General features: G+C 44.4%; 2 protein-coding genes across 3 annotated transcripts in view; both read left to right on the plus strand.

Annotated features, from left to right (window-relative positions):
- The first annotated feature begins 9,976 nt into the window (after positions 1-9,976).
- Positions 9,977-29,263, plus strand: LOC116744723 (zinc finger protein 772-like). The gene is made up of 8 exons (XM_032614803.1): positions 9,977-10,009; positions 12,901-13,027; positions 14,538-14,608; positions 15,509-15,623; positions 24,720-24,846; positions 27,030-27,175; positions 28,855-28,928; positions 29,042-29,263. The coding sequence occupies exons 1-8, from the start codon at positions 9,977-9,979 to the stop codon at positions 29,261-29,263; spliced, it is 915 nt and encodes a 304-aa protein (XP_032470694.1).
- Positions 29,264-44,108: 14,845 nt separating this feature from the next.
- Positions 44,109-50,493, plus strand: part of ZNF599 (zinc finger protein 599) — a 16,832-nt gene continuing 10,447 nt past the window's right edge. Inside the window, exons 1-3 of one of the 2 annotated variants that reach the window (XM_032613643.1) lie at positions 44,109-44,604; positions 46,522-46,648; positions 48,626-48,721. In XM_032613643.1, coding sequence (XP_032469534.1) covers positions 44,587-44,604; positions 46,522-46,648; positions 48,626-48,721 — 241 coding nt within the window. In that variant the 5' untranslated portion in view covers positions 44,109-44,586. The remainder of the gene's footprint in view (positions 44,605-46,521; positions 46,649-48,625; positions 48,722-50,493) is intronic. The other variant, XM_032613644.1, reaches the window with a different exon arrangement.

Consider the following 50,493-nt stretch of genomic DNA (forward strand, 5'->3'; position numbering starts at 1 on the left):
GAGATGTGGGTAGAGAATTCCTGACAGCATATCTAACACCTTTCTTCCCTGCCTCTTCTCTGTTTTCAGTGAGGTTGGAGAACTGGCCAATGGCCTTCATGAAGCTCTTCCTTTGCTGAACTTTCTGGCAGCCCACTGAGGCTGAGCCAGAAAGCACCTGGATCACTCCTCCAAAGCAGAAGGTGATGGAAGCAATTTTCACATATTGAGGTATGGGAAGTCATTCTAGCTTATATGAGATTTGGCTTGAACTTCATGCTAACTAGAACATCCTGTTTTGAGGTCTGTCCAACATGCATTGTAGATCTGCTTTCACCATTAAAGAAAATAATGTATTTAAAAATCAAAATGGAGTAACTGTGGTACATGCAGTCAAAATGGAGGGGGTTGGTCATTATTGATGTGGTTTCAGACATGTTCCTGCATTACAGAGAACTTGAGGTTTACTGAACTGTAACAGACTCAAGGACACCACCAACCATTCTCGAAACAATATCTGCTGTCTATAGGTCAAGATGGCAATGGGGGAGGACATGGAGTTTGCATCTCCCCACAACTAGGGCACCAACCAGACACTGGTGGGGGACCTCAATGCCCAAGGAGATGGGAGGAACCCCTGAGTGACTGGCCTACAAACTCCAGTGCTGGAAGCCTCAGGCCAAACAACCAGTAAGACAGGAACACAGTCCCACCCATCAAAAAAAAAAAAAAAAAAAAAAAAAAGATGACAAAAAACTATGTCACAGATGAAGGAGCAAGGTAAAAACCTACAAGACCAAATAAATGAAGAGGAAATAGGCAGCCTACCTGAAAAAGAATTCAGAGTAGTGACAGTAAACATGATCCAGAATCTCAGAAATAGAATGGAGGCACAGTTTGAGAAAATATAATAAGTGTTTGACAAAGATCTAGAAGAACTAAAGAACAAACAGAGATGAACAACACAATAACAGAAATGAAAGATACACTAGAAGGAACCAATAGAATAACTGAGGCAAAAGAACGAATAAGTGAGCTGGAAGACAGAATTGTGGAAATAACTGCCAAGGAGCAGAATAAAGAAAAAAGAATGAAAATAATTGAAGACAATCTCAGAGACCCCTAGGACAACACTAAACGCACCAACATTCAAATTATAGGGGTCCCAGAAGAAGAAGAGAAAAAGAAAGGGTCTGAGAAAATATTTGAAGAGATTAGAGTGGAAAACTTCCCTACCATGGGAAAGGAAATACTCAGCTAAGTCCAGGAAGCACAGAGAGTCCCGTACAGGATAAACCCTAGGAGAAACACACCAAGACACATTAATCAAGCTAACAAAAATTAAATTCAAAGAAAAAATATTAAAAGCATCAAGGGAAAAGCAAAAAATAACATACAAAGGAATCCCCATAAGGTTATCAGCTGATTTTTCAGCAGAAACACTGCAGGCCAGAAGGGAGTGGCAGGATATACTTAAAGTGATGAAAGAGAAAAACCTACAACCAAGATTATTCTACACAGCAAGGATCTCATTCAGATTCAACAGAGAAATCAAAAGCTTTTCAGACAAGCAAAAGCTAAGAGAATTCAGCACCACCAAACCAGCTTTACAGCAAATGCTAAAGGAACTTCTCTAGGTGGGAAACACAAGAGAAGAAGAAGACTTACAAAAACAAACCCCCCAAAATTAAGAAAACGGTAATAGGAACACACATATTGATAATAACCTTGAATGTAAATGGATTAAATGCTCCAGCCAAAAGACACAGACTAGTTAAATGGATAAAAAACAAGACCCATATATATGCTGTCTACAAGAGACCCACTTCAGACATAGGGACACATACAGACTGAAAGTGAAGGGATGGAAAAAGATATTCCATGCAAATGGAAATCAAAAGAAAGCTGGAGTAGCAATGCTCATATCAGATAAAATAGACTTTAAAATAAAGACTGTTAGAAGAGATAAGGAAGGACACTACATAATGATCAAGGGATCAAAAGAAGAAGATATAACATTTATATAAATATTTATGCACCCAACATAGGAGCACCTCAATACATAAGGCAAAAACTAACAAACAAAAAAACAAACAACCCAATCCAAAAATGGGCAGAAGACCTAAATAGACATTTCTCCAAAGAAGATATACAGACTGCCAACAAACACATGAAAGAATGCTCAACATCATTAATCGTTAGAGAAATTCAAATCAAAACTACAATGAGATATCATCTCACACCGGTCAGAATGGCCATCATCAAAAAATCTAGAAACAATAAATGCTGGAGAGGGTGTGGAGAAAAGGGAACACTCTTGCACTGCTGGTGGGAATGTGAATCGGTACAGCCACTATGGAGGACAGTAAGGAGGTTCCTTAAAAAACTATAAATAGAACTACCATATGACCCAGCAATCCCACTACTGGGCATATACCCTGAGAAGACCATAATTCAGAAAGAGTCATGTACCACAATGTTCATTGCAGCTCTATTTACAGTAGCCATGAGATGGAAACAACCTAAGTGTCCATCATCAGATGAATGGATAAAGAAGATGTGGCACATATATACAATGGACTATTACTCAGCCATAAAAAGAAATGAAATGGAGCTATTTGTAATGAGGTGGATGGACCTAGGGTCTGTCATACAGAGTGAAGTAAGTCAGAAAGAGAAAGACAAATACCGTATGCTAACACATATATATGGAATTTAAGAAAAAAATGTCATGAAGAACCTAGGGGTAAGACAGGAATAAAGACACAGACCTACTAGAGAATGGACTTGAGGATATGGGGAGGGGGAAGGGTAAGCTGTGACAAAGCGAGAGAGTGGCATGGACATATATACACTACCAAACGTGAAATAGATAGCTAGTGGGAAGCAGCCGCATAGCACAGGGAGATCAGCTCAGTGGTTTGTGACCACCTAGAGGGGTGGGATAGGGAGGGTGGGAGGGAGGGAGATGCAAGAGGGAAGAGATATGGAAACATATGTATATGTATAAGTGATTCGCTTTGTTATAAAGCAGAAACTAACACACCATTGTAAAGCAATTATACTCCAATAAAGATGTAAAAAAAAAATATATATATATATATTTAAGAACTTTCTAGATACATTAGTTTTTGGTTTCTACTTTAATTCCATTGTATGTGTTTAATCTTTTGAAATTTGCTGAGACTTATTTTTTCACACAGTATATGCCTATCTTTGGGAATAGTCTATGTTCACTTGAAAAAGAATGTGTGTTCAAATAATTTTGGGTATATTGTTTACAAATGCAATTAAGTCAAGATAAAATTTCTGTACTCATTTGGTTTTTGTCTACTTGTTCTAACTATTCATGAGAAAGAAATGTTAACATCTCCAATTATAATTGTAATTTGTATATTATCATTTATTTTGCCTTATATATTTTAAGTTCCTCTATTAAGTTCATAAATATTTAAGATATTTATATCTTCCCAATGAAGAGTCCTTAAGAAAAGTGTGTCTTCTGCTATAAAAGATGCATTGTTTTATGTGCACCAGAATACACGGACAGAAACTTTCACAGCAGCATCCTTTTGATTACTGGTAACTGAAAGCAATACAAAGGTGCGTCAGCAGTAGCGTGGATAGATAAATTGCTTGCTCAACAGCAATTTAAATGGATGATACACAGGTACATGGAATAACATGGGCAAATCTTTATTTATTTATTTATTTTGGCTGCGTTGGGTTTTCCTTGCTGCACAGGGGCTTTCCCTAGTTGCGGCGAGTGGGGGTCACTCCTCACTGCAGTGTGCAGGCCTCTAATCGTGGCAGCCTCTCCTGTTGCAGAGCACAGGTTCCAGGCGTGCAGTCCTCAGCAGTTGCAGCACGTGAGCTCAGCAGTTGTGGTATGCAGGCCCCAGAGCGCACGGGCTCCAGTAGTTGTGGCACTTGGGCTCCACAGCTGCGGCCCTCGGACTCCATGGCATGCGGGCTTCAGTAGTTGTGGCGCAGAGGCCCAGTAGTTGTGGCTCTCAGGCTCTAGGGCACAGGCTCAGTAGTTATGGCGCATGAGCTTAGTTGTGCCACTGCATGTGGGATCTTCCCGGACCAGGGATCGAACCCCTGTCCCCCGCACTGGCAGGGAGGTTCCCAGTCACTGTGCCATCAGGAAAGTCCCAACATGGGCAAATCTTAAAAGCATTTATTGTGAAGAAGATATAAGGGCAAACAGAACACATAATATATGATTCCATTCATATAAAGATCAATAACAGCCACAATCAAATTCTATTTTTAGGGCTCATAAGCCATAGTAAGAACTATTCAAAAGTCAGGTAATACCTACTTTTCAAATTAGGATATGGGATTCCTCTTGGTGTTGGGGGAAGATCCCATTGTGACTGGAATGGATCACTCAGGACTATGGGCACTGCTAATATTCTTTTGTATTGTCTTTAGTGGTAGTTAGTTACATAGGTATCAACTTTAGAAAGGTTCGTTAAAACCTACATAAATATTTTAAAATTTCCTATGTGTATGCCCAATTCACAATGCTATGGGTGAAACTGTGTTTCCCTCAAATTCATATGTTGGAAGTCCTAACCCCTAGTACCTCAGAATGTGACTGTATTTGGGGATAGGGCTTTTAAAGCGATAATTAAGGTAAAATGAGGTCATAGGGGTGGGCCCTACTCCAATATGACTGGTGTCCCTATAAGAAGAGGAGATCGGGACGCAGACAACATGGACTGAAGGACAACCACGTGAGGACACAGAGAGCCAAGGAGAGGCCTCAAAAGGAACCGACCTTCCAATACCTTAATATTGGACTTCCAGGCTCCAGAAAGTGTGAAAAAATAAATTTCTGTTGGTTAAACCACCCAATATGTGGAACTTTGTTATGGCAGCCCTGGCAAACTAATGCACATACTAAGTTTTCTTTAAGGGAAACATCGGGATAAATGTAAGTGTGGTTCTTACATTAAGTGCAACCACCATATGAAAACAGACAGAACGTGTGAATTTTAATGCAGCTAAAAAAAAAATACCTGACTTACTGTAATGAAAACATGAAGAAAAAGAATTGTGTAAATGGAACGTTGATTAAAACGAAAAAAAGGCTGGGTATTAGGCTTAAGTCCCAGGTCTGTTCGTCATCATGGATAGGAGTGAGATGTCAACAGAAGTCAGTATTAATTCCTCACAGACCCAGCATATGAAGCCCCAGGGGAATATTAGGTAAAGTAGAAAGATAAATCCATAAAAGTGAGTGAAATAAAATTAAAACTTTCCCCAAAATGATTCATTTGTTTTCAAAACCAGGGATAATCAGAATTACTTGGAAGCAAACTATTATGATTAAGACCATTGTCTGAAAGTCCAACAAACCATAATTTGAGTCAGGTTGTGCTGTGCAGTGGTGGCTGGCATCCAGAGCCTGTAATAATAAGTTTTCTCATGTTCTAAATTGACATGAGGAAAGCTGAGTTGTGTGGATAAATTGTTACTAAATTCATATAAATAGTTCCAGACCTACTGTAAAGAAAATATAAAATCTGCTATAGAACCTATAGATAGATATGGATATATAGATACAGATAAGCTGACAGATAAAAGGGAACTGCGGTAGGCAGAATTTTGGAACCTATTATCTTTTGCCTCCTGGTGTTACTCCCATGAATATATTAGGTTACATGGTAATGAGACTTTGCATATGTAAGTAAAATTACTAATCAACTGACCTTCAAATAAGGAGATTTTCCTAGATTGTCTGGGTGGGCCTATTTTAATCTCATGAACACTTAGAAGCAGATAACTTTGGCTGGTGGTAAAAGAGGAAAAAAAGAGAGAGTCAAAGCATGAGAGAAGCACTCAACCCACTGTTGCTAATTTGAACATCAAGGAGATCACATGGAAACCATGCGCAGGAAACGAATTCTACAAAACAAAAGCAATGATCCTGGAAGAGCACCCAGGGCCCCAGATGAAAACTGCCATCCTAGCCAATACCTTGATTTTTGGTCTTGTGAGACCCTATGCAGAAGACCTAGTTGAGCCCTCGAACTTGTGATCTACAGAGACTGTGAAAGATGTGTTGTTTTAAGCTGCTAAGTTCATGGTAATTTTTTTTTAACAGCAATGATAGAAAACAAATACAGGGACAGACATTCAAGAAGAAAGAACTGAGACAGAATTTAGAGCAGGTCAGCGAATGCTCACTGCTCTGTGAGGTAGTTCTGACTGTGAGATGGGGTGAGATCAATGTGGATAAGGAAACTGCTTCATTTTCTGTGGCTTCATTGATTAATTATATACATTAGGTATAATGAAGTTAAGGTATAATTCATATATGATGCTTCACCATAAAATTATTCAGGTGTGAACTGGGTCAGCTACAGCAACTACAGAAAACAGATCATCTATACCATATCTATTTGACGTTAAAAACACTCTTACGGGGCTTCCCTGGTGGCGCAGTGGTTGGGGGTCTGCCTGCAGATGCAGGGGGCACGGGTTCGTGCCCCGGTCCGGGAAGATCCCACATGCCACGGAGTGGCTGGGCCCGTGAGCCATGGCCGCTGAGCCTGCGTGTCTGGAGCCTGTGCTCCGCAAAGGGAGAGGCCACAACAGTGAGAGGCCCGTGTACTGCAAAAAAAAACAATACCAAAAAAAAATAAAACTTTTGCTTTCAGCCCATATTTTTTGGCCACTGTATGAGTTTCGTACTTTGCTATAAACTCCTGTACCAATCACTGAACACTGAGACTTTTGTCATGGGAAGAGTGTTCCCAGTACCTGGGACTTTCAGTGCTAAAAGCAAGACAATCTGGTCAAATCAAAGCAATCGGTTACTCTTCCCACCCGGTTCCCCATTTTCCAAAACAACTATTCCTGGAAGTGCAGGCCAGAGAGGATAGGGTGGAATCAACAGAGATCAGAGCTTCCAGCTGCTCAGGCAATTGTGTGTAGGCCTCCCATAAAATGGGATATGCATAGAGAAGCAGCCACAGAAATCTGTATGGGTTCCCCTGGCTTTTTTTTTTTGGCCACTCTGCTTGTGGGGTCTTAATTCTATGACCAGGGATCAAACCCATGCCCCTACACTGGAAGCACAGAGTCCTAACCACTGGACCACCAGGGAATTCCCTGGACAAGATTCTATAAGGTCTGGTGAGAACAGTTGCTGGGGGCTGAGCACTGAATGGGGGTTGCAGAGGTCTACAGTGTGAGATTCATTTGAATCCTGAGCAGCCAGAGGGGAGAGACCTCCTCCCTGAACACCCTGGGTGTTCAGTGGAGACTCCAGAGAGACCACACCTTAGAAGTAACCCTGTGCCCCAGCATGCATGCCCCTTCTCCAGAGGGCCGGTGGCTGCTGGTAGAGGGGTTCAGAGGAACTTGTCACAGGCACAGCTGACCCACAGCAGATGGAAACTTTCTCTTCAACTCGTTTTAAAGTTCTTTTTAACTTTCCCTGTCAGTTCTTGTAGCTAATCGGTCTCCTGCTAGTAGGGAGAACCGACAGGCCCCTGAGAGGATGCTTAGTCCTCTCAAGGGTGCTTTCCCAGGGTAGGAAACCAGCCTAAGTCCCTGGCTCCTCTCAGCACCTGGTCTCAGAAGCTGAGTCCCCATCACTCAGTTGGTCAGGAGCTGCGTCCCGCTTTCCGCCCAGGGGACTAAGTCTTGACCTTTGGCTCCAGAGGTTGCCTCCACTTCTCCCTCCACAGGCCGAGTGCTCCATGCTGGCTCCTAGGCCAAGTCCCAACCTTGACCAGCAGCCGCCAGGAGGCGCCCGAGGAGGGGCCAGCCTGCCAGCAGCAGCCATCCTGACTTGTGACTTCTCCTTAACCCCAGAGTGTCTGATTCAGTAGTTCTGGGTTCACAAATGAGAAGTTTCACTTCTAAAGAGTTCCCATGTGATGCGGTTGCTTCTGGTTCAAAGATCAAACTCAGAGAAGCAGTGTTCCAGGAAAGGCAATGCTGCATGCTGTGCCAGGCCCCAGTCCACAGGGCTGGAGGTTTGCTCACTCCAAGGGGCAGACCCCAGCGTTCTCACCAACATTCCTGAAGGTCTCTGCAGTGTGTAAAACAGAAATGGCCACCTGGGGGTCCTAGTCCCTCCACTGATAAGGGACCCTGTGAGGAAGCCCCAGGATGCAGGTGATCACAAACCCTGGCCAAGCTACACCCACAGAAGGCCCCAAGCCACTTGTTTCTTCTGCCTGGAACTTAAAAAGAAAACAAAAAACCCTACATGGCTCATTCCTCATCTCCTTCTAGTGTTTACTCAATTATCCTCTTACTAAAGAGACCTCCCTTACTGCACTGTGTAATATTACAGCCTATCTCCCTACTTCTCAGCACACAATCACTCCTACTCATTCTACTTATTATATAATTTAGTATTTCTTCTTTCATGTTGCCTGTCTTCCTCAAAAATAATATAAGCCCCGTGAGGGCAGGAGGTTTTGTCTCAATTGTTTCATGATGTCTCCCATGTGCCTAGAACAGATGTTCACTGAACATTTGTTAGAGCAGTGAATGAACATGCCACCATAGATCCCTGTTCATTTTCACCATTTTGGTAACTCTACATGTCCTCTTCAGTTTTCCCTCTAAGCTGGAAGGGAATGCTCAGTATTTTCAAGAATGAAAAAGAATCACATTTGGAGATAACATCCTATCCTAGGTGTGGAACATCCTAGATAACAGCTAGGTGTGGAAGCACTTTGGGTCTCAGTGACACCATGGAATGATAATTCCATTTGGATTTGTAGCCTTTGGAGCATTGGAAATAATATGTTTAGCCTCTAGGAGCATGCTGAGCTTGATGGACTACGAAATAATATGTATCAACACTTTGGTGTTGGCTCGATTGCTGACAACACTGCCCAGAAATCCGGGTGCCTTCCCTTTGAGAAAAAGCAAAGCGCCTTTTCTGTGGCTTGCAGGGGATGAGGCACGCGCCCTTTACCGCATAAGGAGCTGCGACTATATTACCCAGAGCGCTCTGCGCAGAGCGGCAGCAGCGCTGATCCAATGAAGGCACAGGACAGGGGCAATCCGTGCTTGGCGTGAAAGATAGGGGCGGGACTTCCGGTCTCACTTCGTGGCGGTCATTTTGACTGGCTTCGGTCTGGTTTACTTGATCGGTAGCTCCCGATCGCTGGGTCAGGTTGGAGGCAACGGGAGGCTGAAAGGTCGAGAGAAAGTGTTGTCCTCACTGCAAAGAGGTGAATCTGAGGCTCCGAGGGGGACTGCACGTCGGGGCTGGGCTGGAAGTGGTGGTGTTGGAGTCCCCACCCTGGTCACCCGTCACTCCCGTCACTGTCCGCCCACAGGCTCAGTTCTCAGAAGCCTCACTGATGGACCTGACACAAGTTGGTGCTGAGACCTTCAGGCCTTCACCCGAACCACCCCCACTTTTGAATCCTAAAGCCCCAAATATTGGGAGCCTGTTCAGATCACTGAAGCCTAGGCCCGAGCATCCAGCACCTGCAGGGGTGTGAAAGGGGGCCCTTGTGGGTGATGTCCCCGTTTCTGAAAGTCAGTGGGATGAGGTGTGGGAGTGTTACAAGCAGAGGGGTCATGTGCAAAGGCTTGGAGGGGCTACTGGTCCAGGACTGTTGGGGAAACCTGGGCTTCATGTTGTGTCTGTACAGAACAGAGTGTGAAGGGGAGTCACGCCTGGAATGGCAGGTGGAGGAGGTGTGCCTAGGTTCTTACGGTGCTTAGAACCATGGAGGCTTGTGAACAAAGGAGGACCATGGTCTGAGTTAGGGTTTTTCAAGTTTCCCCCAAACTGGAAAAGGGGTGGTGAGGACAGTGAGTCACAGGAAGTGTGAGTCCTTCTCCAAAGTCACACAACTGGTAAGAGGCATTACTGAAGGCCAGGGTACAGTAAGCCCAAGGTCACTTGGTTCCAGGGCTATGCAAGGGTACAAGGGAGGCCTGAGCCCATGGAGCCCTTCCATGGTGGCTTGCTTCTCACACTTTCCCTCTTCCCACAGGTTCCATGGCCATAGAAGCGCTTAAGGACCCTACACAGGTGAGTGGGCTCTCACCAGTCCCAACCTCCTCACACACACATGTTCTCTGGGACTGTGATGCTCTAGGACTCAGACTGCCACTCTCCTAGCCCTTTGGCCTGGGGACTCTTGAGAAACGCCAAACCCTAGGCCAGAGTTTATACGAAATAATTCCTATGTCTGGCAACCACGGGGATGAGGTGTGGTAGTTTATCCCAGGCACAGGTAGCAGCATGTCCAAGTGCTGGAAGGTGAGGCTGAGCTGGGAGTGTTCGGTGTTTCTCTTTCCTTTGTGGCAGTCAGGAGAGGAAGAGTCAGGGCTGGAACGGTAGCCTGAGAAGTTGGATGTTTTCCTGGAGGGATGGGAGCAATGGGATGAGAACAATGAGGTTATGTCACTCAGGTCTTAGCAGGCTCTCTCTGGCTGCAGAGTGGAGAACAGATTTGAGGGAGTGAGGGAAGAAGCGGGAAGACCAGGGATGAGGCTACTGCAATAGTCCAGATGAGTATTGGTGGTGACTAGACAGTGTGGTGGCCATGGAAGTGGGAGAAGTGTTTGGATTCTGGATCTGTTTTTGTGTATGGCTGACTGGATTTTCTAATGTTGAGGGTGAGAGAGAAAAAGGTAGGAGTCAGGGATTACCCTGAGGTTTTGGAAGGAAGAAAGGAAGGTTGGCGATAATTTTCAATGGGACTATTTGGAATTTGGGGTTTTATTAGCCATGTTAAGAATCTGAGATGTTTCAGAGAATACTGCTTGAAGGCATCAAGTTGGCAGCTGGACATAAATGTCTGAAACTCCAGGGAATGGTTCAGGGTGGAGACATCCAAATGGTGGTGGCTACTCTGTGTATCCAAGAGGAGGTGGAGGGAATTCCCTGGTGGCGCAGTGGTTAAGAATCCGCCTGCCAGACATGGAAGCAACCTACGTGTCCATCAACAGATGAATGGATAAAGATGTGGCACATATATACAATGGAATATTACTCAGCTATAAAAAGAAATGAAACTGAGTTATTTGTAGTGAGGTGGATCGACCTAGCGACTGTCATACAGAGTGAAGTAACTCAGAAAGAGAAAAACAAATACTGTTTGCTGACACATATATATGGAATATTTTTTTAAATGGTTCTAAGGAACCTAGGGGTAGGACAAGAACAAAGACGCAGACGTAGAGAATGGACTTGAGAACATGGGGAGGGGGAAGGGTAAGCTGGGACAAAGTGAGAGAGAGGCATGGACATATATACACTACCAAACGTAAGGTAGATAGCTAGTGGGAAGCAGCCGCATAGCACAGGGAGATCAGCTCGGTGCTTTGTGACCACCTAGAGGGGTGGGATAGGGAGGGTGGGAGGGAGATGCAAGAGGGAGGGGATATGGGGATATGGGGATATGTATAGCTGATTCACTTTGTTATACAGTAGAAACTAACACACCACTTAAAGCAATTATATTCCAATAAAGATGTTAAAAAAAAAAAAGAATCCACCTGCCAATGCAGGGGACACGGGTTTGAGCCCTGTTCCGGGAAGATCCCGTATGCTTCAGACTACCTAAGCCCATGCGCCACAACTACTGAGCCTGCGCTCTAGAGCTGTTGCTCTGCAACAAAGAGAAGCCACCGCAATGAGAAGCCTGCGCACTGCATCAAGGAGTAGCCCCAGCTCGCTGCAACTCAAAAAAGCCTGCACGCATCAACGAAGACCCAGCACAGCCAAAAATTAATTAATTAGTTAAAAAACGAGGAGGTGGAGCCGTGGATCACACTTGGGAGGAGGAATCTTCAGGTTATGGGGGTAATGCTATTCGCAGTCCAGGAAAGGGAAGGTGGCGCCCCAGGACTGGGTCTCTTGTTAGAGCACCTGGTTAGGGGTGGTATGCGTCACAAGCACAGTTGAGGGAGAGAACCGGCCATGAAAGGGGATTTGAGAAGAGGATGGTCTGGCAGGTGGTCAGGACTTCCAAAGGTAGGGTAGACACTGAGACGGATGCAGAGGCCTAGGTATAATTGAGGAAACATGAGGCTGAGGCTGATTCCTATTCACATATCTATGGACTTACCAGGATTTTTGGTGACACTGGAGTGTTTCCGTCAGGCTGGTGGATTAGCTCGGGAAAATGTGGTTGTCTGATAGAGTCACTAAGCTGGGAGAAGGGAGCCCTGAGGTTGGTCTCTGAATGAGGGTTAGAGGAGGGTTGTGACTAATAAGGGGATAGCAAGTGCAACGCAGAAGTGGAAGAGGGCCAGTGGGATCTGAAGTCTGCATATGGTTCTGAATGGCCGGGGCGTGACACAAGCAATAAACCAGGAATTGAGGCTTTCATAGCAGGATTCAAGGCTGCCCTGGCAGCAGGAGCCATTGAGGGTCTGGAGTAGTACTGAATCCTGTTTGCATTTGCATAATCTTGATGCCATGAGGGAAGTAACACACGGGGAAGCCAGGGAGAGATTTATGGTCTCCCCACATGCACGGGGCAGGGAGGTGGTGGTGGTGGCTGTGGGGTCTGGAGATACGGGAGAGGCACAGTTTAAAGAAAGATGTGCATGTGGAGAAGAAGTATGAATTGATGTCGCCAGGGTCCTGGTATTGGGGACTGAAGGATGAAGGTGGACCCAAGTTTGGGCCCAGGTGGTGCTTGGGAGGCACCATCTGGGAGACTTCCTGCATGGCAGGTCCAGATATTGATGGCATCCATGTGCCCACTTGCCTAATGTTGCCAAGGGCCAGACACAGTAATTAACGGGGCCATGAGGAGAGAGTAGGCACAAATGGCACCAGGGTCCGATACCTCATCTGAGTTGTGGAGCTGGGGGGAAGTGTGAGTGTGGGCTGGATATGTGGAGGTATGGATTGGAGGTCCTTGAGAGAGAGGCTGTTCATGGTTTCCTTTCTCCTTATCATGGCAGGGCAGTATAACCTTTGAGGACGTGGCAGTTTACTTCTCCTGGGAGGAATGGGCTCTCCTTAATGAGGCTCAGAAACTCCTATACTGCGATGTGATGCTGGAGAACTTTGCACTTATGGCCTCTTTAGGTAAGGCCCTCATACCTGCCCCAATACCTTTTCCTTTTCCCCAGGAACAGATTAGTCTTTCTCACATCAGGACCATGGGCACTGCTTTCTTCCCCAGTTCCCCGGGTAGGTGCTCTGGTTGCTAGGGCTGAGCTGTTTGTACCGTCCTTTTCCCACTTAGCCCCAATACCTGCTGCCCCAAAGCCTTGCAGGGAAGGAGTCAGGAGTCTTAAAGTTAGCCTTTGGGACCTCACCTTGCTTTCCCTTTCTCTGGCCAGGTGATGCCTCTGCCCTAGGGTCTACTCCCTTCCCCTAGCTGATGTATCCTTATATCTGCCTATGCTAGTAATCGCAGTCACTGACATGGTCGCTACTTTTGTGGCCCATGGGCTATTCTCTTTTTTAAAATATTTTATTTATTTATTTGGTTGCACTGGGTCTTAGTTGCAGTAGGTGAGCTCCTTAGTTGCGGTTCGCTGGCTCCTTAGTTGTGGCATGCGAACTCATAGTTGCAGCATGCATGTGGGATCTAGTTCCCTGACCAGAGATCGAACCCGGGCCCGCTGCACTGGGAGCTCAGAGTCTTAACCACTGCGCCACAAGGGAAGTCCCCCACGGGCTATTCTTGCAAGATCCTCCTCTGAGGGTTTTTCGGTAATGTTGAGTTTTCTTTCCTATGAGTTGCTCTGACCAGTGCTGGCCACTCACCTGTCCAGTCTTCTCCTTAGAACTTGCATCATCCAGGTACTATGTTCACCTGGGGATAGGGGAAGAGCTATGGGTGCCTCTTAGGGTGGGCATGATTCCAGCTCCACAAAATGGGCTCAGAGGGTCCCTGGCCCTATTGAGTAGCAGGTAAGAGGATGTGACATCAGGGTTGTGTTCACTTCATACCATAACTCCATTCTGTTTCCATTACTGTTTTGGTGCCAGTGGCCACACCTCATTTCTACCTTTCCTTCTTCATTCTTGACACTTTGCCAACTTGTCATTTCTACACTGACTCTCAGCCCAGGGTGAATCCTCAGTTCTCACAGTGGATTCCACATCTCACCCATCCTTCTCCACTGCTCCATCTCACAGCGTTCTCTACCATTGCACCACACATACTATGTTGTGAGATGTGCACATATCTTTAAGTAGTCTTTGAACAAGAGCTACTCGGATGCAATTGTGTTTTCTTGGGCCCATATACATCCTTCTGCACAACACTCCTGTGTCATCAGCAGGCAAGTGCTGAAAACCATTCAGAGTGAGTTGTAGACCTGGCTCTCCTCTTCGTGCTGCACCCCATCCTTTCTCCTTCACTTGGTCCTTCGCTGTATCCTTCATTTCCCCCATGCTGTGACCTTTAGAGGACCATTACTGCACAGCAGCTACTTCTCAACCTGACTCTAATTCCCTCCTCCTGACAATAATCCTATGGACTCACGTACAGTCATTCATTAGTGTATCAGATGCACATTTGTGATTGGGGTTGCCCCTTCCCACCAGAGCCAACTTCACTTCACCTGTATTTCTTTGATTTCAGGTTATTGGCATGAAGAGGAAGATGAGGAGGCACCTTCTGAGCAGAGTGTTTCTGTAGAAAGAATATCACAGGTCAGGACTCCTGAAGCAGGTCCCTTTCCCCAGAAAGCCCACCCCTGTGAGACAGTTATCTCTGTCTTGAAAGACATTTTGCACTTGGCTGAGGAAAGGGGCACACATCCCAGACAAAAACCATACACTTATGGAGCATGTGGGAAACAATTCTTTCAGTGTAAACCTTCACCAGAAGCAGCACTGTAGAGAAAAACTTTCAGAAGTGATGTGGCAGGGCCTCGTTTGTGAAGAGCTACACATTCCATGTGCCAAGGAATTCCTTCACCCGTAACAAAGTTGGGAAGTGCTTCCTGGTCAGTTTGGACCTCTTATAGCACCAGGCCACTTACAACAGAAGAAGCCACACAGCAGCACTGAGTGTGGGGAGGCTGTTCACAGTAGGAAAAATGATTAGAAGTGTGACAACTTCAGGAAAGCCTTCAACCACAAACACACGCCTGTTTAGCACCAGAGAGTCCACAATGAAAAAAGCACTTAGGCTTTCCACAAATGTGGGAAAGTCTTCAGCTTGCAAATACAGACCTGTTCTCACCAGTGAATTCACTGGAGAAAGGCCTTATTAATGAATATGGGAAATCCTTTAGCCAAAGCTCCAGCCTTATTGCACACCAGAGATTTCACACTGGAGAAAGACCTTCTGAATGCAATGAGTATGGGAGAGTCTCTAGGAAAGTTTCAGCCTCATTAAATATTGGATAGTTCACGTTAGAGGAAGGCCTTATGAATGTAAAGAATGTGGGGAATTCTTTAGCCAAAGCACTGGAGATTGCACACTAGAAAAAGGCCTCATGAAATAGAGCAAATGTGGAGAAGCTTTCAGTTCAAGATCTGCTCTGATTTATCACTGAAAGCTTGTCTGAAGAGAAGACTTTAGGCCAAAGGTCTGTCCTTGTTCAGCATGAGAAAATCCACAGTGGAGAAAGGTTTTACAAGTGCCGTGAATGTGGGAAAGCCTTCAGTCATAGGTCTTCTCTGATTCAGCACCAAGTATTCAATCAGATAGGCTTTATGAGTATGGTGAATTAAGAAAATCATCTAAAGGTCTAACCTCGTTCAGCACCAGAAAAGTCCACACTACAGAAAGACCTTGTGAGTATAGTGAATGTAGGAAAGCCTTCAGCTGATAGTTTGACCTCATTAGGCAGCAGGAAATTCACAGAGAGGAGTCACCATACACATACAGGGAATATGCAATCTCCTTGTTCAGTATAGTGACACTGGAGGAGAGCCTTTGTGAGGAAGACATCTGCCTGATGTTGAACCTTTTATAAATGAACATCCACAGTGAGGAGATTCTCCATAAGTTCCAAGTTTGTGGCAAGCTTTCAGGAGCTGTCTTGCACTTGCTAGCCTGTCCAGGTCCCTTGCCAGATATGTCACTGCAAGTTTCTGTTGTAGAAGCCATCTCACCTTTACACCTGGCAGGTCCCCACAGTGGCCAATTTCAAGATTCCAACATGATGTCACTGAACATGGAAAGAGAAGAGAGGCACAGTAGCTCATCATTATATTTTTTTCCACCATACTGATAGAGTTGCCATAAATAAACCCAAGAACACAGATAACAGTAAAATGACTAGGAAGGACAAGTTTTGAGTATTTAGTACCTTTGGTTTTTTTTTTTTTTTTTTTTTTTTTTTTTTTTTTTTTTTTTTTATGCGTTACGCGGGCCTCTCACTGTTGTGGCCTCTCCCGTTGCGGAGGACAGGCTCCGGACGCGCAGGCTCAGCGGCCATGGCTCACGGGCCCAGCCGCTCCGCGGCATGTGGGATCCTCCCAGACCGGGGCACGAACCCGTGTCCCCTGCATCGGCAGGCGGACTCCCAACCACTGCGCCACCAGGGAAGCCCGTACCTTTGGTTTTTTAACAGCTTTATTGGGTATGATTCAGTTAAACTGCACATAGAGTGTACAGTTTGATGTTTTTGATATATGCTTACACTCCTGAAACCAAAATATTTCCTTCTGTTCTTTTTAACCCGTTCTTATTAACATAAAATTATTACTACAAGGATATAATCTCCCTTTCGCAATAGGTATTTTTTATATATATATGTATATATATATATATATATATATATATATATATATATATATATATGTATACAGCTGGACAGGACTGTTATGATGCCTCATGAACTATTCCCCAGTCTTCCATTATTTATCACTGCATGGCCATTCTTGATTCATCTATCTCCATGCTTATTACTGAGTTATTTATAATCATACACATCATGTCATTTAATTCATAACCTCTTCATGATGTGTTTCCAAAATGTAAGGGCTTTATCATACAAAATAAAAATACTTTAAAATCTTGTAAGATATGTTATCAGTACTCAGTTTTCTCAATTATTTCCAAAATATGTTTGTTTTTTAAGGTAATTCATTGTGATTAGCATCCAAAATGTATCCATATGACTTTTAATAGGTATGTTTCATAAGTCTGCTAACCAATAGCTGCCAGTTACCTCATTTTATTACTTATTTGTTGAAGTTGCTGGGTCACTTGTCCATTAGAATAGATCTCATTCGAGATTTGGTTTCTTGCACCTTTCTGATTTAGTGTACTTACCCTTCTCCCATCTTTCCTGTAAACTAAATATTGAAGAGATGGATAATTGGGGTCTGCTCCTGGCAGACAGGCATGTAATGGTAACACTTGGAGATACACAAATATGACAGATGTGTGATGGTGACACACCTGGAAATGTGGTGTGACAGTGTGTTTTGCTAGCACACTGAAGCACAGTCTAGAAACACACAAATATGTCAGGTACTAAATGTACCAGGTGTGTAGTGATACTGCAGCACAATCTAGAGTCATACACATATATTTGGGGATTGTGTGTGATGGGTTTGTGATATACCTAAATACAACCTTGGAATCTTCCCACATACCCTTGGGACACTGTGTGACATGTTGGGATGTTAACGCTCTTCAACACAGCCAGGACCCAGACACATATACCACATCCATAAAGAAAAGATGTGTGACAGACATGAGACACATTCAACTGACATGCAAAACACACCAATGATCTGTGAGACAGGATGGAGGTACTGACACACCACAGCAAGTATGGTGACACAAATACTCTATGGAGACTTGTGAGACAGGCATGTGATAGGGGTGCCCCAATGCCTGGTGTACAGGCCACATGCTGCCATCACACAGTTTTCATGGATTGAGTGTGATAAGACAGGAACCCCCTGGCTTGGAGAGAACAAAACTCCCTCCATCATGATGCACTGATGGGGGTCAGAACAGGGAGCCAGAGTGCACATCTCGGCACAACCTAGAGACTTGCCCATATTTGATGATTGGATGTGAGCACAATGGGACACATGGTGGGAAGAGAATAGCTTGAACCAAGTAGCAGAAGCCTTTGCTTTGAAATGCCCACTGGGAAGGCCTGGAAGTAGCAATCTGACCAGGGCAGTAGGGCAAGGACTTTACAGGTCTTACAGGAAGAGTCAGCCTGCATTCAGCCAGTTTGGGAATCATTGGTCAAAGGTGGTTCTAGGAGAGGTAGGGAATGTTCTTGCGGATTAGCAGTCATTGTTGGGCATTTTGCATTTTACCCAGGGGGTAGGTATTAGCAATCAGGGCTAAGGTCACATGCAAGAAGGTACATGGAGGTACCCACACATATGAGGGCCACATTGAAAATTCTCAATCCTTCAGGGCCTCTCCTAACATCCACAATATTAACAGTGATAATGAAGTGACAGCTGAATATTGAGACATGGCAGGGGGTACCCTGAACTGGCATTTGAGGGATGACCAACAGAACCTTGGAGATGAATCATTGCATGTGGCAATGAGAGCAAGGGGTGCATCTGGGTGACACCAGTGGCCCTGTTAGGGATGCCCTGGAGGTGGTGATCCCATCCATGGAAACAGCTTTCAAGTGAGGGTAGAAAGTTTTTGGAAAGGGCCCCTCATAGAAGAGGGGCTAGGGAGTCCAAGGTAGAGATGTTGCACTGTGGTTAATTAATGGTCTGAGGCTCAGCAGATAATCTGCGCAGGAGAGGAATCTGGGAGTCCCAGCCTAAATGGGGGCATGAACAGGTCTTGGGGAAGAGAGGTAAAGGTATTTACAGCTCAGGAGCTGTAATAATGATATAAAATGTTCAATTAAAAGCAGAGAAGGCAGGAAAAAGAGGGAAATATTAAGAAAAGAACAAGTAGAAAACAGTTATAAATACGTTATTAATCCAACTATATCAATAATTACTTTAAATGTGAATGACCTAAATATACTAACGGTAGAGATGGAAATTTCAGAGTGGATTAAAAAAAAAAAGACCCAACTGTATATTATCTACAAGAAACCCACTTTAAATATAAAGACACTGACAGTTTAAAAGTTAAGGGATAGAGAAAGCCACACCATATTATCACTAATCAAAAGAAAGTAGGAGTAGCTATATTAATATCAGACTTCAAAGCAAGGGAATTTTTCAGGGAGGTATTACATAATGATAAAGAAGTCAATTCTCTAAGAAGATATAACAACCCTTAATGTGGATGTTCCTAACAACAGAGCTTCAAAATGTGTGAGGTAAAGAACACTTAAACTCAACAGTAAGAAAACAAACAACCCAGTTGAAAAATGGGGAAAAGAGCTGAACAAATACCTTACCAAAGAAGATATAGATAGGGCAAACAAGCATATAAAAAGATGTACATCAGATGTCATTAGGGAATTGTAAATTAAGAAATTAATGAGATACCCACACACGTCTATTAGGCTGAATAAATTTTTAAAAACCTGATAAGACCTAATTCTGGCAAGTATGTAGTGCAACAGGAACTCTCATTCATTGCTACTGGGAATGCAAAATGGTATAGCTACTGTTATGGGTCCCCTCCCCCCGCAAATCATGTATTAAAGCCCTAACCCCCAGTGTGACTGTATTGGGAGACAGGGTCTTTAAGGAGCTAATTAAAGTTAAATGAAGGCAGAAGGGTAGGGCACTAATCCAATAGGACTGGTGTCTATATTAAAAGAGGAAGAGATACCAGATCTGTCTCTCTCCCTCTCTATGTGTGCACACAGAGGAAGGCCATGTGAGCACAGAACAAGAAGGCAGCCATCTGCAAGCCAGGGAGAGAACTCTTATAGAAACTGAATTTTCTGATGTCTTGATCTTGGAATTCCAGCCCCCAGGGGTGTGACAAAATAAATTTTTGTTGTTTAAGCCACCCAGTCTGTGGTATTTTGTTATGGTAGCCCGAGCCGACTAATGCAGCCACTTTGCAAGACAGTTTGGCAATTTCTTAAAAAGTTAAACATAGTCTTGCCATATGATCCAGCAGTCACGCTGCTATGTATCTGCTCTATTGAGTTGAAAACTTATGTCCACACAAAAACTTGCACATGAATCCAGCCTTATTCATAATTTCCCAAAACCATCCATCTTTGGATGGAATTTAATAGGGGTTGTGTGTGTGTGTGTGTGTATATATATATATATATAACTAGACCTCAAAATACAACAGTATATGAATACATATTGATACAAATAGATTATTGAATAAGTTAATAAATGGGGAATAAAAGACAAATCTTCTGTGCTTAAGAATTCTAAAAAACTTAGTAGATATTCCACACTAAGGGAGAGGGAGTATAACTCCCCACTCCTCAAGTATGGGCAGTGCATAGTGACTTACTTTCTAAGAGTACAGTATGGACAGTGGTGAACCCTGATGAACACTACTTCAGCCAAGTAATCAAAGTAAACATCAATAGGCAGCCATAAATCATGTTGATAGTAAGTACTCTTCCTATGATGTGGTAAAAATGGCATTCTACATCTGTGATCTTCCTCCCCCACAACGATAGGCCCATTAGAAAAGTCCCACAATCATGAAAAAAAAACAACAGTTAAGTTCCAATAGAGGGGCATCCTACAATATACCTGACCAAGACTGTCAAGATCATCAAAAACAAGCAAAGTCTGAGAAACCGTCACAGCCAAGAAGAGCCTAAGGAGGCATAGCTAATGCAGTGTGGTATCTTGGATGGGGTTCTAGAACAGAAAAATGACATTAGATAAATACTAAGGTAGTCAGAATGAACTATGGACTTCAGTTAATAATAATATAGCAATAATGGTTCATTAATTGTAACAAATATACCATACTAATGTAAGATGTTAATAATAGGAGAAACTGGGGAGGGAAGTGGTAAATATGGGAATTCTCTATTATCTGCTGACTTTTTCTGTAAATCTGATATGGTTCTAAGAAATATAATTACTAGTAATTACAAAAAAAGAAGAAAGAAACTTCCAAACTCTTACACACACACACACACACACACACACACACACACACACACACACACACTCAGTCCTTACATAAGCCGTTCACTCCAGTGTTTACTTTTGCAACATTTTTTCTTTAATTCTCAGAACAACCTAGTGATGTGGTAACTATTACTATATCTATGGGGAAGTTGAGGCTCAAAGAAATGAAGTGCTTGAGGGTGGAATACTCCCAAACTCATTTTACGGGGTCATCATCACCCTGATACCAAAACCAGACAAAGATATCACACAAAAAAAGAAAGTTACAAGCCAATATCACTGATGAACATAGACATAAAATACTAGCAAACCAAATCCAACAGCACATTAAAAGGATCATACACCATGATCAAATGGGATTTATCCCAGGGATGTAAGGATTCTTCAGTACATGCAAATCAATCAATGTGACACACCATATTAACAAATTGAAGGAGAAAAACCATATGATCATCTCAATAGATGCAGAAAAAGCTTTCAACAAAATTCAACACCCATTTATGTTAAAAAAAAACTCTCCAGAAAGTGGGCATAGAGGGAACCTACCTCAACGTAATAAAGACCATATATGACAAACCCACAGTAAACATTATTCTCAATGGTGAAAAACTGAAAGCATTTCCTCTAAGATCAGGAATAAGACAAGGGTGTCCACTCTCGCCACTATTATTCAACATAGTTTTGGAAGTCCTAACCATGGCAATCAGAGAAGAAAAAGAAATAAAAGAGTCCAAATTGGAAAAGAAGAAGTAAAACTGTCACTGTTTGCAGATGACATGACATTATACATAGAAAATTATAAAGATGCCACCAGAAAACTACTAGAGCTAATAAATGAATTTAGTAAAGTCATAGGATACAAAATTAATACATAGAAATCTCTTGCATTCCTATACATTAACAACGAGAGATCAGAAAGAGAAATTAAGGAAACAATCCTATTTACCACTGCAACAAAAAGAATAAGATACCTAGGAATAAACCTACCTAAGGAGGCAAAAGACCTGTACACAGAAAACTATAAGATACTGATGAAAGAAATCAAAGATGACACAAACAGATGGAGAGATATACCATGTCCCTGGATTGGAAGAATCAATATTGTGAAAATGACTATATTACCCAAAGCAATCTACAGATTCAATGCAACCCCTATTAAATTACCAATGGCATTTTTCACAGAACTAAAACAAAAATTTTTACAATTTGTATGGAAACACAAAAGACACCGAATAGCCAAAGCAATCTTGAGAAAGGAAAACGGAGCTGGAGGAATCAGGCTCCCCAACTTCAGACTATACTACAAAGCTACAGTAATCAAGACACTATGATACTGGCACAAAAACAGAAATATAGATCAATGGAACAGGATAGAAAGCCCAGAGACAAACCCATGCACCTATGATCACCTAATCTATGACAAAGGAGGCAAAAATATACAGTGGAGAAAAGACAGCCTCCTCAATGAATGATGCTGGGAAAACTGGACAGCTACATGTAAAAGAATAAAATTAGAACACTTCCTAACACCATACACAAAAATAAACTCAAAATGGATTAAAGACCTAAATGTGAGGCCAGACACTATAAAACTCTTAGAGGAAAACATAGGCAGAACACTCTTTGACATAAATTGCAGCAAGATCTTTTTTGACCCACCTCCTAAAGTAATGAAAATAAAAACAAAAATAAACAAATGGGGCCTAATTAAACTTAAAACTTTTGCACAGCAAAGGAAACCATAAACAAGAGGAAAAGACAACCCTCAGAATGAGAGAAAATATTTGCAAATGAAGCAACTGACAAAGGATTAATCTCCAGAATATACAAGCAGCTCATGCAGCTCAGTATCAAAAAAAACAAACAACCCAATCAAAAAATGGGTGGAAGACCTAAATAGATATTTCTCCAAAGAAGACATACAGAGGGCTTCCCTGGTGGCGCAGTGGTTGAGAGTCCGCCTGCCGATGCAGGGGACATGGGTTCGTGCCCCGGTCTGGGAAGATCCCACATGCCGCGGAGCGGCTGGGCCCGTGAGCCATGGCCGCTGAGCCTGCGCGTCTGGAGCCTGTGCTCCGCAACGGGAGAGGCCACAACAGTGAGAGGCCCGCGTACCGCAAAAAAAAAAAAAAAAAACAAAGAAGACATACAGACAGCCAACAAACACATGAAAAGATGCTCTACATCACTAATTATTAGACTCAAATAAAGACTTCCCTGAGGTATCACCTCATACCAATCAGAATGGCCATCATCCAAAAATCTACAAATAGGAAATGCTGGAGAGGGTGTGGAGAAAAGGGAACACTCTTGCACTGTTGGTGGGAAGGTAAATTGATATAGCCACTATGAAAAACAGTTTGGAGGTTCCTTAAAAAACTAAAAATAGAACTACCATATGACCCAACAATACCACTGCTGGGCATATACCCAGAGAAAACCATAATTCAAAAAGACACTTGCACCCCAATGTTCATAGCAGCACTATTTACAATATCCAGGACGTGGAAGCAACCTAAATGTCCATCAACAGAGGAATGGATAAAGAATATGTGGTACATATATACAATGGAATATTACTCAGCCATAAAAAGGAACAAAATTGGGTCATTTGTAGAGATGTGGATGGACCTAGAGAGTGTCATACAGAGTGAAGTAAGTCAGAAAGAGAAAAACAAATATCATATATTAACGCATATATGTGGAATTTAGAAAAATGGTATGGATGGGGGTTTCCCTGGTGGCGTAGTGGTTGAGAGTCCACCTGCCAATGCAGGGGACAAGGGTTCGTGCCCTGGTCCTGGAAGATCCCACATGCCGCGGAGCGGCTGGGCCCGTGAGCCATGGCCGCTGAGCCTGCATGTCCAGAGCCTATGCTCCGCAACGGGAGAGGCCACAATAGTGACAGGCCTGTGTACTGAAAAAAAAAAAAAAAGAAAATTGGTATGGATGATCTTATTTGCAAGGCAGAAATAGAGACGCAGACATAGAGAACAAATGTATGGATACCAAGGTGGGAGGGAGGGTGGGAGGAGTTGGGAAATTGGGATTGACACATATACACTATTGATACTATGTATAAAATAGATAACTAATAAGAACCTACTGTAGAGCACAGGCAACTCTACTTAATGCACTGTGGTGACCTAAATGGGAAGGAAATCAAAAAAGAAAGGGATATATGTATATGTATAGCTGATTCATTTTGCTGTACAGTAGAAACTAACACAACATTGTAAAGCAACTACAATAAAAATTAATTTAAAATAATTTTTGTTAAGAGGGTTAAAAAAAAAATGAAGTGCTTTCCCCAAGGTCATGTACCTGGCAAATTTTTGTTTCTAAAGGATGGACTGAAACCTAGGAATCTGGGTCCAGACCTGGGACTTAGACACTTTAACAGACCATATGAAGCCCTTGGCATGGTGCTGATACACAGTGAGGCTCAGCTGCTGCCGCCATTATTATTGGAATTTTTATCTTATTTTCCCCTTCTCTGACACACCAGAGCACTTACTGTCTGCACCTTATAGTCCTATGGACTTGTCCTAACCTTGTGTCATTCTCCAATGGCTTCCCCCATTGATGGCATTTCTCTCTGGCACAACTGCATTATGTCAAAGGCAGCATCAGCCTCCACACTGAACACAGCAAAGAGCTTGGCTCACTAGATGTGCTTGGTGATTAAGGCCTTGAGTCTCTCTGTATCTTTAGCAGTGACCAAGCAACAGACTCTAATCTCATCTAACAGTCCCAAAGTCAAGGTGGCTGTCTCCGTTTGACTTTCCAGGTGTCGATGACCTTCAGGTACTTGGCCATGACCTTCACTTGGGAGGAGTGGGGGCAATTGGATCTGGCACAGAAGACCTTGTATCAGGAGGTAATGCTGGAGACCTTCAGTCTTCTGGTCTTACTGGGTAAGGATGACCTCCCTCCCGTGTGGGGAACCCACAGCCTCTTTCTTCATTTTACCCTCTCACTCCAGGCCTGACTAGTAGACAAGGCCCCTGGAGTCCACCCTCCCTCCCACCCATAACTCCTGCTGTGTTCCTGTCCCACCTCCTCTTTCCTGGTCTCCCTGTGTCCAGCCAAGCACGATGAAGGGCCAAAAAACAGGAAGTAAAATCAAGAACTAAACGAAGCCCAACTTCACTCCAATACCTAGTACAGGCTGGCCTTAGTCTCAGGCCCTTATTCCAGATTCTCACTGGAGCGAAACTGAATGGTCAAGCTTTGTTGGATTAGGTGTCCCCATAACCCAGTGAGCAGGGGCTAGAGATGAAAGACCATTTTCCAAAACGTCCATGGGTCAGGCAGGCCACCCAGCAACAGTGAAACTACACAATCTCGGTTTAAAGGCTATTTTCCCAGATGCCTGCATGATCGTGCCTTGCTTCCTAAGGCCTGGGCCACAGTCCTCTGCTGGTACAGAAGATGATGTTCGAGGCTGTGCAAACAATATCAGCTGGCATTGATGGATACCTGAGAAAGCCGTTCCTTTTCCCCTTCTCTTTCCTGCCTCTGATTCTTGTCAGGAGAGTCTTAGTTTAGTGAGAAATCATTGATGTCTCCCCTAACTTCGGCTAATTTTCCTTTTCAACGCAAGGAGCAGCCCCTGACTCATACTGCAGGGAAGACCACATAAGCTTGCTGGAACTTACAACATTATTCTGTTTTCATTGTTATATTTTGATGGTAACCTATTTGTGAAAAGGGAATCTAGTTTTACCATTTACAAGTGATACAAGATTCCCCTTCTGAAGAAATCAATTTAAGTAAACAAAATATGGGTCAACTGTTTTTAAAAAAGCAGTTTATAATAGTGGACACAGCTAATGCTCCCTGGTCACTCACACCCTATGGCAGGCCCTGCTCCTGACATGACTGTTACTACTCCACTAATTCTCACAGTATCTTTTGCTCATTCTGAACCCAGTTCTCTCCCCTCCAGGAAGCTGCTGCCCAAAGACAACTATGACAGTTTTTAGCATGAGTTATTATTTGAATATGCTTATTTGAGGTATAACTTATATTCAATAAAATGTACAGTCTTCAGTGTCTAGCTCAATTGTACATATTTCCGTGTACCCACTCATATGACTTCCACCTGGATCAAGTTGTGGAGCATTTTTTTTGCCCCAAAGCAGGTTTTCCCCAGTCTCTCAGTCAGTTCTCCACCAAAGACACCACTCTGCTGACCTCCACACCCATATAATGTTCAGGATTGGCCCGTTCCTGAACATTATATGAATGGAATCACACAGTGTACACTGCTGTATGTTCGGAGTCTTTCACTCAACATCCTTTTTTGCGAGATTCATAGTACAAGGATTAATTTCTGTCCTGAGACTGTTGATGCAGATGTCTTCTGGTTTATACAGATTCCCTTTGCCTCACTTTGCACCATCACAAATCATAGCTCCAGAATAGACACTCAACATTCCCCAGATGAAACAGAAAGAGGTCAGACAGTCAGGCATCAGTTGACTTATACTTTTCAGTCCTCCCTGGGTACGTGGATCACTTGGAGAGCCTTTTTTTTTTTAACAGCTTTATTCATTTTTTATTTTTACTTTTTTAAACATTTTTATCGGAGTATGATTGCTTCATAGTGGTGTGTTAGTTTCTGCTTTATAACAGAGTGAATCAGAGTGACTTGGAGAGCTTTTAAGGCATTCTTGTCCAGGCTTCTTCCCCAGAAATTTCGTTCCATTTGGCTCATGGTCAAAACCAGGCATTCCCAAGTGCTTCTGATGCCCAGGGAGGTTGGAACACTGAAAATAGCTTCCAAGATGAGGGTGTCACCTTCCTGGGGTCCCATGGCTGTGTATAAAGGAAAGGGTACCCTTGAATTTGACTCTGTGGGATGGAGATCGGGGGGAATGGGTGTTAGGTAGACAGCCATCACTACCCTCTACAGACCTTTGGTCCAAGGATGGTGTTTGTGCTCTGGGTTTCCAGGTCACTCACAGGTCAGCATTTTATTCGCAGGTGTGGGAGCAGCCTCATCCCAAGATCCCATCTTTGAATATCATACTGAATAAGAGAGGTTCATTTGTGCCTTTACTCAAACACTGCTGTCCTGTTTTTCCATGATCAGAGTATCCTATTCCAAAACCAGAACTGATCCACCTGCTGAAGAACGAGCAGAGTCTGTGCGTGCCGAAGAGAGACCGCTCCTAAAGCTCCTGTCCAGGTGGGTGACCAGTAGCCAGCAGGTGGTGGGCCAGTGCACCCTGCAGACCGGTAGGGGACCACTGGGAAGCCTCTTGTTGTGACCTCCGTGGGGGCCCAGCGGCCATGGAGCCCTTTGGCCTGTCCTCTCACCCAGTTACACTCTTCCCCATTACTTGGGGCGGAGTAGGTTGTCTCGGGTAAATGTCAGGCTGTAGGCTCCATATCTTTGAGATTAACACCTGGCTTTGTCTCTCTTCAGCTTTGTGACCATGGGGATGTTGAGTGATCTCATCATTGTTAGAAATAAGCTAAGTTAATGCCAGCTTATTTAAATTAATGCTAGAAACTATAATCTCAGCAGCTCAGCACAGGGAGTTTTGTTTTTGTCTTTTTCTTTTCCTCATTCATGTCAAGATCTGCGTAAGTCAGTGGGAAGCTGTGTACCACGCAGCTATTCAGGGAACAGGGTACCTTTTATTGTCAACATGTGGCCTAATTTAGGCTTTCCTGGCATTCTCTGTCCAGCAGAGGGGAAATGAGAGAGGAATGAAAGAAGTCATACCCACTTGTACACGTAACATTGCCATCACCACTGCACTGACATCCCACTAATGAAACCTGGGCATTTGGCCACACCTGTATTCTCAGAGCTAGGAAATGGCTTAGCTGTGTGCCCAAGGAGAAGAGAAAATGGGTTTGGTGAACCTCTACTTAGTCTGCTACACTCAGCCTACAGTTAGAAAATGATAGTAATAATACTGGGTTGGCCAAAAAAGTTCATTTGTGTTTTTCCAAATGAAACATCTTACAGAAAAGCCTGAACGAACATTTTGGCCAACCCAATATTATCTCATTTTATCCCATTGGATTGTTTGAGGATCTAACTAGAAAATATGTAAACTTAGTATAGTACCTGACACATAGTGCCTCACAAAAAGTTAGCTTTGATATTGATATTGATATCATGTATGTAATGACATTAATTGCAATGAATAAGAGTAATATCATACATTTCCTTCAGAGCTCAGATGAAAAGAGCCTTTCTTTCTCTACTATTAATACCTCCATTTATACTCTGCATCCCACCATTTCCTACCTTCTTTATCCATTTATCTCTCCATATATGCATACATTTTTTCTGTTTGTCAATCAGACACTCAGAAGCAGTCCTTTCCCCATGTCATCCCTTCTGTTCTGTAAAACGTTTAGGTGTCCTTGACCTTGCCTGTCCCACAGCTGGGCTGCTGAGAGCACCAGAAGCCATCGCTGTGTTGACTGGCACCATATGAGAGTGACGGTCTCTCTTTGGTAGTCCCTCTGGCTGCACAGCCAGCTACATGTTTCTGCCCAACCCCTCCTCAGCTCCTTGGAGTTTGCTCCAAAATTTCACCCCTCTCCTCAATCCCACATCTCCACATGAATGTCTCAAAGGCATTTCATATTCATCATGCCTGAGAGGGAACTCATGATCTTGACCACTCCTCCTACCTCCCTAGTTGTAGTGAATGACCCTGCCATCTAGAAAGTTGAGAAGGCAGGAAACACAGGCAACAGCCCAACACCTCTATCACCATCAAGCCCAACATCTAGCCATCCTGAGGTCTGTCCATTCTACATCATACACATCTCCTGAATCCATCAGCTCATCAGCTCCACCACTAACACCTTGTCCATGCTATCATCATCTCTCGCCTACATGATGCTGACAGATTCCCACCTGATCTCTGCACATCTGCTCTGTGCCTCAGGTCAGCTCCCTCTCCTGCATCAGCTTCCCCAGCCACTCAGACCTTATTACAAATTCGCAGTTGCTGATGTCTCAGTAAATAACCAAATCCATGTTAAAAATATAATTGCTTCCATCTTCAACATCAGTGGACTCAACCTGGAGTGAAGCCCTGTTAATGCGATTAATATGGGAAAACCCTTCTCAAGAGAGCAGGCCTCACTCAACACTACAGCATCCACACTGGGGAGAAGCCATATGAATGCATTGAGTGTGAGGAGGCCTTCAATTACAGGTCACACCTCACAGAGAACCAGCATATTCACACTGGACAGAAAGCCTATGGGTACAGTGAATGTGGAAATACCTTCATAGACCACTCTGATTTTATCCAGTGGGGAAAAAAAACTCCTGGAGGGCGAAGAATGTAGAAAAGCCTTTTGTGACAGCTCTTCCTTAACTTGACATACATGGATTCGTGCTGGAAAGAAGTTCTATGAATGCAGTGAATATGGAAAGACTTTCAGTTACCACTCTGATTTTATCTGCATCATAGGACCCACCCCAGAGGAAAGCCCTTTTTACTGTAAAGAATGTAGGAAAGCCTTTTGTGACAAGCTATCCTCAACTAGACATGTGAGGTCTTCTTCACTGGGGAGAAGCCCTATGAGTGCAGTGAATGTGGAAAAGTTGTAAGCCTTAGTTCATCCCTCACTAGCCACTGAGGGATTCATAGTGGAGAGAAACCCGATGAGTATGAGAAACGTGGGTAGATCTTTCACGTGTGGGTAAACCTTGGTCTACTTCAGAGGACTCATAGTACGAAAATGCCTTTTGAATACAACCACTGTGGCAAATTGCTCAGTCAGTGGAATAACCTTACTCAACATCTGAGAATTCATATTGAAGAGAAACCCTATCATCCCGCAGGTACACAGTCTCTGCTGTAGCTATGCAGGGGTTCAGCTGCCTCAGGTAGCTGAAGCCCTGCATCACAGAGGTTGAAGGTCCTCCTCTCCTAGATCACACCTTGGTTCCTCACCAGGAAGATCTGTGCTGTAACATGGCTCACACAAAAACACGAGCCTCCAGTTGTTCCAAAGCAGGAATGATGCACAGTCCAATGGAGGAAGGATACCCTGGGGTTCAGTTCTCTCATTCAGTCTTCACTTCTGTGTCCAAAGGGGTCTGGTATGTTCTTGCTGGTATAAGCAAGAGTCATGAGTCATCCTTCATCCATATTACCACACACTGTGCCCTTGACACATCATGGGTAGTAAAGACACGTGGGTGACCAAGACTTGGCTCTTGAGCAGGAAGAGAACTCGCCGTCTAGTGTGGGAAACACACATGAAAACAGGTGCAGTAAAACAACTCTGCTGCTACAGTAGAAACCTGTCCAGGGCCCCCAAAGGCATAAAGAAGAGTAGGTTCAAAACTTGGGTCTTGGAGGAAAGATGTACAGGGGCAAGAGTAGTCTAGTTGCTGGTTGCTAAGGGCTTGGATACTGAGTATAGATTGGAATTCCAGCACTTCTGAGCTACTCCCATCACCAGACTTTGACAAGTCTCTTTTCCCCAGGCTTTAGCATTCTTGTCAGTAGAAATGGGAAGATGATCAGTAAATTATAAAGCACAATAAGGAGAGCAGAATAGGTTTCATGCAGACTCCTTTGTAGGCGTGGAAGCCAGGTTCAAAGATAGGGCATAGTATTCCTGCAAAAGACAATAGCATGGGCCAAGATTTTGAGGCTGCCAAGAGCTGGGCCAGTGTGGAGAGGAGGAGAGTGGCAGGTGTGAAATAGAGTGGGATGCAGAGATGGATGCACAGGTTTTTGTAGGCCATGTGAGGAATGTAGATTTTATCCTAATTGCTCTGGAAGGCTGTGGGAGGGTTTCACTAGGACAAAGACATGATCTGATTTGTTTTTAAATCTCCCTCTAACTAGTGTGTGAGGAAGGTACTTAGTAGAGCCAAGAACGGATGCAGGGCTTGTGGCCAAGCCGCGGTATAATCCAGGAGTGTGTTGATGGTGGACTGGCTCAGGACTGCAGTGTTAAGCTTAGGGGGAACAGGGACATGTTAGGAAGCAGAGCTAACAGGATTTATGGATGTATGGGTGGTTGAGATAAGGGGGTGAACCCCAGGGAATGACTTTTCCCATCTCGTAAAAACCCACTGCATACATGGGACTGCAGGGCATGTCCTATTCTCATGTTTAGATTTCTCAATCAGTACACAGTAACAGGTTGAGTGAGTGAAGCCTAAGGCTGCCATTTCTGGGGCATAGAAAAAGCAAGACTCTTCCCTGTCCCCAGGAGGGTTACTTGGGCAGTTCATTTTTCTATGGCTTTGTTTCTCTCACATAGACGGGCCTTGGCCCTGCCCAGATTAGATGATACTGGGAAGGAGACCATGTGGGTGGTGGGCAGAGCTGCAACTCTGTGGGGCACCATTCCCAGCTACTTACCAAGCATCACTGAGGGCAACTCAGGGATCTCTAGGTCTTGATTTCCTTCTCTGTAAACTGGGCAGATCACCTCTCCAGGCTGCTGTGTAGATTAAAGGATACAGAGTCTGTACACATATGTATGCTTGATATATGAACATGTTTAATAAAGGGCAGCTATTTTTGTAATTACTATCACAGTTTTCCTCCTTTGTACTGTCCTTTCCCCACCCCCATCTCCCTCACCAGAGAATGCTGCTGACCTAGGGATTTTCTGAATAAAAGCACACGTACTACAGTTTCCCAATGACATCTCAGCTGGCTTTAGGCCTTAACGTACCTTGGTTGTGACCCTGATGACCTTCCACATAAGATCTTGGCACCTCTCCAGCCAAACGTAGGACATCCCTACCCACGCTCTGGCTCCTTTTCCACTGGTGGTGGCTGAGGATGCCATGGAATTAGTCGTACTTTGAATGAAAATTTAAATTCACTGAAAATTAAATCCCTCATACAGGGTATTCTGGGCCAATAAAGATCACTGACTGCTAATTTGAACATTTCTCTCATATTCACTTAATGTAACAGTTGATGTATTTGGTTTTAAATATATTCTTTTATTTTGTAGATTTCTTTGCCTCACTGTTATTTAGGTGGTCATTTTTTATAAAGTTTCCATTGATTACTTATTTACAATCCAAATTTTCTTTCTTCTAGTTTGGAAGTGTATACCCTGATTCTTAGTATTGTTTAATCTAAAAATTACATATTGCTTAATCTAAAAATTACAAACTTATTTAACATAATAGAACAAGGAATTTCAAACACTTTACCTTCCTCCTCCACCATATTAAGAGACTTAGAACATTAACCAATTTGTCCCATCTCAATATATACTTTTTTTTTTTTTTTGCGGTACGTGGGCCTCTCACTGTTGTGGCCTCTCACTTTGCAGAGCACAGGCTCCGGACACGCAGCCTTGGCGGCCATGGCTCACGGGCCTAGCTGCTCTGCGGCATGTGGGAATCTTCCCGGACAGGGGCACGAACCCATGTCCCCTGCATCGGCAGGCGGACTCTCAACCACTGTGCCACCAGGGAAGCCCTTATACATATTATTAAAATATAAAATATTGGTTTTCAATTTAAATATATATATATATATATATATACATGTTGTTGAGGCTATACATGGTAATGCTGTCATTCTAACTTCATAACGGAATATTATTCATGTTTTACACAGATAATGAGCACTTTTTAAATCCACAGATGCACCTCTCCTCGGATCCTCATTTCTTCTATCATCGCAGATCTTTCACCTGGGATCACTTTTCATCATTAAATAGAAAATCCTTAAAGAAGAATTTTGTTTTCTGCAGGTTAATTTTACATTAAATTTCTCATTTATTATGTGAAGTCGTTTATTTCATACTCTTGATTCAGAAGCACTATTCAGTTGTTTAGAAAGCTGGGTTAGTAGTTATTTCTTCAGCAGTTTGAATAGGTCCCTTCCACTGTGTCTCTGAACCACAACTATATGTTTGTAGTCTCCAGCTCCGAGGTTAGGTTAGGAACAGAAATCCTAACATTGATGGAGGCAGTGATTGAATGGGCTGTGGGGTTGTCACATAAAAAGGATGAGCGTGCTGAGGGTGTGAGAGAAATAATATAACAGGTATCTCGTGGCCAAATTGATTGATCGTGTAGAAACTGGCTAGGTGCTCAGCAATCCCTTTTTCTCTTCCTGGACACCCAGCTTCCCTTTCACTTAATTGGTGCTCGCTTGCAGATGGCAGGTTCAGGTGATGGACTGACAAAGTCTTGATGAGGGCAGTCCCTGGTGTCTCTGAGCCACTGGTCATCAGGCTGTGCCATCTCCTGGTCAAACATATGTATCTGGGTGTGGCTGCTTTGAGAGCCAGAGGGGAGGTAGGAGCCAGGTGAAGTTCCTGAGAATTAGAGACGAACGGTGACTTGTCAACTGCTGTCACACTCTTGAAATCACATCACTTCCACTTCAGCTTTGGCCTGAGAGGCAGTTAGACATGATGTTGTCAAGTGTTGACTCATACGGCCTTGTAAGAATTCATCTGTTAGGCAATAGGCCTGCCTATAGTTATGAAACCCTTCTTCGTGATCTATTTTTAAGAATAAAAAATTTTAAAGGAGCCAAATGCTGCAAATTAAGTTTTAGTCATGTTGAGTCTGACGTTGCAGAGACCCCTGAGTGGAGGTTATGAATAGGCAGAACTGGACACACAATTATTGTGTGCTGGGGGGGCTTTCAGGTTATAAGCATCCAAAACGTGGCATCTGGTGTATGGATGAGTATGGAATTGTGGGTTAGATTTAGGAGGTGGAATCTTCTGGTCATGGTGGCAAGAAAGATGCAAGGAAAGAAAGGAGGGGGGGGGCCCAGGACCGGTTATCTTGCTCGGGCAAATGAGTGAGGATGGTGGGCATCACAAGGACAGGAGAGGGAATACAGTGGCCATGAGGGGTGCCTGCGGGAAGATCAGGGTCTAGCAGGTAGCCAAACATTCCAAGGGGGAATGGATTTTAGATGGATGCTGAGGTTTAGCAGGAATGGAAGTAAAATACAATAAGGCCTGGCCTAATGCTTATTCACCCCTCTGTGGACATACCAGGCTTTTGACCTGGTGACCATTGGTGATGAAGGGACAGAATGTGCAACACAGATGAGAAAATGATCGAGGGCATCAGACATCTGTGTGTAGTTATGACTGAGGCTGAAGCCAGGAGCAGAGTCCGGTGGGAGGCCGTCAGAGCAGGATTGGGTGCCGCCCTTGCCAGTGGGTTAAGTCATGTCTCCCCTAAAAGATATGTGGAAGTGCTAACATGCAGCACCTCAGGATGTGACCTCACTTGTAATTAGTCTTTATAGAGGTAATTAAGCTAAAATGAGGTCATTAAACTGGGCCTGAATCCAATATGCCTGGTGTCCTCAGAAAAAGGGGAAAATGGACACAGAGACAGATACAAAGGGAAGATGATGTGAAGACACACAGAAAATGGCCAGGTGACTGGAGCAGTACATCTACAAACCAAGGAACACCAGGGACTGCCAGCAAACACCAGAAGCTAGACAAGGCAAGGAAGCACTCTCCCCTAGAGCCGTTAGAGAGCATGTGCTGCCGACACCTTGATTTCAGACTTCTAGCTTCCAGAACTGGAGATAACAAATTTCTGTTGTTCAGTGTGTGGTACTCGGTTACAGCAGCACTAGAAAACTAATACAGGGACTTCCTTGGTGGCGCAGTGGTTAAGAATCTGCCTGCCAGTGCGGGGGACACGGGTTCGATCCCTGGTCCGGGAAGATCCCACATGCCGTGGAGCAACTAAGCCCATGCGCCACAACTACTGAGCCTGCGCTCTAGAGCCCACGAGCCACAACTACTGAGCCCACGTGCCACAACTACTGAAGCCCACGTGTCTAGAGCCTGTGCTCCGCAACAAGAGAAGCCACCGCAATTAGAAGCCTGCACACTGTAACAAAGAGTAGCCCCCGCTCGCTGCAACTAGAGAAAGCCTGCGCACAGCAACAAAGACCAAACACAGCCCCCAAAAAAGTAATTAATTAAAAAAAAAAGAAAACTAATACAGAAGGTCTTGGGCAGGATGAGATCCTGGTTGCATTTGCAAAACGCTCTCTGAATGCCAGGTGCAGAGTGATTTGTGGGGAGTCTATGGAGAAGGCTAGGGTGTGGGCCAGGGATTGGGTAGCAGTGGTGTTGGGGGTTCATGGGGAAGGGGGGTCTAGAGTTATGAGGGAAGTGCAGTCTAAAGAGTGATATGCATGTAGGGAGGAAGTGTTAACTGTTGGCTCCAGGGCCCTGGTTTTGGTGATTGAAGAAGACTGAGTTATGATCTTGGTGCCACCAGGAGATGGGGTTGGGCCTTGTGTATTCATCATGTCTTTTTATTTTCTGTATTCATGATGGGTTGACGTCTTGGGGACCTTGCTGATCCTGGAGAGACTGCCCCTCCCAGAGCTAGCTAGTTCCTAGAGGCAGTAAAAAAGTTACCTGTGAGCAAGTCTTTGATATGCAAACCAACTAATCTGGGTCCATACCCCCACCCACCTCCTTTTATCAGGCTCCTGCAGCCTAGGACACTATCCCCCTGCCCTAAAGTGCCCCAGGGCCGGGTGCTGGACAACTAGATGCCACCTCATAGCCCAGAACTTACCAAAATTATTCAAACTCTCCAATCCTAAACCTGCTCAGCTTGCCTACCCTGCTTTGCCCATTCCTTCCTGCAAAAACCACAATGGTCTCTGGCGCCTGTTTTCTTCTCACTCCTCTGCCTCCTGACCAATCCTGGTGCCTCCCCATGCCGCCCAGCATGGCTTGCTGTGCTCCTTCCTCTTGGGAGTTGTAAGTAATAAACTCTTCTTTCAAAGACAGTTTTCTCCATGTCTGTCATCTTACCGTACCTGATAAAAACAAACCCCAGGTACATCTTAAAATACCCTGCCTACAAAGCCCAGAGCTTAGTCGTTGTCTATCTGCCTGCCTGTCTGTTGTCACTGTGGGTTAACACAGCGATCAGTGGGGTATTAGTTGAGAGTGAGCACCAGTGTCTGGTATCTCCTCTGAATTGCGAAGTTGGGGAAGAAGTTGAGCACGGGATGGATTATGGGAGGATGGACTGGGGCCCTGCCGATCGTGGAATGAACTGCCCCCACACAAAGTGCCGTATGACCTTTGAGGATATTGCCATTTAGTTTTCCCTGGGGGCAGTGAGGACAGTTTGATGAGGCTCAGACAATCCTGTACTGGGAAGTGGTGCTGGACAGCTTTGCACTTGTAGCTTCACTGCATAAGGCCTTCACATCTACCCCAGTGGCCTGAGCTGGTTTCCGCCGGTCCCCTTCTCCCCAGAGGCAGCTCTCATCCCCACAGCTGGAGCATGGGCACGTCCTCCTTCCCCCTTCCCTGGCCTATGTGCCAGGGTTCCAGGGCTGAGCTGTGTGCACTGCTCTAGGCAGTATAGTCCTCTATCAGCCGCAACAACCGCCACCCTGAAGCCCTGCAGCTGAGGGGCGAGAGTCATTCATCTTGAGGTCAGCCTGGTGGATCCCATCTGGCTTAGCCAGTCCCTCCTTAGATGGTTGTCCAGTTCTGGGACAGTTCCGTGATTTGGGTTCTGCCGCCCCTTTCAGCTGACATTTCCTGGGTTCTGGCTGTGCCAGGAATTATAGACACTGACATAGGCGCTATCTGTCTGGGACCACTGGATTATTCCTGCCAGACATTCCTCAGAGGGGTTTGTTTGTTTTATTTTGTTTCATTTAGGTTTTCTTTCCTGTAGTCTATGGTAGAGTAGTTCACCTGGGCAACTTTACCTACCATATCTTTCCCTTAGGACTCTCATGTTTGCTGAGCAGAGCAAACATTACTGCAACTGTGGCAAGAGGTGCTCAAGGTGCTCACGGTGGTCCGGCCTTGCTGAGTGGGAGCTGGGGGACGGCATGACGTCAGGACTAGGTTCAGATCACACCAGCGACATGTCTCCTGTTCACTATTGTGTTCCAAAGCTAATGGCCATACCTCCTCTACATCATTCCTTCCCCATTCTTGCAACGTGACCACTTGTTATTTCTACTCTGACTGTGGGTCCCTGGCTGCACTCCCCATCCCCCTGCAGTCTCCACCTCTCACCCTCTCCACTACTCCTCAGGGCTCTCCAACTTGGCCTATGATTAATGTGTTGTGACTCGTGCGCATTTCCGTTAATAGCCCCTGGACACCAGCGACTCAGCTGCAATCAGACTTTCCTGGGGCCTGGTTCTGCACAGGGTTCGTGGGTTACCGGCAGCCAAGGCCTTGCTAAAAAGTGTTTACAGAGAAGTAACCTGAGAACCCTGCCTCTCCATCCAGTTCCGTGTCCCACCCTTGTATTCTTGGCTTTGGTGAGTATGTGGCACTCTTAAGGCTGCCCCTAGATTCTGTAACCTTTAGAGGCTTACTAGTGCACAGCACGCCTTCCTTACCCTGACCTCAACGCCTTCATCTTCCCAACAGTCCCATGCCCTCGTTCCTGGGTCATATGTTTGTGATGGGCTGTTTCTTCCCACAAAAGTTAACAATAATTTCTCCAGCATGTCTCAGCTTTCAGTGTTCTGGCACGGAGTGGAGGGTGAGGGGTCCCCTTCTGAGCATAGTAGGAGTGTCGCATGTTAGGAATCCCACTCAGTTAGGTCCTTCCACTCAGAAGACCTACCCCTGTGACATGCATGGTCTACTCTTGAAAAACATTTTGCACCTGGCTCGATACCAAGCCGTACACCCAGGGCAGAGACCACACACTCGTGTGGCAACAGATGCAGCAGAATGTCACGAAGTCCATCCGAATTTTGGGAGGAGGGGAGGGGCTCCTTTGTAAAGAGCTGTAGAGCTGACACATCAGAGAAACCTTTCAGATGCAGGGAGGTTGGGAAGGACTGCTTGGTCACATCAGGCTTTCTCCAGTGTCAGGTCACTCACCAGGGAATGACCAGGAAGGGGAGAAACCTCACAGGAGCATCAAGTGTGCAGTGGCCTTTCCCACTGTGCAAAGGCATTACAAGTGAAGTGAATTTGGAGAAACCTTCAGCTACAATTTCACACTTGGTCAGCACCAGAGAATCCATATTGGAGAAAGGCCTTATGAGTGGCGGCGTACTGTGGGGAATTCTTTAGACGGACCTCCACTCTCATTGCTCATCAAAGAGTTGACAATGAAGAGTTGAGCTATGAGTGCAGTGAAGGTGGAAAAGCAAACCTTACATTTCCGAAATAAACTCCTCTCTGTCTTGATGCACAATCCTTTTCGTATATTGCTGGATTTGATTTGCTAAAATCTTATTGGGATTTCTGCATGGATGTTCACAAGGAATGTTGGTCTGCATTTTTCTTGTAATGCCTTAGTCTGGTTGTGGTATCAACAGAATGCTAAGTTCACAGAATATATTGGTTAAACATTCCCTACTCTTCCACATTTTAGAAGAGTTTGTGTAGAATTATTACTTCTTCCTTAAGTGTTTGGCAGAATTCACAGTGAAGCCATTTAAGCCTGCAATTTGCCTTGTGGGAATGTTTCTAAATAGAAATTTAATTTCTATAATAGATATAGGGCTAAATAAGTTAAATGAGCTTTCATGGTTTGTGTCTTTAAAGGTAATTGTCCATTTCATTTAAGTTTTTCAATTAATGCCATAAAAGAAGTTCACAATATTCCCGCATTAACATTTAATATCCATAGAATCTGTGGTGATGTCTGTTCACTGTCTCATTCTTGATTTCATAATTTGTGTATTCTCTATTTCTTGATAAAATTTGGCTAGAGGTTTATCAATTTTACATATCTTAAGGCTTTTAGTTTCAATGATTTTCTCTAGTTTTGTTTCTTTGTTTCACTGGTTTCCATTTTGATCTTTATTATATCCTTTTCCTGGTTTCTCTTATTTTTCTAATTTCTTAATGTGGAAACTGAGTTCCATGATTTAAGACGTTTCCTTTTTAAAATGTGTTTAATGTGATACATTTCCCTTTAAATACTCTTTTAGCTGCCTCCCACAAATTTTGATATGTTGTGTCTTCATTTCCATTCAGTTCAAAATACTTTCACAGAACAAATATCTTTAAAATTGATAAAGTCTCATTTATCAGTTTTTTCCCTTCTGTCCTGTGCAATCATGTCTAAGAATTCTTTATCTAGGCTTCACCATTTTCTCTATTTTTCTATAAATCTTTCATAGTTTTCCAGGTTCATCCACATTGTATAATTCCTTGTGTCATTCCTTTTTATAGCTGAATAACATTCTATTGTATGTTTATAGCACACATTGTTTATCCATCCATCGACAAAAATTTCAATTATTTCCACCTTTTGGCTATTGTGAATAGTGCTGCTATTAACACTGTGTGAGAGTATTTGTTGAAGTACTTGTTTTCAATTCTCTGAGGTGTATACCTAGCCATGGAATCATATGCTATGTGGTAGTTCTATGCTTAACTTTTTGAGGAACCACCAAACTCTTTTTCCACAGCAGCTGACCCATTTTACATTCCCACCAATAATGTACTGATTTTTGCATGTTGATATTGTACCCTGCAACCTTTCTGAATACATGTAGTTTTTCTGGTAGATTCTATGAGACTTTCTATATTTAGAATCATGTCACCTGTGCATAGAGGTAGTTTTACTTTTTCCTTTCCAAATTTAATGCTTTTTGTTTCTTTTTCTTGCCTAATTTCTGGCTAGAACTTCTAGTACATTGTTGAATGATAGTGGTAAAAGCAGGAATCCTTGTCTTGTTCCTAATCTTGGGGAGAAAGCTTTCAGTCTTTCACTATCGAGTATAATTTTAACAGTGGCTTTCTTGTAAATACCACTTATCACATTGAGAAATTTTTCCTCTATCTCTAGTTTTCTGAGTGTTTATTACTATTGTTATTATAAAAAGGTGTTGGACTTTATCAAATGCATTTTCTTTGTCAATTGAGATTATCATGTCTTTTTCTGTTTATTAATGTGGTCTATTGATTTTATTTTTTCTTTTTTTAACGTTATTTTATTTATTTTTGGCTGCATTGGGTCTTCATTGCTGCACGCGGACTTTCTCTAGTTGCAGCGAGCAGGGGCTACTCTTTGTTGCGGTGCACAGGCTTCTCATTGCAGTGGCTTCTCTTGTTGTGGATCACCGGCTCTAGGCATTCAGGCTTCAGTAGTTGCAGCGCATGGGCTCAGTAGTTGTGGCTCGTGGGCTTAGTTGCTCCACAGCATGTGGGATCTTCCCGGACCAGGGCTTGAACCCATATCCCCTGCATTGGCAGGCAGCTTCTTAACCACTGCGCCACCAGGGAAGTCCCCACTTGATATTCTTATATTGAACCACTCTTGCATTCCTGGGATAAATCCACTTGGTTGTGGTGTATAACCCTTTATAAATTTTTAAATGATGTTGGATTTGGTTTTCTAATATTTTGTTGAAGATTTTTGTATCTATTGATATATTCGTAAGGGATATTGATCTGTCATTTCCTGCTAATATCACTTCTCAGTGTTCTCGTTGGTAAAAGAGGGACAATGGACATTAAGGTACAAACTTCAGGATGGACAGCAGAGTAAACAGAAGCTGACATCATGCAGTCCCCTGCAGGATGGAATAGTCTCACCAGGTTCAAAGGTGGGGAACAGGGCTTCCCTGGTGGCGCAGTGGTTGAGAGTCCGCTTGCCGATGCAGGGGACACGGGTTCACGCCCCGGTCCGGGAAGATCCCACATGCCACGGAGCGGCTGGGCCCGTGAGCCATGGCCGCTGAGCCTGTGCTCCGCAACGGGAGAGGCCACAACAGTGAGAGGCCTGCGTACCGCAAAAAAAAAAAAAAAAAAAGGTGGGGAACAGCATTGCTGATAAAGGAACTAGCATGTGCCAAAACCCCTGGGCTGAAAAGAGCTCGGTCTAGTGAAGAAAGCAAGTGAAGCCAATGTGGCTGAAGGAAGAAAGTGCAAGGCAGTGAGATACAGGGCACAGGGGGCTGGGGCATAAGTCTTCATAGGTCATGATGAGAAATTTGGATCTTATGTTAAGTGCTCTGGGAGTCCATAGGAGGTTTTCAGTAGGATAGTGACATGATCTGTTTTTGAAATAATTATAGATTCAAAATAAGTCATAAAGATAGTAGAGAAGTCATGTTACCCTTCACTCAGTTTCTCCCCAATTGTTACTTCTTAGGTAATTATTAGAACATCAAAACCAGGAATTTAACCCTCATACAATACGTGTACATGTAATACTACATAATTGCATCACGTGAAGAATTGTGTAACCACCACTGCAATCAAGATACAGAACCATTCTATCTCCATGAAAATCTCCCTCATGATATCCCTTTATCCCTTTATAGTCTCTCCTCCTCTCTCTCCCTCTCCTCTCTCTCTCTCAATGCCACTGAAAGGAGCCTATAATGTCACTCAGTTCCCCTGGAAACAAGAGGAATGGCATGCCATGCAGGGCCACAGGAGATTTTGGTCAGAAAACAGAAGCAAGAGCAAGAGATAGGTTTAGGCCACAGACTATTGGGGTTTCCATGAGAAAGGCAAGACAGAGCAGGGTAAACAATGTATATTCAGGAGGTATGGCTGCCCTTAAGAATTGGCTAGCCCTAGGGCTTCCCTGGTGGCGCAGTGGTTGAGAGTCCACCTGCTGTTGCAGGGGACACGGGTTCGTGCCCCGGTCTGGGAAGATCCCCCATGCCGCGGAGCGGCTAGGCCCGTGAGCCATGGCCGCTGAGCCTGCGCGTCCGGAGCCTGTGCTCCGCAACGGGAGAGGCCACAACAGTGAGAGGCCCGCATACCGAAAAAAAAAAAAAAAGAATTGGCTAGCCCTAGAAGGGGCAGCTCTGACTGGGGAGAGACTACCCCTCCCAGGGCTAGCCAATTCTTGAGGATAGCAAAGGACTCAGCCCAGAACATGCAAACTAATCAATCCAGAGCTCTACCTCCTCTATCTCCCTGTGTGCCCCAGGAAGCAATATTCCTCTGCCTTAATCATTCCAGGGCCAGGTACCAGGCAACCAGCTACCACACCTATAACTTAGAGCCCATTGAAATTATTCAAACTAGTTGAATTATAAATTGTTTACCCTGCCCTGTCTGTTAGTTTGATAGGAATTATATTAAACCTATTTATCAGTCTGGGGAGATTTGACATCCTTACTGTGTTGTCTTCCAATTCGTTAACACAAAATATCTTTCCATCTATTTACATCTTTAACATATTAAAGTATAGATTTATAAATTACTTCCATTTGGACAATATAATGGATTTAGAACAATTTCCCCATATTAAATTATGTGTTATTGAGGATATATATGGTAAGTTCATCTTTCTAACTCAAAAAGGAAATATAATGATTTCATATAGCTAATGAGTGGTTGTATAAATGCACAAACACACCTTTCTTGTATACTTATTCCTTTTATCATTGCAGAATTTTCAACTGGAATCACTTTACTTTGACCTTAAACATGATCTTTAGACTGTCATTTTGTGAGCGTTATTTTTCCATTAATTTCACATTTTTGGCCTTAAATGGTCTTATTTCACACTGTTCTTGTAAGGTACTTTGCTGTGCATAGAAATTTCAGCTGGCAGGGGTATTTTTCCCAGTAGTTTATGTCCTTCCATCATGTCTTTGATTGGCAGTTGCACATCAGGTCTGGGTGGAAGCCACATTTAGCTTTGTTTTGAGCTTCCTGATCTTAGACGAACAAAATCTGGACCAGATGCGTAATATGACACATCACTCTGAGATTCTAAAATTTAGATGAGGTCAGAGACAGGACAGGGTTTTGGCTTGTCACATTAAGGAGTAAGTGAGAGTGTGGAATGTAGAGGATAAATAATAAAAAGGATACCTGATGACCAAATTAAAGGATTGTGCTAGAAAATGGCTGGGTGGTCATCAATCCATTTGGGGACCATGTGAATGAGTTGTGTGGGTAATGGAATATGGGCAGAAGTGATTGTGAAGCTGTCATCATTATGTTTTCTCATTTCTGCTCCATCCTCGGAATGCCTCTTTGGACTTAATGCTTTCACTTCTCACAACCCCCAGGATTTACTGCCATCTTCTTGTGGACTCTAAATTTGGGGGGTGGGTTGACAGTCCCTTGATGAGAACAAGACTTGGTGACCCTGAGACCCTGAGTGTTAGACTTGGCTGTCTCACGATCATTCATTTGTGCCTGGCTGCCCTGAGGGCTGGAAGGGTGAGGTCCTGGTTCCTATGAATTAAAGATGAAAAATAACATCATCTTAACCAACAAACTAGAAACCATGTCAACTTTACTCTTCACTTAGGCCTGCAGGCAATTACTCCTGGTGATGCTAAATTTTGAATCCTGTGGCCTGTAAGGAAGTATCCCTTGGAAAATAGATTTACCTATATTATGAAACTCTGCTGCATGGACCATTAAAAAAAAAACAAAATGACGTGAGCCAAATGGTACAACACTGTATTATGTAAAAGTCTTAAACACTACTTAGGAGGCTTCTTGTTGAGCCAGAGAGTCAATATATTTCATGTTTTGACAAATATCACCAATGACTCTGCAAAGAAGTATATCAGACTTATTCTCACAGCAGTGTATGCCAGATCCTTGTGAAGACATTGCCAATAATACTAATATAAAATAATAATAAAATGACAGCAAAAGCTCTTAAGTACTTATCATTATGTTAGGCCTAGTGCTAAGCACTTTTTAGTTATCTCCCAGGAAGTAGATAGTTTTGTCTCATTCATTGGAATTTAAAGGGTCCGGTTCTTAACTGTGTTGGACCATTAAAATCCCCTGGAGGGCTTAGGCACAAGTATGCGGGGGGGGGGGGGGGGGGCGGGGGGGGGGCCCACCCAAGAGTACATGATTCAGTATGTCTGAAGTGGGATCTGAGGCCTTGTATTTGTAACAAGTTCCCAGGTAATGCTGATGTGGTCTGTGGGTTGGAAACCACGGATTAGGGGAACACTTTAAATTACTATCTTAAAGAATAATCTTCATTTTTCATTGTAAATCCTGGCTCAGAGAGGGGAAACGCTGGGGCAGGAGCACAGTGCGGAAGGTCAAGGCATGGGTCACGTGTTACAGACCTTTAAGGGCGGGGCATTGCCTGAAGGGACGAGGAAATCTGCGTGCCTTTAAGAAGAAACGAGGCCACGCCCCCTCTTTGGAACCTCAGGGTACAGTTTTCACAGAAAACAGGAAGTGAGCTCCCCAGTTCACCGGATGCAGTCAGAAATTACGTTACCCACAAGGCAGTGCCTCGAACGTCGGCGGCGGCAGGAGAGTCAATGACGGACGGCGGAGACCGGCATTCCCTGCTGCAGCTTGGGCGGAGCTTCTGGCGTCGGGTCTTAGGACGTCGTTGGGAAGTGGCCGGTATGTCCTTACTGGCCTTTCTGGCTGGAGCACTGGGCATTGGCGGCTTCTCAGAAAAAGGTCTTCAAGACCGAGCAAAGGACAGCGAGGAGAATGGGACCCACCTCTACGCTTTTGTATGAGCCGTGACCCGCCCCCCCTCGAGCGGGTTGTCAGCCGAGCACTCTCCGAGCTCGGCCCCAGCTTTCGGTCTCCGCAGGTCCCGGAGGCGGCTCCCGGGGCCTTGTGCGCATCCCACACCGCGGACACTCAGGTCCCAGGTGCTCCCGCCCAGGGCTGGCCTGAGGAGTCGGCTGAGCCCGCTGGACCGGCTTTTGTCGCCGCCTCTCGTCGTCCCGCTCTGCCCACAGGGCCCCATGGCGGCGCCGGAGCTGGTGAGTGGAGGGTTCCGCAGGCCCATGTGCGCTGGGGTCGCTGTCAGCACGGTTCCACTCGGTATGATATAGGGAATCTCGGGAACTTTTGCCTTTCCCTCTTAATACTCTCGGATCTGGAGGTCCAGTGAGAATGGGGTGTGGGAACGACAGTGCTAATCACTTCCAACCCAGGCTTCTGAATCCGGGCCAGGGGTTCAGGTGTGGAGAGGCACCCATTTCTGGCTCTAACCTTGAGCTTGTCGATTGGCCTCCATTCCCTCGGGTCTAAAATTGGACTATTAACTATTTTTCTCTTTCGGTTGAGGGAACTGGAGAGGATATGCGTGTGACGTGTGTCCTTCAGTGCTCAGCAGGACCCAGAGAGCATCACTCTCGATGTGGTTTCCAGAGAGGGACTCTCCTGGTCCTGCTATTATCTTAGTCTCACACCGAGATGGAGTCTGACCCCCAGGCCTCCCTGCCTCGGGCCTCAACCCAGCTGAAAGCTGGGAGACTGGGATGAGAGAGCCTCTAGAGCAGAGGTGAGGTGGGAGCAGCGTTTTTGGAATTGCTGCTCCGCTAATAGGAGTAGAAGTTCCCTGGACAGACCAGAAGACAAGCCAGTCACTGAATTTATCTTTGCAGATGCCATCTGGGTACCACAAGTGAAGTTGGCTTGCCACTTATGGCAGTGAACCCATTTTCCTAGCACATTTACTTATATTTGAAAAGTGAATCCATTACAGTATTCCTTAATGACAGTGCATAGGAATGTTGTGTCTCAAGGCATGTAAACACATGGACAGGCCTTAAGTTATTCTTCAGCATGCCACCTTGTTTGCTCTCATCATAGCTCAGATCACCTTCAGAACTTCTCTTATTTACCCATATTTCCTCACCTGACTTGCTCCCTAACTTCATTCCAGCCTTGTTCCACATCCACTCAGAGAGGTCTTCCCCAGTTGCCCCATCTAGAGTCTCCCGTATCATAAAGTCTCCCATAATCTTTGTAGTCATCTCACTCACTTTTGGGGGTTTTTTCGGAGCCCTCAGGGCCATATGACTATCTTGATCATTTATTTAGTTTCTTGTCAAGGATCTTTCCTTGACAAGAGTGTGAGTCCTGTTCTCTGCTTTATTCCCAGGCTTAGAAGAGTGCTGGGCCTGTACCAGGTGTTCAGTAAGCAGTTGATGAATGAAAGATTCGACCGTCTGGGGCTCCCATCATACTTAAATCTAACTCCCCCACCGTGCCTGATCCAGAGGGACCTGGTTTCAAATCTTGCCCCTTCTCATTAGACATATGACTCTGGGCAGCTTGACTTTGAGTCCCCATTTGCTGAGTGTGAAATGGAGACAGTGATGGTGTTTACCCCATGGGCTGCAGGAGGATTAATGAAATTCACAAATACACACTGAGCACTGACATGTGCTGGGCACTGCAGTGTTTGCTTTATGAACATTTTCACTTAAATTCCCACAACATGGTGAAGTTGGTAATGTGGAAATTGAGGCTCAAAGAAATTAGCATCAAAAGGCTGGATTTAAGCCCCAGGAAGTCTAGCTCCAGACCTAGAGTCTTTTAGTTGCTTTAACACAGCACCTAAAGCCCTTAGGTGCAGGCAAACAGTGCAGACCAGTGAGGCTCAGCTGCTGCTGTGTTATCATTACTTGAATTACAGTAATGGACTCACAGTCCACACAAGATTACCACTGTTTTGTGTCACTCTCCAGTGGATTCCCATATAGGTGGCTTTCCTCTCCTGCACCTTTGTATTCTGTCAAAGGCACCATCTACCTCCCTCCTGAGCCCAGCACAGACCTTGGTTCTCAGGAGATACTCAGTGATTCAGGCCTTGGGTCTCTCTGGACTTTTGCCACTAACCAAACAGTAGACTCATACAGGCACCCCACCACTTCTGTTTGACTTTCCAGGAATTGGTATCATTTGAAGATGTGGCCGTAACCTTCACTGGGGAGGAATGGAGACATCTGGACCTGGCCCAGAGGACCTTATACCAGGAGGTGATGCTGGAGACTTGTGGCCTCCTGGTCTCACTGGGTAAGGCCTCACCTGTGTGGTACCCACAGCCTCTTTCATTCCACTCTCTCTCTCTAAGCATGGCTGGTTGAGAAGACCTGAGGAACCTACCTTCCCTTCTCCCTCCAGCCCCAGCATGTTCTTATCTAACCTCCTCTTGCTTGGTTTCCTTTTCTGCATCAAGGATTGTTGTACAACAAATGCAGTTCTTCTCAACACTTTTACCCAAGTGTCCAATATAAGCTGACCTCAATCTGACATTCTTATTCCAGATTCCCATGATCTGGAATTCAGCTTGATTGGGTCAAATGTCCTCAGAGCCCAGTTAACAGGACCTGTGGTTAATGGGACGTTCTCCAAGAACATGGTGAATTAGACAGACAGGAAGCTATTTGTCATCAGTGCTACTGGTATCTTTCCAAGCAACACAATCTCAGCTAAAAGAGTTCTTTGACCCCTGGTACCTGCACAGTCATCCCTTATGTCCTAAGGCCTGTGCCTTGCTTCTCTGAGGCTATGGGAGTTAATTTTAGAGAGTACACAGACATATTTTCAAATGGCATTGATGGGCATCTGAGAAGGCTATTTCTTTTTCCCTTCTTTCCTGCCTCTTGACTGTTGTTGAGAGAGTCTGGGCTTAGTGCTGAGTCTTCAGCGTTCACATGGCTGTTGGCTGATTTCCCCTTCAGCAGAAAGAACAGTCGCAGGACTCACAGACTTGAGTCGGCAGCATGAGCTTGCTGGGACCACGATTATTTTTGTTTTATCATATTTTTATAGTAACCTTCCACTTAGCCCCAGTGAACTAGTATCTTTAAAGGGCTTAGAATAGAACTGGGAACATAGCAAGTGCCACACGTGCATTTGTTATATATAATAAATTAATACATCCCAAGTGTTCTCCCACCTAAACCTTAAATGTCCACTTTATCCAGAAATGGTTACCTCTGACAGGGCTCTCCCAGCCTTGTGTCCACATAGTCTCTCCCAGGAGGTCAGTCATCAGTGAAGTAAATCCAGTGTTATTTTATGACAATTGTGATTAGTTGTTGAAAGGAGACATCTGGGGAATAGTATTCCAGGTGGAGGGACCGACACGAGCCAAGTCCCTGAGGGGTCAGGGAGCTCAGGTCCAACAGAGGCGAAGGAATATCTGGTTCTCCTTTTCCACGGCCCCATCACTGAGCTTGGTGCCAGGCGTATGGCAGACATCAGTGAACATTTGCTCAGTGACAGCTGGGTGCACTCTGGCTTGCAGTACAGGATTTTCTAATCAGAGCTTCTGTGGTCCTGGTTTCTAAGTCATTGACTTCTCTCCAGAGTCCTCCTGTCCCTTAGCCTTCGAATTTGGCAAAATATATTTGGCTGCATGTACCAGAAAACCACCTCATACACGTTTCACCCTGAAAAAAGTTTATTACTTCACCTAATGAGAAGCCCTGAGGTGGTGCTGGCTCCTGGGTTGGTATCTACCAACCCAGTTGTCTCTGTTTGTCTGCTTTCTCTCCTTGGCCCAGATCATCAGGCCAGCATCCTTGAAGTGGCCACAGGATGGTGCAGCAGCAAGTAAGGCAGCAGGTCCCCACATTCAGCCCTGTCTTCCCAACCTGGATTGAAGGCTTTTTCTTAAGAATGGGTAGCAGTTTAGGTCATGGCCTACCTCAGATAACTGACTCTCAGTTTAGTTAGTCTAGTGTTTTTAGCCATCCTTGGGCACCAGAATCACCTGGGGAGCTTTGAAAACAACCAGAGCTCAGTTTTTATGCCCAGAGATTTGGTTTAATTTGTTCTGTGTTTAGAACCAGGCATGTCTAAGTAGTTCTGATGCATGGGAAGGTTGAATCTTACTGATTTAATTAGGGAAAACCTTCTGGAAGGAGTCATCCCCTTTCTGGGGTTTCATGGTGGTGTGTTAAAGGTGTACACTCCGGTATACTTCAGAGTTTTCCTTTTGTCTTTACCTATATACCCATGCCCCATTTATTTCTCCATGCACAGGGCATCCTGTTCCCAAACCAGAGCTGATTCACCTACTGGAGCATGGGCAAGAACTAAGGACAGTGAAGAGAGGCCTCTCCAGAAGCACCTGTACAGGTGGGTGGCATGGCAGCTGGCAGACTACCACGGAATGACTGTGTCTGAAATTCCATGGGCAGTTTCTTTTTTTGCAGCCTTCCTGGGGTCTTAGGTGGTCATGGAGCACTTTGAACTGTGTTTCCTCTGTCTTCCCAATCCCATCACACTCTTTGCCTTTACTAGGGTTGAAATGTGGTATACTGGGTAAGAGATGGGCTGTAAACTTGGCCACTTACTAGCCTCATGACCCTGGGGAAGTTGCATGATCTCCCTGTGCCTTTGATATCAACTCAAGGCTGAGTTGGTGCTGCCTGCTGTAAGAGATAACTCCAAAATCTTGGTGGGTCAACTGGTTAAGACTGTTTCTCATTTGTGCCATGGTATAATGTGGGTCAGCAGGGGAGCTCTGTACCACATATCTATTCAGGGACCCAGGTGTATTCTTTTGTCAGTATGTGGCTGTAAGGTGGCCCTGGCATCATCCAGCTGGCCAAGAGGAACAGGAGAGAAGGGGAGTAGTCATATCCACTTGCATACATAGTCACTTCCATTCACATTCCATTGACAAGAACTGGGCATTAGGCTACGTGTTTTGTCATAGAAATGTGGTTTAGCCTTGTGCCCAAGGACAAAATACCAGGGATATGATGAACATATACTCAGTTTGCTAAACTTAGCCTATATTAGAAAAAGATAGAGTAATAATAGTTTCTGTATCACTGTATTGTTTGGGAATGTAATTAGATAACTTGAAACTGCTTATTAGGACATTACCTGACCCAAAGTTAGTGGCTTAATAAATTTACCTACTAGTAATATTCATATATTATTACTCATAATGAATAGAGAACAATGATATCTCAAACTTCCTTCCAGATTCAGAAAAGACAGTCCTTTCTTTTTCTGCAGATTACTACCTCCAACTATATTTTGCATTCCCACTCTTTTCTACCTGCATCCAATCATTTATTTATCTATACATCCCTGCATGCATCCATCCTTCCATTTGTAAATGAGATGTTCAGAAGCAGTCCCTAGCCTTGTCATCTTCCTACCCTCCTGTCTTGTAAAACCTCAAGGGGACATTTGCCTTTGTCAGCTCCACTTCAAGTGTGTGGATAGCACTGACGCAGATTCATGATCTCTCCCCACTAGGGTTCCTTCAGGCTGCTCAGCCAGCCAGTGAGTATCTCTGGCCAGCGCCTCGTCAGCCCTGCTGAGTCTGTCTCAAGCCTTCACCCCTTCCCACAGTTCTCCATCTTCACTTGAATGTTTCAGAGGCACTTCACACCCATCATGCCTAAAAAGGACCTCATGATCTTGCCCATTCCTCTCGTCTCTCCATTTCAATTCATGGCCTTGCCATTCACTAAGTTGAGAAAGCCAAAAACAAACTTGAACAACCCCTCAACACCTCCATTTTCATCATTCCCAATATCCAGCCATCCCTGAATCTTGATCATATTTCATCATACGTTTCTCCTGAATCCATCGTCTCCATCAATTCCATCAGTTCCAGCACTATCACCCTAGTCCAGGCTATAATCATCTTTTGCCTGCATGATGCTAACAGATTCCTAACTGGTCCCCCCCATATCTGCTCTGTGCCTCTGATCAGCTTTATGTCTTACATCCACTTCCCCGTCTACTCACACCTTATTCCAAATATCACCACCTCCCTAGCCACTGAGATCTCAGCATATGACCTAGTTCATTTTGAAAATAAAGGCCATTCACTTGTTTTTCTTGCCTTCTAACCCTTACTGATCTATCCCTGTGGGTTCCTTCTC

Source organism: Phocoena sinus, chromosome 19 (genome assembly GCF_008692025.1).
Source record: "Phocoena sinus isolate mPhoSin1 chromosome 19, mPhoSin1.pri, whole genome shotgun sequence".
NCBI lineage: Eukaryota > Metazoa > Chordata > Mammalia > Artiodactyla > Phocoenidae > Phocoena > Phocoena sinus.

What these genes read in the sequence shown, in the direction of transcription:
- LOC116744723 (XM_032614803.1), top strand. Translation starts at nt 9,977, where the DNA reads ATGGCCATAGAAGCGCTTAAGGACCCTACACAG. An exon ending in CGCTTAAGGACCCTACACAG is followed by an intron (nt 10,010 to 12,900) that starts GTGAGTGGGCTC and finishes TTATCATGGCAG; the next exon opens with GGCAGTATAACCTTTGAGGA. An exon ending in TCGCAGTTGCTGATGTCTCA is followed by an intron (nt 28,929 to 29,041) that starts GTAAATAACCAA and finishes ACCCTTCTCAAG; the next exon opens with AGAGCAGGCCTCACTCAACA.